Below are 72,089 nucleotides of genomic sequence, written 5' to 3' on the forward strand. Positions count from 1 at the left end.
ACATGGCAGCTCAACCAAATTACTGTATCCTGACTGATTATTAGGGTAAACAAACAAATTAGTGCACCCGCAGAGTGGAAGTGGAAGGATCCCTGTTATTCTCTATTCTGATGTCAAGAACCCCTATGTGCTCTTGATCTATGGACTTGCCCGCTCTCTGCCCTCTTCTCTCTGGCTTTGGGGGCTCTGAGGTTTGCGGCAGTGGTGGGGCATCAGTTATAATTGGTTTCAGGGTGGGGCCATCCATCAGGAGATCCTGCTCAATTCTGGTTCCAATGGTGGGCACAGGGCAAAGGTCCTGCCACTAAAACTTTGCTTCATGGGTTCCCCCGCCCCCCAACAAAAATCACCTCCAGGCTAAACTCTTTCTCTATTTAACAGTAATTCTTTTTTGCTTCTGAACATGTGTGGGAAAAAGCATGTTTCTCTTATAGTGCCGGATGAGAGTTCAGTTCATTTTCTTGAATATTTGTTGATGGTGTGCCCAGAATGGCACAAGGAGCTGTGGATACAAAGGGGAGTGAGGCCACCACTGCTCCCAAGTTGGTCGCCATCTGGTGAGGGGACTAGTGCTCAGGCAGTTAAGCAAGGATGTGATGATGGCCTTGTGACCTCGTTCAGTGGCAGGGGCTGCCCTCTTTCCAGTGGCACCTATACTGGGGGAAAAGTCAATTAAGAGGCTGACTGGAGGAACAAAGATCATTTTCAAAATAAGACTGCTTATTTTTGGGGATGTCTGGTGACAGAGACCTATATTTTAATTGTTTAATTTATTGCCTTTGCCACCATAAATTGCTTTGTATTCAAGAATGCCTTGGTTATATATATTTTTGGAAGCAGGTGTAAAAATTACGTTATCACGGAGTTATCCTCATTTTAAACACTTGCATCCATGCCCATGTATTGTAAAATTTGTTTTATCTCCTTACCATTTTGCTTTTAAGGGTCACACTGTGCTCTTTGCTTTCCTGCATTACGTTGATTAATGAATTATATTAATAGAGTTGTAAGCATCCAGCCATTTTTGTACTCTAGAACAAATTCATGGTGTTGCAATTTTGCTTTTGGATGTTTTATTTAGAATATTTGTATTTTATTTATTTAGGCTATTCTAGAGTAGCTTTGGTATCAGAACCTCACGGGATGGATTTAGTGATTTACATATATCCTATTCTCTGATACAGATTAAATAATACAGTCACCGTTATTACAGAAACTTCTTGTGATATTATCCTAGACTATTTCTTATCTGGAGGGTAGCCATTTGACACCCCTCTTACAATGGTTTTCTCTAGATACATGTTGTGGCTGACTTTACAGTTTCTAAATTATTTTATTTTATTTTATTTTATTTTATTTTAGAGAAAGAGTGCACAAGCGGGGAAGTGGGGCAGAGGGGAAGAAAGAGGGAGGGAGAGAGAATGCCAGGCAGGCTCCATGCTCAGAGTGGAGTCTGATGTGGGGCTTGATCCCATGATCCTAGGATCATGACCTGAGTTGAAATCAAGAGTCAGACACTCAATTGACTGAACCACCCAGGCGCCCCACAAATAGAATTTTAAAGTAATATTTCATAGCCTCTAAATTGGTGGTTGCATCCCTCTTTTTTGTCCTATTTTGTATTCTATCTTTTTCTCTCAATCTCCCTCTGTCTCATCAGACTTGCCAAAACTTTTCTCCTTTTACCACCACTTAGCCCGTTTGTTCCAACAGCCTGCTGAGCTCATATAGGAAGACATTTGTTTTAAAGTTTATTTGGGGTGCCTGGGTGGCTCCATCAGTTAAGCAGCCGACTTTGGCTCCAGTCATGATCTCGAGGTTCTCTAGTTCAAGCCCCACATCAGGCTTTTTCTGGAGCCTGCTTCAGATTCTGTATCTTCCTCCCTTGCTGTCTCTCCTCTGCTTGCACTCTGTTTCTGTCTTTCAAAAAATGAATAAAAACATTAAATTTTTAAAAAAAACTTTATTTAATTTTGAGAGAGAGAGAGAGAACACAAGCAGAGGAGGGGTGGGGCGGGGGGGGGAGGAAGAGAGAAAATCCCAAGCAGGCTTCATGCTGTCAACACAGAGCCCGACAAGGGGCTTGATCTCACAAACCTCGAGATAATGACCTGAGACAAAATCAAGAGTTGGATGCTTAACCGACTGAGCCACCCAGGAGCCCCAGGAATACATCTTTAATGACAGTAAAAGTGGTTCCTTCTATTATAGTGCTTTGGGATCCTGGGTCATGAAGTGGCTTATTTAAAGATCTAGGCTAATAGCATAGTGGTCTTACATAGAGCTACTTCTTGTATAACTTTGGGTAAATACTTAATTGTTCAGAGATTCAATTTCCTTCCACATAACCTGGATGGTAACAGCGCCCTGTACAGCACTGTCGCAATGATCAAATAAGACAATGTAGCTGTGACATATGTACAAACAAGGTCATGAAATATGCCATTTCATAAACCTCTGTCACTTCTAAGATACAGAAAATACCAAACAACACCTTTCATAATTTTTTTCAAGCATTCTTCTACAACACAAAGATTTTCTTCGCTGAAAACATTTGCAGAATTTGTCCTGATGAATTACTTTAGTTTCAGGGGAAAACATTTCCTCTTTACCCTCCCCCCAACATAAAAAGTTCTCATTCTACTAAATTAGAAATGGGCACTAAAGACCCATTCAATAAAGGACACTGAAATGGAAATTAACTCAAGTCTGCTTTCAATTAATTTCAATTCCCCAAAGTGCCAAACTTTCCTTTTCTGTCACAGCAGTAATTGGAAAGTAATAGACAATCCTAAGTTTTGTGGTCTTACGCGTGTATGCGTGTGTGCGGTATACATTCTAGGTCAGTCTGGGGGAGGGTCAGGAGATTTTTCTCAGTGTTCTTTAGGCTTCTATTAACTTTACTAATATTATAAACTTTATGATTTTCATAAAAATCTGGCTATAACTTCTTAGGTTAATTCCTATTTCTCTATTGCAATAATTTTAGAGCCTTTGTTTTCAAGCAGCAGAAACCAATTTGAAAAGGAAATGCTTCCCCACAAGCTGTGGTTTGTTAATCAGGCGAGAACAAAGAGACTCCGGTTGAAGGGGATGGAGAGGGGGGACCAGGACTCCACCAGCTTGGTGGCTTTGCCCCTGTTCCCAAGGCAGGTTTGAAAAAGCCCAAGGGTGGATGAGCACTGGGTGTTATGCGGAAACCAATTTGACAATAAACTATTTGTAAAAAATAAATAAATAATAAAATAAAAAGAAAAGAAAAGAAAAGAAAAAGCCCAAGGGTTTTGAAGAGTACAGACTGAAAACCATTGCTCTTTATAATGATCAGGCATGGTTTACTAACTAACAGGCTTTTCCTAAAAACACTTCTCAAGGGTCTGCCAACCCTCTGCCAAGGCCCAAGGGTGTTTTCAAAGGCTAGCACTGCTGTTGGAGTGATGGAAAGACAGGAGGAAGACGGGAGAAGTAGAATCCGTATGAACTTGGTGAGAGGGACGTGGCAGCGTTTGATGGCCTCTCAGAGGTAGACAGTGATTCCAGGGCAGTGAAGGACAGAGCAGAGAACAGGCTTAGAGAGTGAGGGATTCCCACAGAAAATGAAGAGAAGACTGCAAGTAAGATCTCAAAGGGAATCTCAGAATGTAGTAAGGCTTTTTCTAGAAAAAGTCATACTACTTTTCCATGCGATCTTGTTGTTATCCTCCCTTTTAAAATGTGCCTTTAAATAGGTGTTACTGGGGCGCCTGGGTGGCTTAGTCGGTTAAGCGTCCGACTTTCGCTTGGGTCATGATCTCGCGGTTCGTGGGTTCAAGCCCCGCGTCGGGCTCTGTGCTGACTGCCGGCTCAGAGCCTGGAGCCTGTTTCAGTCTGTGACTCCCTCACTCTCTGACCCTCCCCTGCTCACGCTGTCTCTCTCTCTCTCTCTCTCTCCTAGAAATAAATAAAACATTAAAAAAAAATAGATGTTACTCGTTAATATGACCGTAGTGTTTGAACTAGTAATTCTTTTCCGGAAAACTTGCCTAAGGAAAAAGTGTCTTAAATACGTTAAGAAAAAAAATGATATTCCTTTTAATATTCATTTGTTATAGTGAAAAACAGAAAAACTATCCTAATGTTCAATAATTTGGGGAATGAAAGAAAACAATGCCATACTTCCTCAAACAACTATCTTTCAGTAACTAAATATAATCGTGTGTAACTATTTGAAGAAAGCCACGAATAATAAAAGCACCAGTTCTGAAATCAGAGAACTGAGTTCCAATTCTGACTCCCTCTGCCATTTTTTAACTATGATCCTGGCTATAATATTACTTCCTTTTTCCAAGCCTCAATATTCTCTATAAAATGAGGATAATGATACATGTCCAACAGGACCAAAATGAGGATTCAATTAAATGTGAAAGTATAAATAAATATGAAGCATAATGCTTGGCACATAGCAGCTCTTCAATAAATGTTATTTCTGTCTCCACCATTCTTTCTATAGTACATGGAAAGATGCTTATGCTCTATCAATAGATTTGTTGACAAACTTAAGGAAATACATGATTTCCTAGGAAAAATATAAATTACAAAACTAAGTAGAAACAGTAGATAAATTACTTTTGAGAAAGATCTGTCTACCTTTTTAAAAAAAAGGCACTAGGTCCAAATGGTTTCATAGCTACACTCTATTATCTTTTAAACACCCGATAATTCCAATTGAATTGAAAATTTTCTAAATTACAGGAAAAGATTGAAAACTCTTTAATTCATTTTAAGAAGCTAGCATAACCTGAATGCCAAAAAAGAATAAAAGACAAAAAACAACAGACCTCCCACAGATCAAAATCATTTATGATTATAGATACAAAATGTCTAAATATTAACAAATAGAGTTCAGTGTATCACATAAGGTGTGTCCATGGCCAAGCAAATATAGGAATGCAAGGATGATTCAACATCAGGGAATCAGCATAATGCATTATAATAATAAAGGAGAAAAAAGCAATTTTATCAATAGCTATTGGGAAGACTAATAAAATACAGTGTCCATTCCTAATAAAAACTTTTAGTAAAATAGAACTAAAAAAGAACTAAATAGAATTACTTAAGTAAGATAGAGATGATTTACCAAATAGGAAGTATCATTCTAAATGACTTTAAAGACATTTACATTAAAATCAGAAAATGGATAATGATGTCCACTATCACCTTTATTAGTAAACATTATTCTGGAAGCTCTAACAAATACAATAAGACAATGAAATGAACAGTATAAATATTTGAAAATAGGGATAAAAATCACCTAGAAAGGGAGCACCAGGCCATCTCAGTTGGAAGAGCATGTGACTCTTGATTTCAGGGTTGTGGGTTCGAGCCCCACATTGAGTATAGAGATTACGCAAAAATAAATAAAATAAAATAAAACTTAAAAAAATCTAGAAAGCCGAAGAAATACTCATTTAAAAATCTTTCATAATTAATAAAGGAATTTTACTAAGGTGGCTAAATGTAAACTATGCAAAAAAAAAAAAATAGAGAATACAAAACCCAGCTAGAAGTAGATGTAAAAAAATGTCATTTAAAATAGCAATAAAAAATACTTAAGAATAAATTTCACAGGAACAGTATAGGATCTTTAAGAATAAAACAATAAAATCTGATTGAAAGACCTAAATAAAACAAGATCCAGTCAAACGGACAAAATATATATGTTCAAGGATGACAAAGTCTGATGTAAGAAAACATCAGTTCTCCCAAATTAATATATAAATCTAATGCATTTCCAATGAGAATTTAAATTTTTTTTGTAAATGATCTTGGAGTTCATTTATTCATATGGAAAAATAAATGTCAGGTAAAGCCAATTAGAAAAAAAATGATAGTTGATTTGCCTTACCAAATATTTTTAAAACACAGAAGAACATCTATAGTTTGTGGTTTGGGAACAGAAATAGAGAGATCAGAATGGGATAAAGGACCCATAAAAGATCTCTGTGTATATGGGAATCTAATGTGTGGCAAAAATAATACTCAATTCCATGAAAGAAAAGGATGGATTATGTAATGGCTGGTGCTGGTACAAGTGACTATCCATCTGGAAGGTAAAGAAATTAACATTCTCTTGTACCATATATAATAACAAATTCCAAATGAATGAAACACTTAAAAATAATGAAAGCTCTCGAAGAAAATTTAGGGAAACATATATATAAAATCTTGGGGCTGCACAGAGCTTTTTTTTTTTTTTTTAATGTTTTATTTATTTCTAGGAGAGGGAGAGAGAGACAGCGTGAGCAGGGGAGGGTCAGAGAGAGAGGGAGTCACAGACTCTGAAACAGGCTCCAGGCTCTGAGCTGGCAGTCAGCACAGAGCCCGACGCGGGGCTCGAACCCCCGAACCGTGAGATCATGACCTGAGCCGAAGTTGGACGCTTAACCGACTGAGCCACCCAGGTGCCCCTAAAATTTTTTTTTAAATGTTCATTTATTTTGAGAGACAGAGAGCAAGCAGGGGAGGGGCAGAGAGAGGGAGACAGAATCCCAAGCAGGCTCTGTACTGTCAGTGCAGAACCTGATGTGGGGCTCAAACCCACAAACAGTAAGATGACCTGAGCTGAAATCAAGAGTGAGACGCTTAACTGACAGAGCCATCCAGGTGTTCCTGACTACAGCGAGCTTTTAAAGCAGGTCAGGAAATCGAGACATAAATAGGGAAAAAGTTCTATTTGACTTTATAAATTCAAAAATGTTTCAATAGCAAAAGTGACCACAAAGTCAAAAGACAAAAAATACAGTTGGGAATAATAATTAAAATTCACATGACAAACAAAAATCTAATCTCTAGCATATAAAAACTTACTAACTGATACAGAAAAGACAGACGACTCAATGGGAAAAATGCAATGCAGAGGAATAGGTGATCCCAAAACAGCAAATCTAAATGGACAGGAAGGACGTGTAGTAACCAAGGTGCTTGGTAACTCTAGCAATCAGCGAAAGTAACAATGAAATATCCCTTTTTACACTCATCTGACTGGCAAGAACTGAAAACTGTTAACATCTACTCTTGGCTGGGATATAAGAGAAAAGCTACTCATACAGTTTTCCTTGGGGATATGAGAACAATCACAGCCTTTTTGTAAGGCAGCCTAGTCATATCTATTAAAACCCCACCTAATTAAAAGCACTGATATTTAAGCCTCTTTGTACCAAGCTGTTTGCTGTAGCATTGTTTGCAGTGGCAAAATGATGGAAATAGACGCAATGTACGTCAACACAGAAATGATTAACATAGGTCATTCATACCTTAGGTATTATGCAGCCAGCAAAAGTAACTTATTAGCTCTATACCTATTAACTTGGAAAGACTGCCATGAAATAAATAAGATGCAGGGAGGCATAGTGTGAACCTACCATGACCTGTATGTTCTGTATATATGCTTGTATGTGGTTATATGAAAATGGAGAGAGGAATGGAAGAACACTGGCAGATTGTTAACACCGACTGGGACTGGGGAGGAATGCTCCCACTCTCTGCTAAAGTGGCCGCAACAAAAACAACATGAGGAACAGGGATCCAGGTTTTTTTTTTTTATTTTTTAAAGTTTATTTATTTTGAGAAACAGAGAAGGGAGAGGTGTGGCAGAGAGAGAGAGAGAGAGAGAGAGAATCCCAGGCAGGCTCTATGCTGTCAGCACAAAGCCTGATACAGGGGTTGAACTCACGAGCTGTGAGACCATGACCTGAGCCGAAACCGAGTCAGACGCTTAACCGACTGAGCCCCCCTGGCACCCCAACAATGATCAGGTTTTAAAAAGAAAGTAAAATGCTTATGCTATAATGCAGGTGAGATAGTGGGTACACGTAGGTCCATGAACAATCATGTAAAACATTTAAGAGAAAAAAGACTGGCAGGCAATACAACTAAACAATCATCATGGTTGCTTAAGTGGAGGCAATGGAGTTGGTTTTTTCCTCTACGTTTTTCAAATTTTCTCTAATGTGGTTTTGTTGCTTTTGTGTTAAATATATAAAATAAAAATTCTTATTTACCTTATATTAACCACACCCTTTTGATTATGTCTTATAATCTGTGGCCATGTGTACATATGTGAGCTTGATGATGTCCTAACTCTGAAAATGTGTAAATTGACATTTTATCTATGATACATGAGTGGTATTTTGGTTTGTTTTCAGTTAGTTGTAAATTAGATAACTAAATCCCTAGGAAGTAATTAGCCATAAAAACATGGCTTCACATATTTCAGGATTTTTTTCCCTCTAAACAGTAACAGAAATTACTTCTAACAGTAATTTTCAAAGCTCTGTGGCTCTGGGCAGGTCATTTCTCTTTCCCTCTCCAGACCTCAGTTGCTTCCCCTATAAATGATGAAGCTGGATGAAATTATTTTCTCAGGGACTTTGGCTCTAACATTCCATGATTTAATTTATATATATCATAGAAGGCATTAGATGTCAAACAAATAGTTGCTAAGGAGAAGAAAGTTTTCATCTCAGTATCACAACAGCTGTAAAAGACATTCAGATAACTGGAGAAGATGCCCTACGCTGATGTAACGTTCATGCTCATGTGAACAGTGTATAAGATCCCAGAAAGTATATAGCCTTGACTTTCTTGATATCCCTCATTTATGAATTGTATATGTTGACCAATAATTGGAAAGGATTAAAGATCTAGATGGCCAACAAGGGAGCCAATGTCCACAACACTAACATTTAATTGCAGTTTGAACCTGCAGCTTCACGTCCAATGGTTAATACAACCAGGCCATATTCGGTAAGCACCTCTGTGTGTGGTCTACCAGGTGCTGAAAGTGGGAACAAGGTCATCCAGGAGCTTACTGTAGGATGAAATAGAAACAGGTGTATTGGCCTTCATACTTGCTCAAGTTGTTTTTTTTTTTTTAAGATTATTTCCCTGAACTATAACGTGTTAATAAAATCAATGGTTCTAAAGTAATTGATATGATCCAAAAAAGAATATATTAAAAACTATATATGAAAATTTTTAAATTAAAATTTTTTTTATTTTTTAAATTTTTATTTATTTTGAGAGAGAGATAGAGTGAGTGGGGGAGGCGAAGAGAGAGGGAGAAAGAATCCCAAGCAGGCTCCACAATGTCAGCACAAGCCCCTGGTTCAGTGGGGCTTGAACCCAGGAACTGTGAGATCATGCATGACCTGAGCCGGAATCAAGAGTTGGACACTTATCAGACTGAGCCATCCAGGTGCCCCTAACTTTTTTTTTTTTTAATGTTCATTTGTCTTTGAGAGAGTGCAAGCAGGGGAGGGGCAGAGAGAGGGGAACAGAGGATCGGAACCGGGCTTTGTACTGACAGCAGTAAGCCTGATGTGGGGCTTGAACTCAGGGACTGCAAGATCATGACCTGAGCTGAAGTTGGATGCTCAACCAACTGAGCCACCCAGGTGCCCCAGTTACCTTTACCTTTTAAACTAGACATTAACTTAGTATCTTTACTCTTCTGAAATTACATAAACCTCAAGTTGCCTCTGACAGCTGTGTTCATTCTAATCATTTTAAGTTAACACATAAAGTAAGTCCAGTTACTTCACCAGTTTTTCCTGCTAACCCTTACTCTTGATTTCAATGGACAGGTCCAGAGAAGAAGGGGTGGCCTGATCCAGGGATAATGAAGATGGAATGCTGAAGAGTAAGCTGGAGGAAAGAAGCAACAGGCACCATGGAAAAGACCAAAACAAAGCAAGGTTAGCTTTTTCCTATGTCTTGCTTTAGATCTCAGAATTTAGGAAATGTAGGTTTCAGTCTTCCCTTGCCATTGTATCAAAACATGAGAATATATGCCTTGACTATTCTCATTTCCTTATCATCATATAATGACCACTAAGAGCATGGACTTGGTGCTGGAGAAACAGGAAATGCCATATCTGTCATTTGATCTGAGTTGTTATCTTATTTTTCTTAGCAATAACTTTGGGACTTGCTTCAGAACAACCTGCTGAATACAAGGCCAAGATACAGATTCAACTAATAAACATCCAACACCTTCTAGGATAGCCTAGAAACATAAGTTCTTTTTCTTTTCATCTTTACAATATAGAATCAACCATACAGAAGTAGTTTCTGTCATCCTCTCCAATTTACAGATAAGGAAACAGTCATAGAGAAGTCAGGCTACAATCACAAAGTGTCAAAGTTTGATCTGGGAGCCTGGTCTTGGTTCCCATGTTCTGGTTTGCCGTGGTACCAGGCTGTTGGAACATAGTATAAAATGGGCTAAGTAATCTTTACTCAAACTTGTGTGGAGAGTTGTGGTGATCTTAAACCATCTGGATTTTATAGGAACAGCCTTCTGTCTGTGGAAGTTCTGGGCTGAGGTCATGTATTATTTATGAACTTAATACACTGAGGTTGGCTCTTCTAAGGAAGGGTTTTCTGTACCAGCATATCTTAAGAGAACAATATATACATCCACACAACTGAATATTTGCAACCAGGGTTTTCATCTATCAACTGCAGTGTGACACAATGGAGAGATAGCTAAGTGGGTGAGCACTGAGCCGTATGTTTTACATGATTGTCTTTCTTCATGACCAACCAATGTGGTTCTGCAAGGCATACTGTAAGCCAACCTTTTTTCTCCCTAGTTTGTTAAGTGGTTTTTATTACCTACTACTTCCTTTGTATTTGCCCTGTGTTTCACAGTCTATAGTGTTGCCAATACTATTCTTTCTGCCTGTATCCTTTCCTTTGACAATTCCATTCTACCCATCCTCTGGCTCCCTAAGACAGTAAGATTGCCTTAGGTGATCTGGGCAGTGACAGGAGGAGAGAGCTCAGAAGTTTGGCAAGGACACTGTATGCAGGCCTCCTGAGAACAACAGAGTGGCAACGAGACAGGTGCGGGGGTAGCCTTCCTGACTGTAGAACTACCCCGTTAAGTAAACTTCAAGGAAACTTGTGCCAGCCCCAAGGACCTGAGGGAAACTCTTCATGGGCATTCCCTTCTGGCTGATTAATGAGCATTCATCACTCGGTTTGGTTGCAAAACTTCCCCACCGTGGTAGAGCATTTTTGTTTTGTGGTGGTGTTGTTGTTTTACTACAAGAGTTATATCAAATAGATATGGTTTGGTCATTAGGATGTGAGTCTAGAAACCACCTACACCAGCTTATGTTTTGTTCTTGTATCATTGGTTTCTTGTCATGCAGCCACAGATTTCAGTCCCCTCATTCCCTACATGTGTGTGAAGGGGATAGGGACAGAATGAGTTGTGGCCATTGAACAAAGCTCTTTCTTCCCACAGGAGAGAATGAACATATGCCGATGAATAATCCTTCCACACAGATTTACCAGGTAAAGACAACTTAGATTGTTTTGAACACTCTATGTGCAATAGTGATGACTATCATTTAGGTATAAAGGTTTCTGGCACTCAACAAGTGCTTCCACATTTGTCATTGGTGTTTGTTTACTTAACAAGACTTTGGGGTGGGCGGGGCAGAGAGCACCATTCACATGGTACTTTTGAGAAAACTGATGTCTGAAGAACGACTTATCCAAGCTATAAATTACAGTGCCACCACCCCCACATAAGCTCTGCTTGTCTTGCCTGCTGCCACCGTCACTATGGCCATTTAACCGTGCGGTAACATTTCCGTAAGAGAGAACGAGAAAGCAAGGTCTGGTTTTCCTTAGTTTGCTATTTGAGCAGGGAACAATAAGAATTGAAAGGGGCTTTACATTGCACATGTTCAAATATGGTGATAGAAAAAATTTTAAGCTCCTTTTAAACAATGAAAATAATTTACAAGAAAGATAGAAATCCTTCAAAACATTTTATAATATGTTTGCAATGAGGGTCACGTTGGTCTGCTTTGGCTTTCTAAACAGTATTTACTTGGCTTCTATCTCTAAATGTAAATTTAAAGTAAAATTCTGTCCTTAAAAATCATGGAAGTTGATGCTGATATAACATGTACTATGGAAGCAGTTTAGGCTAGGAAAACCCATGCTCCTGTCTGGAGTTAAGGCACTGTTATCTGGAATGCATGAGAAGGAAGAGAGAATTGCTAGGGCTTGGTAGAGGCTGGGAGAAAAGGTGATTTCAAAGTTGGTTGTAAGACTTTAAGCTTTGGTAAGGAGAAAGAGTGGTCTCCTGAAAAGAGATGCAGGAATCCAGAAGAACGGAGAGTTTAGGGGAAAATGTTATTTAGATTAGTTGAGTTTAAGTGATGAGTAAAGTGAAAATAGCAACAGTTCCCAGAAATATCATGCAAGAGATCACTGCTGTGGGACCGGTCAGACAGGACCACACAGGATTATGAAAACATTTTTGTAATCATGTTGCTCCCAGACCAAGGCCAGCAATGGGAAGGGGTAGAGGAAGCAACCTCATTTCAATTGAATATGTATTGATTGAGCAGTTATTACCTGCAAAATCAACTGCTTGGCCTAATGAGAAATAAAACAGATGCAATAGACATTCACAGTTGATTTTTAAGTATCCACCACCTGGAAAACATACACACTAAATAGCTCATACAAGGTAGGCCATTGGAAGGATTATAACAGAGGCATTGATATGGGGGAGGGATGAATGAATATTGGCTGAAGGATCTGAATGAGGTATTTAAGGACAAGCCAGTCATTTGGTAAGTGGATATGGGGAAGGGTATTTCAAACAGAGGGACCAGCTTGAACAAAGGCCTGGAAGCAGAGGTCTTTCCTCAGTGCTAATTTTATGTTTCACTTGTCCACGACCTCCAAATGCCTTCTCTGCCCACCTCCCCTCTGTTCACATCTGACCTGTGTAAGGCATTTGAATGAGTGTGTCTTTAAACTGAGCTGTGATTTAAAATCTGTTATAGATTTTATGTAGGTCACTCCCTGAATATTGGCTAAATATAGCGGCAGTGGGGGGTGGCCTCATTCTCTTACTGTATCAAAAATCCAAGTACATCTGCTCACGGTTGAACCAATGAAGCAGTGGAATGAAGTTGGTCTCTATGACCTCTGTGATGCTGTGATTATAACCCCCTCCTTGTCTTAAAAGAACGCTTCCTAAGTCCCAGTCTGTTTACTCCAAGCAACATTTAACCAAAAGAAGATCAAGGAGAAGTAAAGAAGAAGAGGAAGAGAAGGAGGGAAGCAGGGAGAGGTTAACTATAATAGAATACAATCTATACCAAAAAGGGAGAGCAAAATATGAATTTTGAAGCAAAATATGACATTTCAGCCATTTTCTATCTCTTTATTTTCTTGATAAACCCCCACCCCTGCCTGAAATTACAGCAAATATTAACTTGTTTCTTTATTTTTTTTTTTTATTGTGTGTCTCCTTCTCTAGAATGTAAGCTCCAAGGGCAGGGATTTAGTACATTTTGCTCTCTGTTGTATTCTCAGCATAAAGTACAGTGCCTGGAATATAATACACATTCAATAAATATTAGTTGAATGAATGAATGAAATTAATATCTGCAAGATGTGTGTATTGCTTTGAGCCAAGAGATTTGATGCACTTATTCATTCTGGTGCCAAATGATGTTTGGAAAGTTGTCTCATTCTTCTGGGGGAAATTGTTGGCTTTTTCCTTGGGGGAAAAAATAAAAGAAGAGGTCCTTACTTCATACCTTAATCCAAATAAACTAAAAAAATGGATTAAAGGGCTAGAAATAAAAAAGTCAAACCATAAAAGTTTAGAACTAGTGAATATTTATCTTCTCTGGACGTGAAATGTCTTTCTAAGTAAAACAGAGCTGGAGAAAATCACAAAGGAAAAGGCCAAAGATTTCACCCACATCACAATGAAAATTCTTCCTAAAGATATATATTTAACAAATTTAAAGGCAAATAACCAAATGGGAAAAACTCTTACAAAAAATATCATAAGGGTTTAATGATATATAAATAGTTGATACAAGTCAGTAAAAAAAGAAACTTCAGGGACCTCAGTCGATTAAGGGCAAAGGACACAGACAATTTACCAGAGTAAAATTACAGATGGCTAATAAATAGAGGATAGAGGCTTTTGAAGCTTCTGACAATTAATTAGTAAATAGTGAAATAATTAATAACATTTAGCTCTGATGAGTGTCTGTAAATTGGTGGAAGCTTTTGTAAGAATTATTAGTTAAAATACAGTAAAAGTGTTGAAATGTTCATACCCCTAATTGGCTCTCTGTTCTTTGGATGGAGTAAGGTACATTGACCCAATCAGGTCATGGAAGCAGACAGGAGAATGAGCACTACCATCTCCCAGTTCATCCCAGAATTATTACCAGAACAGGTGAATCTGTGTGGATACACTAACTGCTCCTTAGCTCACATGCCTTTTGATTTGAATCCAAGTCTATCCACTTCAATCTCATCCTTTGTCCACTGTGCATAGGCCTCTCGTAAGTTCACCCAGTCTCTTTTCTGGAGTCAGACTGTGTTGCTTCAGACTGACTAGTTCCTTTTGCACAGGGATTTTAAAAATAAGATTCCATTAACATGAGAAGTGCTGGTGGACTCTGCCAGTCAAGGCAATAGATGTGGTAGCTGCATCATTTAGACCAGCTCAACTCTCGCCTAATGATGTGAATTCCAACTGTGTTTTTGGCTCACTTGTGGGGATGTAAATCCTGTAGCTTCCATCATTTATATTACTTATTTTTGTATATTTTGTCCAAGACACGTTTTTCTAAATGCACTAATTTAGCCTGTTAGTTCAAATACTGTCTAACATCCTTAAACTCCCTGTAATTTCATATTTAAGAATTTATCCTAAGGAAATAATCTGAAATATGTACAAAGCTTTAAATAAAAAGCATTATACATCAGCATTATTTATAATGTTGAAAAGTTATCAACAACATAGATTTCCAACAAGAGTGAATGAGTAAACTCTGGCACATCCACAGGATGGAATATTGGGTAGCCATTAAAAATATGAAAAATTTCGAAGGCTATAGGAAAAGGCTTATAAGAGTGTTTGGCGAAAAAGGGAGGGGCTGAGTCAAAATTCAACCACCACAACTGTAGTGTGATTTCAACCATATAAGTGTCTGCACTGACATTCATAGAACAAAACAAGAGGAAATGTGCCAAAACATTCGTGGTTATATTAAAGTAAGGAGATTCAAAGTGATTTTTTTTCTTTTTTCTTTTTGTCTGTAATGAAAAGAATTTAAGAAAATGAATTATGTGCCAAAAGGACCTCCAACTGAAAAACTATGGGAACCAGTCCTACAGCAATAGGTTTCATCATTAAAATGGTCATTGTAAGTTTTCTAGGATTTGTAATTCCTGTTCAAGCCTCATCTCTTTTTGCCATTGGGGAATATCTTCTCGCACCAGAGGCATTAATTCTACTAGGCCTGTGGTGCATTCGGGGATGGATAAGATAAATACCCAGCATGCCACACTTCATATCAGCGTCCATAGTGCCCAGTCAGAATGGGAGTGTAGAGGAGTAGACTTGGGAAATTTACTCTTGACCATTCAGGCAACTTGCTTCCACTTTGTGTTTTAAATTACTAGATTTATGGGGATTAGTAACGAGGCCTAAAATTAAGAATATGAAAACTGGCAGAAAATCCATGTTTCCTCTCTACAAACCCTGGTTGAGGGGGAAACCAAAGCAATTATGTTGGCAGCATTGCCATCATGTGCTGCTTTTCACAGAGTCTTTAGTCAGGTGTTGTAGGAACTCAGCCTGCCTTGTGGAGATTTTTCAAATCTTCTCATTTATGACTCAGCAGGGTTCTCAAGGCATAGGCCCAGTCCCCTGAATTTGCCTCATAGTAGTCATTGACCTTGATAATGGGACAGAATGAAGAACAAGTCTGTGTAAAAAACAAGTTGGAAAGACTTGCATAATTTATGAGAATTTAATTTGAGGGATCTTTGGTGGAAAAAAATTGGAAGACATTGATTAAAATTCACCTTGAGAAGAGTTAGGAAACCACTTGAGAAGAGTTAGGAAACCAAGAAAGGAAAGAAAATTGAGAAACGGAAATTAAGAACAGGAAATAGGAAGAATTCGGACTCTTCTCCCCTATTTCTTTGAGCCTAAGATGCCCTCTGTGGTACCCTAGGCTTCGAAGTACAAGTCTTCCCTGAACCTGCCTCCAGTGGGAGCCCGTCTCCAGCGGCAGGATGGAGGGATCATAACCTCTCTAGAGCAGCTTCATGAAAAAATCAACGAGATGAGGAACGTGTTCAACTCGCTGGAGAACAAGGTAGACACCCATTTCTAATCCTTGGGGTGGGCTGTGGGCTGTCAAACGAGAAAGTTGAAGAGAGAGCAGGAAACAGATGTTAAGTCCATGTCCTTGGACTATTTTTTATTCACAAAGGAATGGCCTGTTGGTACTGGAAAACTAGCCCTTAGCAGTTAAAGATATTGAGCCCCACGCATCTTAAAAGCGACATGTTGTCTCAGGTGTGTGATTGTGCTCACTTCTGGCATCCCCTTCCTGGCTGGTCAGTGGTTGTGGAGCCATTTGTAAAGCAGTACTGTTACTTCAGTGGTAGGGACCCAAGGAGCTCCAAGTAATATATGGGACGGAAATGGGCTCAGAGCTTAAAATGGTTTCAAAATTCCCAAAGTCCCTATACAACCTGGCTGTTAGGGAAAACTTAATTTTTTTTTTTGGAGAACTGGGGTTCTACAGGTGAGGCAAAGTCCTTTCCCCCTCAAGGATCCTACTGCTGCATTTTTCTCCTGGGAAAAACTCCACACATCCACCTCAAGGAGCAGCGATAATGAAACCTATTTCTGTCGGATAGTGGTTCCCTTGCTTTTCAAACAGGAAACCTGAGCGAATTTCAGAGCACCTGAATGAATGTCAGGTTCCCTTCCTTCAATTTTAAAACTTACATAAATTTGGCTTTGATATTATATAGCTGTTGATTCCCTTTTTAGTCTGTACACAGAAGATGAATTTACATAATGAGAATGACCAGATCAAAACTAGTTGACCTGGTGATTTCATCCATTCTGATGACTAGCTTAGGATGTGTACTAAAATCCATCACAAAGATTAATTGAGAGTAAAAATGACTGGAGTGAAATACAAGTTGCTCCTGTTTGTTTCTCCGGCTTACAGCCCTGAAAACGTGGCAGATCCTGCCTTTGTCCTCAGAATGATCTCTCTGGTTCCTCTTATTTCTCCCTATTCCCAGCCCTTGAAAGAAACCTTTGCAAGGCACAGTGCCTCACAAAACCTATATTTTAAAAACGTGGTGTAGGAGACCAAATCATTTTTACAGTGGGAGGTGCCTTTGCAAGTTGGAATCATTTGGATAACCAGATTCTGAAAATGTTTAGAAATATGCATCTGAAGGAGTTTTGCTAATTTTGTGAAAAGCTGTTTCAAAAGAGAGATCTGGAGCTAAGAGCTCCTCTACTTAGCAGAGTGTAAGGTGATAAATTTCAAGAAAGTGATGTTACTATATTATTGTTGTTGTTACCTTAACTCTCTGTCTGTTGAAAATGCTTTTTTCATTTGTTCAATAAAAAAAAAAAAACCCTGAACTTTAGAAGTGCTCCATTTTCTCCACATTTCTGTTTGTGCTTAACTTTTTGAGTTGCCACTTCAAGGAGGAGAAGAATTAAAGTTTCCTGAACACCTTCTGTGTACCAAGCATGCACTGTGGCAGGAAGCTTACCTACATTTATTTATTAATTCTCCAGACAGCTTGTGAAATAGCTGTTAACGTAGTTATATCACGTATGAGGAAAATGTTGTAAAGAGGTTAACCAACTTGCCTGAGGTCTTACTTCTCATAGGAGAGAGCTAGGATTTGTACCCTATCAGACTCCAGAATTGACACCTTTTCTTATGGTGTGGAAGCTGACAACAGAAATCCAATGTGCGTACTCGTACACGGCCAGGCTTGACTCTTGAAAAGAATTCAACATCACTATCAACAATGTGCTGACCTCCTACCATTGTATCTATTTCCTGACACTGTAAATGCCATTATCTCCTTTTCCATGGCATCATTCAGTGATATATATATGTATACACACACACAGAAACACACACATATATATACACATATACACATATATATGGTTTCTTCATTTTCAAAGAAATTCTCAGATATGCTTAGTTATTACTCTCTTTATCATTTTTTAAATTTTTAAGGAAAAAAAATGACTGAATTTCTTCATTTTCTTATAACACTAGGGATAATATGACCCATCCCTTCTTTCACGGAATTGAAAGAGTTACTGGATCAAGATTGTCTTTCACATGCATATGTTGCTTTTCAAGTAAATCTCACTTTGATTAAAGGTGTTAGAAGAAACAGTAGCTGGCAAGGACACTTGTAAACTTAATTAATTGCTTGCTTGCTTGCTTGTCACTATCAAGCTTCAGCGTGTGCTGCATATAACAGACCCTCTTTCCCCTAAATGGATGGGGCCTAAAGTTGTCAAAACTTTAGTCTACCAGTAAATAAATGAGGTCTGTAGATCTTCAGGAGCCTGGTTTCTCAAGCAAAAGGAAAATTCAAGGGGTCAGCAGTATTCCATATAATAGTTAATAGCAAACTGAACTCACTCTTGGCGATTATCATTTAGTTGCAGGCCTTGGCCTCTGAGCTGAAAACTGGCTTCACAGAAGCAATGCAAGAGCTGTCCAGAATCCAACATGGCGAGTATGCTTTGGAAGAGAAAGTTAAGAGTTGCCGATGTTCCATGGAAGAAAAAGTTACCGAGATGAAGAACTCGTTAAACTATTTCAAGGTAGGCTCCTCTCCTATTTCCCTGTTAAACAGAGGTTCTTGGTCTTAGTCACAGAAGTAGAAAATATCTTTTCATGTAGCAGCCAAATCTAAGAATTTTCTCACCTGGTCCATTCATTAATTATCATGCAAAAAATATCTATTTCATGTTTTTCTTTCTTGGATCTCTGTGTTAAAAGTATAGGCCACAGTAGAAATAAGATGCTCATCTCTCATTCATTCATTCATTCAACAAATATGTAGTAAAGTATGTACTATATATCATGTTGTATCCTTTTACCTCTTTTACCAGATTAAATATGTAGCAATTCCTATTTTTTAGGAAGAGCTGAGCAATGCCATGTCAATGATTCAGGCCATCACTTCCAAACAAGAAGAAATGCAACAGAAAATTGAACAGCTTCAGCAGGAAAAGAGAAGAGAATCTCGAAAAGTTAAAGCCAAGTGAGTGTCTTACAAAAAAATTGGCCAAAGGCAAAGCCATAAACAATGGCTTATCCAGTGGCATTCAGAACACCTTCCCTGTCATCGGTATACAGCTAACTGGCTATATACTACTGGAATCTGTGGGTCAGCATGTGATGGCAGTTACAGAATCACAGAAGTTGGTTGGCATTAGGACACCTGGGTGGCTCAGTTGGTTAAAGGTTTGACTTTGGCTCAGGTCATGATCTGGCAGTTTGTGGGTTCGAGTCCTACGTCAGGCTCTGTGCTAACAGCTCAGAATCTGGACCCTGTTTCTGATTCTGTGTGTGTGTGTGTGTCTCTCTCTGCCCCTCTCCTGCTCACACTCTTTCTCTCTGTCACTCTCAAAAATAAATAAACATAAAAAAAAGAAGTTGGTTGATATTAAAGATGGATGTTGATTATTACATGGACTCAATATAATAGGAAATAGAATGAAAATGATAGAAGATGATATGGAGAATTTCATTTAAACCGTGAAAATGTAAAATAACAAGAAAGATGTATTTAAAAATAATGACTGGTGTGTTAAGATAGTGGGGTCACCAGTGATTTTCTTTTTTTTTAATTAGTTTTCTAAAATTTCTCTAATGTTACTACTAGTTTACTACCACTGAAAATTAATTTATGTTAATAGCTCAACCAGGTTGAATCAATTAAGTCTCACCATTAAACAAATGCAATAATTATCATCATGTTTTTAAATTATCACATTTAGAGGAGCCTAGGTGGCTCATCTGGTTGAGTGTCTGACTTCGGATCAGGTCATGATCTCACAGTTCCTGAGTTCGAGCCCCACTTTGGGCTCTGCTGACAGCTCAGAGTCTGGAACCTGCTTCTGATTCTGTATCCCCTCTCTCTCTGCCTCTCCCCCGCTCACACTCTGTCTCTCTCTCAAGAATAAATAAACTTAAAAAAAAATAAATTATCACATTTAAAATAGAAATATGCCAATAATAGTTGTGTGACCCTGGAGACTGGCTTATTATTTTTAATTGAAGACCTGCTGCTTCCTGGGACCGTTTGTGTTGTTTTGTTAAGAGAATGTAAGTCATCCCAAGCAGATTGTCACCATGGCAAACTCTGTAAAGATCCTGATGACAAGGAAGCCAGTAACAGAACAACAAAAATATAAGTATTACGGTAGGGATGCGATTTATACATATTTGAATTTTTTTCTTCAGCTTTGGTGAATTGCTAACATCTGTTTTTAATTTACAAAATCGGTGATTTTGTATGCTTTAGCCTGATCATTTGGAATTTTTCTTGAATTATTCTGAACTGACTCTCTCTTGAAGCCCTCAGGTAATTAAGACCCTTTGTTTCCCTTCCCCAGGAAAACTCAAAAAGAAGAACATGGCTCACAGGCCGGGCCTGCTCAAGCACAAGGAAGTCCTTTCCGTTCAATCAATATCCCTGAACCTGTTCTTCCGAGTGAAGACTTTACAAACCTTTTGCCTTCTCAGGCCTATGAAAAAGGTATAGTTTGCAAATCATATTGAATTAGCCAAGCCTTTCCCCTGGATTCCTAGAGCTTAAGTAATAGTGAGAATGGGTTTATGTCTTCCATCCTTATTTTGTTTAATGTTTATTTGTTTTGGGGCGGTGATTGTAAAGGGCAGAGAGAGAGGGAGACAGAATCTCAAGCAGGCTCCGCACTGTCAGTCCAGAGTCCAACGCGGGGTTTGAACCCATGAGCTGTGAGATCATGAGCTGAGGTGAAATCAAGAGTTGGATGTTCAACCAACTGAGCCACCCAGGTGCCCCTGTCCTCCATCCTCATTACAAGAAAATGATGTATTGCTCAGAATTATTCCTCTTGTAACTGGAGTTCAAGAAGAATCCAGAGGATCCTAAGAGACCAGGAGAGTCTGCCCAATTTTAAAAGATTTTCTTTTTGGGGGCGCCGAAGAGCCATAGCTGGTGCTGTCTGCTGGCCAACAGTCACTAGCACATCCCTGATCCGAGGGATGATAGAACAGACGCTAGGAAACTGTTCCTGGCAGGCCTAAGGAAACCGGCTTTCCATCCAGTTCCATCTATGTATAACCGTGTCCAGTTACACGTCTGCTATACTTTTGTATGCTCAGCAATGTACAGCAAAGCACTCATACACAGGAGGGTGAATGTAGACATTAACATTGTTTAGAGGAATTGTCCTCTTTGTCTTTCTCTCTCCTTTTTTAAAAAAAAAAATTTTTTTTGGTTGCACCTAGAAAATCTCCAAAAGAGGCTCAAGGACTTCTGAACCATTTGTCAGCTCCTTGGTGGCAGGGCTGGTGGTTTCCTACCTTTTTGGCTGAAGGACACTAATATTCATATATTATATGAATTTATAGATAATAAATGTGTTCTGAATAATTAAATTTAAAAATCTGAATCAGGGGATGCCTGGGTGGCTCAGTCAGTTAAGTATCCGACTTGGCCTCAGGGACCATGGTTCCTGAGTTTGAGCTCTGCATCAAGCGAGCAGGGGCCTGACTCTGGGCTCCGGCACTCTCTCTCCCTCTCTCTGCACCTCATGGAATTCTCTCTTTTCCCCTCTCTGTCCCTTGCTCACTCACAATTTTTCTTTTTCATAAACAAACAAACAAACAAATAAAGCTAAATCAGATGGCTTTAAAATTTTTTTAAAAAACATTTATTTATTTTTGAGGGACAGAGACAGACAAAGCGTGAGCAAGGGAGGGGCAGAGAGAGACACACAGAATCCGAAGCAGGCTCCAGGCTCTGAGCTGTCAGCACAGAGCCCAGCACAAGGCTTGAACCCACGAACCACCAGATTATGACCTGAGCCGAAGTCAGATGCTTAACCAGTTGAGCCACCCAGGCACCCCTAAATCAGATGGCTTTCAATCAGTATAACTTCTCAATACGGATTTGCTTTTATTTCTGTAGTTTTTTTATTTTTTAACCTCTTTGAGTGGTTACTTTCGAGACCCATAGGTACAGCTCGGCAAAAACTCCCTGGTCCATCTGGGGAACGAGGGAGGGGGTTCATCACAGGTGGCTCTATTTTCTTTGCTCCATGTCTTAAAGAACATGACGTAAAAGGATGATCTTATTAAGAAAGAATATGGGACAGCCTTGGAAAGTAGAGGTCAGAACAATGCCAGGTCTGGGGAAGTTGAACATGTTCACAAGATAAAAGATTTAAAATGATACTCGTGAAGTGCTCGATGGAGCTCAGCTGTGTGGTGGTAACTCCTCGCACCCGTTATAACAGAGGCGGCTTATATATAACATAGTTGGTTCATAGCCACTGCAGAATTTGGGAATAATGTGCCATAACCAGACATTCTGGATATGATTTGGAGGTATGTTATGTTAAAACTCAGGATCGAAGGGCCAAACTTTCAGAAAGGGTTGGTGTACCCACTGTTAATTGTAAAATGGTTGCCTAATCGCTCCAAAATGCAGTAGGTAAAAATAGCAAACATTCGTTCTGTTACAGTTTCTCTGAGTCAGGGATCTGTGGGCACCTCTGGCTCAAGGTCTCTCATGAGACCGCAGTCAAGGTGTTGACTCCTCCACTTCCCCTTCGTCTCCCCTTCTATCCATCCATCTTCGCAGACACTGACTTAGATGGTGGGATACAGTAGTGAACAAAACAACAAACATTCTGCCTTCCTGGAGCCTTTGTTCTGAAGGAAGTGGACAATGAACAGGATAGATAAACTATGTAGTTTGTCAGTTATAAGGAGAAAAGTAAACAAGGTGTAATTTTAGAGAGGGTGCCCCGTAAAGACCTGAAGGAAGTGAGGAAGGGAGCTCACGCACACCACAGGGAAGACAGAGAACAGTCCGTGCCAGGGTCCTAGTGGGAACATAACTGGGATTTCAAGGAAGACCAGAAGCAGTGGGGCTAAGGCAGAGTGAACAAGGGAGACAAGAGGAGATGGGGTTCAAAAAACGAAGGAAGCAGCAGGCAGGGAAGGGGGCAGATATTTTTAGGGCCTAATGGTCATTATAGAGCCTTTGGCTTATGGGAAGCCATTGGAGGGCTGAGCAGAGGAGTGATAGGGCCTGACTTACATATGAACAGCATCGTTCCTGCTCTGCCCATCAACACCATCTTCACCATCATAGTTAAACAATAATTTAACTCTTACTGTGTATAGTTTACACATAATAACTGATTTAATTCTTATGGTAGTCTATGAGGTAAGTGCCACTTAGTGTATCTTTTTGCAAATGGGAAAATAGTGCTTGCCACTATACTGAAATTTTATTATTATTATTTTTACTGCTCCATCTCCCTCAGTCAACTGTCCACTGTGAGTCTGTCCCCAGTGTCTAGCTCATAGAAGGTGCCAGCCCATGTCAGTGGAATGAGTACTGACTGAAAGCATTCCTTCCTCTGCAGCTCAAGAGTCCAGGTCCATGCATATAGGAGACAGTAATGTGAAGGGGATGATGGGTCCTGGTAAGTGGCTCTGTTTTTAGTTCTCTTTTCTCTTCTACCCTTTCTCTGCTTCCACCTTCCCTGTTTCTCCTCCCTCAGTCCCAAAGCAGGCATGAAAGAACTCAAGCAAGAGGAAGCACTATGGTTCTAAGAATCCAAGATGCATGGTGGAGTTAAACTCAAGGAGAGAGACTCAGTTAAACCCAAGGAGAGAGAACCGGTAGGGATGTTTAAGACAAAACCAGTATTCTTGGTTCTTTCTGGCTCATTTCAATTATCAATGAAATAACATTCACTGAGAACCTACAGGTATATGTAACATGACCTAAGTTTTCTGTGGACATGTTTTATAGTTTATTTAATTTAAAAGTTATTTACTTAATAGACAATTCACCAATATTTTATAAATGATTTTATCTTCCCTCCCTCCATTATCAGGACCAAGGAAGACAAATGCCACAAGAAAACATTGTGTTTGGCATCTTTCTTCTGTATTTATTTCCCCCTTATGTGCTCACCTAAAAGGAAGGAGATGTAGGGAGTCAATGCATACTATTACAAACTAATTATATTATTATATAAATTTTTAAATTATTATTTTTAATGTTTATTTATTTATTTAATTTTAAATGTTTTATTTATTTCTGAGAGAGAGAGACAGCATGAGCAGGGGAGAGTCAGAGAGAGAGGGAGGCACAGAATTGGAAACAGGCTCCAGGCTCTGAGCTGGCTGTCAGCACAGAGCCCGACGCGGGGCTCGAACCCACGAACCGCGAGATCATGACCTGAGCCGAAGTCGGACACTTAACCAACTGAGCCACCCAGACACCCCCAATGTTTATTTATTTTTGAGAGAGAGAGAGAGAGAGAGAGCCTGAGTGAGGGAAGGGCACAGAGAGAGGGAGACACAGAATCTGAAGCAGGCCCCAGGCTTTGAGCTGTCAGCACAGAGCCTGATGCAGGGTTCAAACCCACGAACTGTGAGATCATGACCTGAGCCAAAGACAGCACTTAATTGCCTGAGCCACCCAGGGGCCCCTATAAATTATCTTTTAAAGTGCCTTACTTAGTAGCGACTATATACAAGGATAAAGGATGTATAGGCCAAAAAGAGAGAGATGATCCTTTGTTAACTGTGGAAACTTTTAATCCTTAGTTGATATATTTAATCCTCAAGGGGGAATAGTTGTACCCAAATGGGCATAATATTTAACAGTTAATAACAAATATAATTTAAAAAACCCCTCAGATATTGATGGCAGGTGTTATTTTTCAGGAATGAACCCAACAACTCCTGAAGCTGAAGAAAACATTAAGTCTTGCCTTTCGGCTGATATCCAGCCCAAGGGCCATCTCTCATCTGGTGTGTGGAGGCAGCCTAAGGATGGTAAAGAATGGGGAGAGGAATATGTCACGAAAGACCACCCAGATAAACTCAAGGACGCTGGCCAGGGCAGACACAGCTCCCTGGAAAATGTTTTATGTGAAACCTCTTTAGCTGGTAAGTCCTAAAGGGGAAAGCGGGCTGAGATTTTGAAGAATGGGAAACATACAGGCTAGAATTCTTGAGGTCTAGGTTCAGTGCAGATATGAGACCACCTGGTCCAGGTCTCCTTTTCAGGTGAACACAAAAGCCTATAGAGGGGAAGGGACACACCTGAGGTCACACGGCCAGCTTGGGTCCACCACCTTGATTCTGGGGATTGATGACATCTAGAAATGTGGTGCTTCGGGGGCAAAAAGGCATAAAGCTGGTGGAGAAGAGGGCTGAATTTTGTGAACTGTTTTGTCAGTGATGCGAAATCTTCCAAATGTGCATCTTAGATCAGAAGTCGGCCACAAAATACCAAACACTGCAACTGGGTCTGTCTTCCCTCCCTCCCTCCTTGTTTCCTTCCTGTCCTTTCTATCACTAATTGCTACTGAACACTTATTACATGGCACATAATGGCATTTCCCTCCGACTATTCTGTGGAAGGTAATTTTCAAAAATTAATTTTTATTATCAAACACATGAAAAAATAAATATTACTAAAAGGTTTATTATGAAGAAAGCAGCAACTGCTTTAAGTTGTTTTCACAGTTTCTTCTGGTACTTGCTTCCGTGATTTAAAACCAGTTTATGCTGCTGGGTTTTTTTTTTATCAGTACTTTACATAAAGCAAAATTCACAAAGCTTAAAAATAAATAAAAATAAATAAAAACAGGGGCGCCTGGGTGGCTTAGTCGGTTGAACGTCCGACTTTCGCTTGGGTCATGATCTCGCGGTTCGTGGGTTCCAGCCCCGCGTCGGGCTCTGTGCTGACTGCCAGCTCAGAGCCTGGAGCCTGTTTCAATCTGTGACTCCCTCTCTCTCTGACCCTCCCCTGCTCACGCTGTCTCTCTCTCTCTCTCTCTCTCCTAGAAATAAATAAAAAACATTAAAAAAAAATTTTAAAAAAATAAATAAAAACAATAAAAGGGGGAGCCTGGTGGCTCAGTAGGTTAAGACTCAGTAGGTTTGATTTCAGCTCAGGTCATGATCTCACGGTTCATGGGTTCGAGCCCCGCGTCTGGCTCTGAGCTGACAGCCAGCTCAAAGCCTGGAGCCTGCTTCAGAGTCTCCCTCTCTCTCTGACCCTCCCCTGCTCACACTGCCTCTCTCTCTCTCTCAAAAATAAATAAAACATAAAAAAATTTTTTTTTAATTTACAAAGCTTAGGTTTAAGCTTATTGGCTTTTTATATTTGTATGCATATCCCCTTGTGATCTCTCTCTGGATCAAGATATACAATATTTCTGTTATCCCAGAGCACTCTCTCATGCACCTTACCACCTGAAGAACCACTATTCTGACTTCAGTCACCATAAGGTAGTCTTGTCTGTTCTTGAACTTCATAAGGAGGGAATAATACAATGTATACTCTTTCGAGTCAGACTTCTTTCTCTCAAAATAATATGTTGTGTGTCACTCATTCAGTTCTTCATTCCTTTTTACAATCACATTGAATACACTTACCACAATTTGCTTATCTATTTTCCTATTGATAGATATTTGGATTGTTACCAGGTTACGGCCATTATAAATAAAACTGATGTGAATATTCTCATCTAAGTCTTTTTTGGATGTATGCCCTCATTTCTCTTGGGTATATAACTCGGAGTGAAATCTCTAGATCATGGGATAGGATTATGCTTAACTTTGAAAGAAAACATCCAACAGTTTTCCGAAGTGATTGGAATATTTTATACCCCTACCACTAATGTCTGAGAGCTCTGGTTGCTTGACATCTTTCCCAATATTTAGTATGGTCAATCTTTGAAATGTTAGCCATTCTCATGGGGGTGCACTGGTATCAGATTATAGTTTTAATTTGCATTTCCCTGATGACTAATGATGTTGAACGTCTTTTCACACGCTAATTGGTTATTCGTACATCTTCTTTTATGAAGTGCCTCTTCTTATTATCAATTACTAGGATTTCTTAATATGTTTTGGGTATGAGTTCTTTGTTAGGTATATGTGGAGAGAATATTTAATTCTGGTATGTGGCTTGCTTTTTCACTTTCTTAATATAATAGTCTTTTGATGAATGGATGTTCTTAATTTTGATGAGGTTTATCAATTTTAAAATTAAAAATTTTTTAATGTTTATTTATTTTTGAGAGGGGGGGCACTAGTGGGGGAGGGGCAGAGAGAAGGAGACAACAGAATCCAAAGCAGGCTCCAGGCTCCAGGCTGTTAGCACCCAACATGAAGGGGGAGGGCTCGAACCCACGAGCTGTGAGATCATGATCTGAGCTGAAGTTGGACACTTAACCTCCTGAGCCACCCAGGCACCCCAATTTTAAACTTTTTAAATGGATTGTGACTTATGTGTCCTTTCAAGAGATCTTTGCCTATCCCAAAGTTGTGAAGATATTCTGGTTTGTTTTCTCCTCAAGTCTTTATAGTTTTAGCTTTCACATTGAGATCTATTACTTATCTTTTTATTTTCTTTTTAGATTTTATTAAAAGTAAACTCTACATCCAAGATGGGGCTCAAACTCATGACCCTGAGATCAAGAGTTGCATGCTCTACCAACTGAGGCAGCCAGGCACCCAATCTATTATTTATCTCAAATAAAGTTTGATGTATGGTGTGAGGGAGTCCAGGTTCTTTTTTTTTTTTTTTTCTTCCTCATCTGGTTATCCAGTTGCTTCAGCACCTTTTACTGAAAATATCTTCCTTTCCATATTGAACTACATAGAGAATGTCAAGAGATTACATGTAGGTGGGTTTAATTCTGGACTCTATGTTCTTTTTATTCCAATTAGCAGAGAATTTATATCTTGATAGCATTGTGTCTTCCAATCAAAGAACGTGGTATTATATGTCTCCCTTTACATAGGTCTTAACTTTCCTTGGCAATGTAATGAAAAATCTTTCATTTACATTTTTCTTATTTTCCCCAGAAACATTTGCCCCAGAGACCTCTGTCATCCTGCTCTGGGCTGGCCTGTTGCACTGCTGCCTTCCCGGGACTCCCCACTCTTCCTTGGAATTCCCTTCACAGTCCCATGTTAAATTCCTGTTCATTTGTTTTTATCTTGTGCGTCCTTCTTGGTTTCCCGCTTTACTTCTCCTTTGATGGAACCTATTGTCCAGTAACTTGCACATATTTAGTTGATAATTTAGGTGAATATACCTCATCATTTTGAAGCAATTGTACCATTGTCCTCTAATTTCCAATATTACTGTTGGAAAGCCCAATACTATTCTGATCCCCAGTCCTTTGTACGTTAACTTGATTTTTCTCTCTGGTAACTTTTAGAGTCTTCTTTACCTTTGGTGTGCTGAAATGTCAGTGGCGAAAAAGCCTTTTTCATTAATTATGCTGAGTACAATGGGATCCTTCCTCTAGAAATGCATGTCCTGGTATTTTTTTTTCTGTTATTAATTTGATAATATCCTCTCATCCATTTTCTTTCTTTTCTCTGAAACTTCTATTAATTTGATGTTGGGTCTCATGGATTGATTTTTTTCCCCCACTACCATCTTTTTCTGATCTACTTTTCTTCAATATATCTCTTTCTTGTTTATGGGGGGAGGAGTGGGGAAGAAGGCAGGAGACCTCCTCTTTCGTCTTTCATCTTTGAAAAAATGCCAAAAATTTTTTTCTTCTTCTCCAGAATGTTGTCTTTTCTTAAAAAAATAACATCGTGTAACTATTAAAAATTTTTTTTTCTAATGTTTATTTATTTTTGAGAGAGACAGAATGCAAGCAAGGACAGGGAGACACAGTATCTGAAGCAGGCTCCAGACTCTGAGCTGTCACTACAAAGCCCAATGCAGAGCTTTCACTCACAGACCTCGAGATCATGACCTGAACTGAAGTCAGCGGCCTAACTGACTGAGTCGCCCCGGTGCCCCTAGCATCATGTAACTATTAAATGACTAGAATGTTTTTCTCGTGTCTTCGTTGAGGATCCTCTAATATCCTTGTTGAGGATATTAACCGTAGGATTTTTAAAAAGCTTTGTTTCTGCATTGTCTCTTGTTTTATTAAGGTATAATTGACATGCAACATTATATTAATTTTAGATGTGCAACATAATGATTTGATATTTGTATATAAAGTGAAATGATCACCACAATAAATCCGATTATGTCATCACCATACATAGATACAAATTTTTTCTTGTAAGGAGAACTCTTATGTCTACTCTTGTAGCACCTTTCAATTATGCAATACGATATTATTAATCATAGTCACCATGTACCATGCTGTACATTCCATCTCCTGCATTGTCTCTATTTATTCAAAATGGGCAAATACCTTTTTATTCTCTTTCTTTTATGGTATAAGGTTGATTCAAATTATATATATATAGCCCTAAGTAAAAAGAAACTGCAAAATTCTATATTGGCCAAGCTTATCAGGAAATGGGCTTTACTGTAGGCTAATCGGGTGGCAAGTTAACTTTTTGATAGGTGACCTCCTTATGTCAGTGTATGTCTTTATTCCTTGGGTAGTCCCATTTCTTCAGTGGTAGATTTTCCAGTCTCCTGTCTGAAGAATGGAAGTCTGGCTACTGGCATTGTGGGAAGACCTCCACGGGAAGGGGCTGAGAGAGGTCTCCCCGTACAGCATGCAAGCCTTCTCTGAGTCCCCTGGTTTTCCTTTTGGCATCTCAACTTTTCCTTACTACTGTCTGATGTCTTTAGTCCAGACCCCAGAGATAAGGGGCCCTCTAGTTTAATTTTTTTCTGTTTTCCCACGGGTATATAAATGAGGAAGCCATCTGGCATGGGGGGAGGGGCCTGGAAGTTCAATTGCACTTCATGTAGACTATGTCTCTTGTTTTCTGCATTGCTCCTAAGCTGCACTTTCTGTGGCACCTGGTCCCTCCACTTCTTGAGCCTTTCTGCTTCTTAGCAGATTTTCCATCTGTGGATGAGAACACCAAGGTTTTGTGCCCTCACTGTGCTGAATTAATTACCATGTTTCTATTCTGTTTTCCATCTTCCAAAAACTTGCTGATGTCTCTTTTTATTGGGTTCAATGTCTTTTTATTGCTCTCTATGATTTAATACAGTTTTGGGAAGGAATGGTTGAGAAAAATTCCCTCTTTGATTTATTTTTAAAGCTAAAAGACAGACTGTGGCTCTAGAACTGCTTGAATCGGAAAGAAAATACGTCATCAACATCTCTCTGATCCTGAAGATCAAGGCAACATTCCAAGGGTCAGATGGAAAGAGGAATTCCAAAGAGAGAAGGTATCCATGTATTCATTGCCTTTCTTTTTTCAGATTGCTTAAGATTTAAGGTAAGTTGTTTATTGTTTCCTCTTGGGGAATTCTGGGACCTGTGAAGAGTTCCAGGAATAGTCTTTGGAGAGAGTGTAGGCAGTGACAGCAGGTAACCCCTGGCAAGTCTCAAATTTAGATAGAAAACAGAGTACAGTCTCTGGGGACTTCAGTATCCCTTGCATGTCTGTAAAGAACCTAAAGGGAAAATAAATGCTACCGTGAGGGAGACCTTGCTCTCTGTTGCCATCTGCATGTTCTCATGGGTTAGGGTTAGGCCACAGGGCTCATGGGGGGAGGGCGTTAGGGGGGGAAGTGTAAGGGAATGGAGCAGGGAGGTCTGAAGCACTAAGTGGCCATCAGATAATGGCCAGGGCTGGTGAACTCTGGACTTGGATCTTTCTCATTTGTTCCGGTGATCCCATAGTACTGGATGGTGCATAAGTAGTATGTGTGTGTGTGTGTGTGTGTGTGTGCACGCACACACGCATGAGCGCATGTGTATGTAGCATGGGGCGGTGCTTCCACAGGGTCTGGAGCATGCTGGCCCCAAGATCACAACACTCTTGATTGGTATCTGTTCACAGTCTTTCTATTTGTCTGCCTCTTCTCCATTGAGAAAAGCAGGAAGGAGGAAACTCTGATTTAATGGGAAGGACTAATATGATGAAGATGGATTAGTTGAGGAAAAGGCCAATCCAAAAGCTTGGAAAGTCTGGATTACGGGCTATTACAGATAAATGTAGCATTGCTGGTTTAAATATTCTATCAGGTAATAGACACTGGTGGTTCATAAACTGTGAATCTATCTAGGGAAGCCCCTAATTGTATTTTCCTGCTCTTTTCCATCCCCTCACTTTACTTGGCTTTGTGGCTGCCAACAAGGTACCTAGTCACCTGAGCACAAAGCTCCCCTAGCTAAAGGGCTGAGGTGAGGGAATACTCCCTGACAAACTCGAAAGTGGCTTGACTATTTTCAAGAATTATTTTACTGCAAAACTGAGGCAAACAAAGCATAGAAAACAAGGCACAGAAAGGGTGATATGACATGGCGAAAGCCCTGACCACTAGAGGACCTGGACCAGGCTTCACCTTCTCTCAGTGGCCACCTAGCTTCCCGCTGGTCGTTCTTTCCCCATCTGGCCCTTGATTCTCCTGCTAGACTCCAATCCAACGTGTTCCTCCCTCCCACATTGCCCTTCAGCCCTCTGAGGTGTCTCTATGGCCTCCAGCTATCTTGCTGTTGCTGGAGACCTGCTCAGTTCACATATGGATCAAATATAAAAGCAAGTCTACCTCTGGGTGTGGTTTTGCTTCAACATCTGAGATTCTAAGCCAGCAGCCTCTCTTCCTTGTATCTGAAAATTTGGGGATGGGGTCAGGAGAGAGAATTGTTCATTCTGGAACACAGTAATTAGGCACTTCATTTATAACTTCATGAAATCTTCACAAGATCCCCGTGAACCCTGTCTTAAAGATGAAGAGACTCAGGTCCAGAGGCGTTTAAAGCCTCACAGCCAATTAGTGCCCGAATTCACCCCCAGGCTTGTGTCCCTCTGTCCTTGTGATCTTTCGGCATCACGCCACTTCTCTAAGGACCCTGTAGTTTCAAAGACATCACCTGACTGACAAGCAATCGGTCAAGTTTCTGAGCCAGAAGCTGACTTTCTGTTTCTTCTTATTTCACAGCTTAGGCTTCCCTCCTAACGGCCCATAGGTTCTTACTTTGGATCTCAACTGATTTGGCAGGTAGGGATGCTAAAAATGTGCTTGGCTCATGGAACCTCTCTTCAACTTGCCGTCACTTCCTGCTTGTCTACGATGTTCGCTCATGACCCGTTACTGAGGATGGACTAGTCTCCCCCAAATCCTGAGATTAAAACTATTATCTATGAAAATAAGATAACAGTTATTTCTGATATCCATGATGATGCTATTCATGTTAGTTATTTATGAAGCTAACCCTCTTTTTTCTTTTCATAGATCAAGATGAGAAAAGCTTTAAGTCGATACTCTCAGTCTTACTCATATAGATTCTAGTTCTGAGCTTTGCTGTGTTGCCATTTTTCCGCCGTAGGGTGAGATTTCCATTATCCTCCTTCACTCACTGCATTTCTTCTTTTCTCTAAGCTTTTCTGAGGCTTCCATGTGTGCTTTAAATAGACGAGCTGAATGAAAAACATAGCAGAATGGGATCATTCCTTTTCTCTACTGGCATTTGCCCCCATGCAAAGATGAAAACAAGTTAGTAACAGTTCTTATCTTTCCCATCATACATTGCAAGGCTTCAGCACTTTCTCCCCTGTTGAAAAGTAGCCTGGGGGTGAAAATAAAACCCACCGTCACTCTAACCTGACACTCAAAACTGAGGTTGCCACACCTTCTGAAACCTATAACATACAACTTTAGGATTTCCCTAGGAAAAAACACAAGGCCTTCAAGAGCCTCCATGGCCTGTTTCAAGCCAGCCCTGCCCTTAGGCTGGAAGCTGCAAGGACACAAGCTACCTGAGTGGAACTTGTGGGCTGTTGTTCATTTGTTGGCGGATCACAGAAGGTGGAGTTCTTGGCTTTTTCTCATCTGATTCACCTACATAGGGTTATAAGCTCAGGATTGAAGAGTCCTGTCTGTCGGAATACTTGTAGGGAGGGGCAAAGTCAGCTTGACCTGATTGCCAGTTTAAGTTAGCCTTATGAGCTAAACTCCAGCACCACATCTACCAAGAACTAAGTGTGTTACAGATCACCACCAGGTGGCGTACGTTTCATTATCCCCGTGGCTCAAATTTGGTCACATCTCTGCTGCTGAATGAAGCTCAGGAGTTATTTTGGCCTAAAATTGGATTGGCAAGAGCTAAGTTATTAACTTGAAACGATAACTGGGATTTCTTTCATTGTTTTTAGTATATTTCCCTTGTTTTTAAGTACTGTAGGGTGGGTGTTGAAATAACTTTGAAGGTTTTAAAAAAGAATAAACAACTCACATTGCCATGATTTCACTCCTGGTAAGGAACAGATAAGAAGTTGAGCCTTTAATACTTTCATCTTCATGAAAAAGTTGCTTCTCGGAGTCAGGTCTGGCTCTAGGCAAAACAGTGAAATAGGTTACGTGAGTTTGTGTGTCTATACAGCTTGCTTCTTTCCTTCTCTGTTCTCTGTCTCCTGGCTCACTTCCTCTACACTCCTCTCCAATTTCAGATAATATCCTTATTAAATAGAACATTCTTCCCCCATAATATTTGGTGCAGAACCCACCAAAGGTCATTGCTCTTCCTGTAACTTATGTGTTTCCATAATACTTGATAGGAGCATTAGCCTTTTCTGACCCTCACCCCTCACCCCAAGTGGTGATCTGTTACCTCAGTGGAGGTACTTGGACTCCAGCCAAGTTATCAGCTCTCCAACTCTGCAAGTACACTGGTCACCATGTAGCGGAAGGCAGCTGTCTCAAAAGAAAGAGAAAGAAGGTGAGTGCAGGTGAGGCCAGGCAAGGCCAGGAGAGCAGTAAAGAAAGAAAGAAAAGAGGTAATCTAAGAGGTATTGCATAACCTACATGGACAACCCATCTCCAAGTCAGATCTCACCATGGAGTGGGGCCCTAGCAGATTTCAGTGTCACACCAGGAACATCCCTGGAAGCCATGGTAGCCTTGGGTGGGGAGCAATCTTTCACATCTAGACCTTTGGCTGGTGCAGTGTTTCACTTGTTCGGTTCAATCAGTTGGGCTTCCCTCCAGCAGCGCTGTGGTTTCCTCCCACTCAGTCTGTCTCCTAGCCACCCGTCCAAATTCCTTCTCATCCAGACAGGAATCACTTCGATCTCCTGAGCCCACTGTGCCAGCTGTAAGAGCTCAGGAAGCGCGGACCAGCTGGCTTCGTGTAGGCGGAGACCAGTGGCACAGGAGGTAGAGGGGAAAAGGCAGGAATGAAGGAGTCCTTGTATCTTTTCGCAGGGGGCTGGGTACCCTCTCCATTTTTTGTGTGTCTTCTCTGAATCTTGATGGGTTAAAAGACCTCTTATCAAACTAATGGTCTCCCTACTGTTCTCAACAAAGGTCTGCTTGTTCAGGGTTGACAAAGCACACCAACTGTCCACTAATTTAGTCTCACTGGACCCTGGAGAAATACCCACGTAAGTTCAGCTCTCGGTGACAAGCAGGCCAGCACGTTCGTCTTTGTTATAAACGTGTGGTCTTCAAAGCACAAGGGAACCTACTTTCAGTTCCCATAAGTCACCCAGTTAGAGCTCAGGTCCCTGCCGCATGTAGCCCAGCAAGGCTCTGCTTCCTTGCAGCTTCCATCTCGTTCCCATAGGCCTCTTACTGTCCCACCCTTGTCCATCCACCCCCTTCTTCCTTCCATGATTCTTTCCCTCTCTCCTCTCCAATGTGTCCTTCTCTGACACCTCTCCTCCTCCCTTCATTTCCTCTGAGAAAACAAAACGAAACAACCCCAAAACAAAAACAGCCAAAAAAACCGCGAGGCACACTGAGGGGTGGGGGAGAGAGCATCTGCGAGAGTAGGAAGGGAGCTCTGTGAAACTCCCAGGAGCAGCGGGCCAGGCCTGGTCAACAGCCTCCTAGGCAAGGCTCTGTCCTTGCCCAGTACTCCTCTTGGAAAGTGAAGGGAAGAGAAAGGAACACTTTCATACGCCTGTCCCCTGAGCTTTCAGTTAGCAGTTTTATTTATTTATTTTATTTATTTATTTTTAAAGAATTATTTTATGTTTTTTTTTTTTAATTTTTATTTCTAGGGGAGAGAGAGAGAGAGAGAGAGAGACAGTGTGAGCAGGGGAAGGTCAGAGAGAGAGGGAGTCACAGACTGAAACAGGCTCCAGGCTCCGAGCCGGCAGTCAGCACAGAGCCCGATGCGGGGCTCGAACCCACGAACCGCGAGATCATGACCTAAGCGAAAGTCCGATGCTCAACCGACTAAGCCACCCAGGCGCCCCTCAGTTAGCAGTTTTAAACATGTTTTCCTTCTTCCCAGTAGCTAAGACTTACCAAGTGCCAATTAGTGCTGTTGTCTACAACACTAATTAGGATAGACTATTTTGCACATCAAGTGGAAATAACTTTAAAATTTTGAAAAAGATTACCCTGAGAATTTCTGCTGTCACATAAATGAGAGAGTAACAGTTTGGATTTAAAAAGGCCATTCAAGGGGTGCCTCGATGGCTCTGTTGGAAGAGCATGTGACTCTTGATCTCAGGGTTTTGTGAGTTTGAGCCTCTTGCTGGGTGTAGAGATTACTAAAAAAAAAAAAAAAAAAAAAAAAAAATAAGCTTAAAAAAAGCCATTCAAGGGAAATACTCTTTGTTAGTGCACTATACATTTGTGTAGGAACCATTGGTAATGAGTCTTTTTACATCCTGAGGATATTTTCTATCAGGTCTACAATGGCAAACTTTAAAAAAAATTCCTGAATCTGAATGCAGAGCTGTGACTCAGAATATTTTGAATGACTGGGAAAATGGGACCTGCTGCATATGTTATTATAGACTCTTTTCTTCTCTACATCTGGTTTGTGTGATCCTATCTCTATTTTGTTTCAAGCCTCTTCCCTGGTTCTTTACGGTACCTTGTCCAGCAGCACCTTGATTTGCTCCATGCTCTGCAGGAAAGGGTCCTGAAGTGGCCACGCCAAGGAGTTCTTGGAGATTTATTCCTTAAATTAACAAATGATGAGGTAAGTTGTAAAAAAAAAAAATCCCACATAAACTTGAATTACACACATCTGTGTCTCCCTTGTCTGTTTCTCTGGAGAACCTCAAACCAGTGATTTTTCACAGATAGGAAACCTGCTGAGATCTAGTCTAACCTCCTCACTCTACAGATAATGAAATAAAGTTCAGAGACATTAAAAGGCTTTGCTGAAAGCACCCGCTAGCTAGGCAGTCATGGATCTGTGACCCATGTCTCCTAACCTCCAGCCCATCGCTTTCCACTATATTATGTAGAATGACCTGTTGAGTATGCATGTAAATGTGTGTCTGTATTTGTATATAAATATGCAAATACATATCCATCCATCCAAAATTAATATAGGAGGGTTTGTGTATGTGCTTGTATTTTATACCTAATTTCATTCCTTACAGAGATTTAAAAATGTGATAGGCAGTGATTCATCTTGAACGTTTTTTATTTTCACTTCTTTGGAGAAAAGGGGGCCGGGTTTTGAAATCTCTGTAATGTTCTACAAAGAAAATATGACCCGGGCCAGAGGTTGCAAACTCAAATGCCTATGGGTCCAGAGAGTGATATAAACGAGTGGCAATAAGCATCATGTAATACTATATGGACTGTGAGGAGGTGAGCTTAGGTGGAGCACATATGTTTTTCTACAAGGAATATTATCCAATTATTATTCAGGAAGGAGGGACTACAGGGGCACCTGGGTGGCTCAGTTGGTTAAGCGTCTGACTTCAGCTCAGGTCATGATTTCATTGTTCCTGGGTTCGAGCCCCGCATCAGGCTCTGTGCTGACAGCTAGCTCAGAGCCTGGAGCCTGTTTTCCTTCTGTGTCTCCCTCTCTCTCTGACCCTCCCCTGCTCACACTGTCTCTCTCTCTCAAAAAGAAATATTAAAAAAAATTTTTTTAAAAAGAAGAAAAGAAAGGAAGAAGGGACTACAGTTGCCAGGTCTTCAGATACTTTAAGAGATGATGGAAATCCAGAATTTTGTGTGAAAATTTCTTATTTAAAAAATATTGTGTGGGCTAATTAAAATTGGTCTGCAAGTCATACCTGCCATCAAATTCTGTGTATCAGTGATTCTCAACTGTAAGTAATAACACAAAGTTTACAAATTATTTATTTGCGTGGATGTAATGCAATCCCTCTAATATCTCTCCTACTCATTTGTATTCAGTATGCTTTCTTGGTCTGAGAGTTGTTATATCTATGGGAATATAACTTTGGAAGGTGAAAATTGTTTTCTTGAAGGCATACTGCATAGGAGAATAAACAATTGGTGGAAACACACAATTCATGGAAAAAGTTGAGAATCACTGGTCTGGACACTGGGAGGTGGGTTGGACAAAGTTACTCATTGGATGTAGATGACTGAAATGAAAACTAACTTAAAAACAAAATATGCATTTTAATCATTTAACAATTTAAAAACACTTTCGGGGCACCTGGGGTGCTCAGTTGGTTAAGTGTCTGACTCTTGATTTCAGCTCAGGTCATGATTTTACAGTTCTGTGGGATTGAGTCCTGTGTCGGGCTCTGTGCTGACAGTGTGGAGCCTTCTTGGGATTCTCCCTCTCTCTCTCTCTGCCCTCCCCCCCATCTCTCTGTCTCTCAAAATAAATAACTAAACATAACAAAAATACTTTTTCAACGTACATGACCCCTCTCCACTGTATTGGTTTTCCACTTTCTCTCATTAAAGCAGGGCTATTGAGTTTTGGTTCCCAAGTCCATAGGGATATTTATCTTAAAACCAAAAAGATTTAAAAAATGAATCAAAAACCCCAAAAACATATTAACGAACACATTAAATAAAAGATCAAGATAATGTCTGTAAAGTACTCCTTTCTGAAATACACAACTATAAAAATATTAGCTGATATCATTTCTGTTTCCAGATTCTTACCATGCATTTTTGTGTTTGTTTTTAAGAATAATTTCTTGGATTATTACGTTGCCTACCTGAGGGATCTGCCTGAATGCATCTCTTTGGTTCATGTTGTTGTTCTCAAGGAGGTAAGGTGACCCTGGGTGTGCACTGCCTTTGGTTACAGGTGTATCTATAGGAAGTTGCTCATCCACGTAGGCGAACACAACACATGCATTCAGCTTATCTTCCAGGCTCAGGAATGGCTCGAACAGAGCCACTGACATCCTACTCGGACTTAAAGGAGCCCACTCGAGGGTGAGTGCCAGTGCTTTGGTCCGCACCCTGCCTCACTGACCCTCTGTTCTATTACACTGGAAGTTTACACAAAGTAAACAGGTGTTCTAAGCAGAGATCCTCAGGCTGCAGCTTGCATGCTGTATGAGGGTTGGGTTTTTTTTTGTTTTTGTTTTTCATGTGCAATTTGAATCTGAATATTAAACTCAAATCATCCTGTGTCAGTTTATAATATCATAAAGTGGTTCTAATCATGTAGCTTTAAGTATTGCTACTGCAATGCTATATTAGGTGCTCGATAAGCACATATAAATATCTAACGATTCTAGTTATTTTAGGTCAATAGGAAGAAACTCTATCAGAAGCCTAAAGTTAAGACTTAATCAAGTTTCACAAGAGGTGAGGGTCTCTTTCTTATTAACGTTCTACTTCAACTCCCCATCCCCCACTACTCTCAACCCTATAAGTATAATACCTACCACATGTTAGCACTCAGCAAATATTTGAGAAGAGGAAAGGAAGGGAAGGGGAGGAGAGGGTGAGACGAGGAAGGGAAAGAAAGGGACATGGAGAGAGTCCAACATGTTTGCTTTGCTAGCCCAGTCGACTGGCTTCTAGTTATACTCTGTCTCCACCCTCATGAGGCTCCAGTCCACCCTTGGTGCCTATTACTAAGCCACTGTAATGACTACTTGCAAGAGATCCTGAATGAACTCATTCTGAAATATAATTTACTGAGTTCCCACTTCTGTCCGGCACTGTGCTAACAAGAGTGGGGGTGGGGGGGGAGGAGAGGGTTGTTTGGGAAATTGGGTGGATTCTAAAGAATTATATGATATGCTCCCTGCTACAGGAGAATTGTCTCCTTGAGCCTGTCTGAACAAGTGGCCTATCCAATGAAGGACCATGACACTTTAGAGAAAGAAAATGCTCTGGGAATAAAAAAGTCTCCCTACTCTGGTAGGCCTGACTCTGGGGGTTCTACAGCCAGAGCTGGAGGGACACTGAAGAGTGACTCTACCTTTCTTTCAATCAGGGTGATGAAGAGATTAAATCTGACATCTACACACTGTTTTTTCACATAGTCCAGCGCATCCCTGAATATCTGATACATCTGCAGGTAGGCATGGCTGGGAAGCCACCAAAATGATTTTCAAGCTGAACTATTATTTTTGGCTTCCAAATAAGAAACACCGTCAAGGGTCAAGGAAGAATCATTGGTATTTCTAAGGAGTAATTAAATGATTTTGATTGCTATGATCACCCCATTCCTACCTTGTGGTATAAACTGAAATCTCAGTGTCTAAAAATTTTTGGCTCATGAGATCTGCCTTTGAAGTTCTATCTTCATTTGCCAGCAATTGCCACCTCTGCTGATCCAGGATCTTCTATAGCAGCTCCTGGTAGACTCTGAGTACCTATTTAGTCCCTCCCACCTTGTTCTACAGCCATCTAAATGTACCCCTAAACTCTTACCCCATCCCTGGCATCTAAGAAGTATTTATGTAACCTGTCCACTTAGCCACTATCCTGACTACTTTCTTTTGGCTGGAGTCTGAGGGTCTGCCATTATGTCTCACATCACAGAGAAAGCATGAAGTTGACAAGCTGACTTCTGCACATCATTTTCCCACAGGGTTTACAGCACCTTGGAGGAAACAGACTTGAGAGAAAGGCTCACCAGCATCCCTACCAGTCCCTCTTATTTCTAACATCCACCTGTTATGGTTTAATTTCTGACTGATTTTCATAAGCAATTCAGTTGAAAGCATCTTAGAAATGCCTGGGATTTATCTCAAGTAGATGTAGCCCAGTATCAATAATAAAAAGACGTCTAATTATATGTGGCCTTAGTTTTTAAAATCTTCTCACAATAAATTATTTTTTTAATGTTTTCAATAATCCCATGAAATAGATATCATTACCATTGCTTAGATTAGGAAATGGAGAGCCAAAGAAATTCAGTAACACTTGTTATAGGTGAAGAAAGTCTAGGACTCAAACCCAGGTCTTGGTATGGTAAGTAAGAGCCCCGATTCTACTGTCTGACTGGAGTTCAAATTTTGGCTCTGCTACTTGTTAGATGTGTGACCTAATGAAGATTACTTAACTTCACTGTGCCTTGATTTCCTTATTTGTTAAATGGAGATAATAACTGTACCTATCTAATCTGTCTGTGGTAAACATTAAATGAGAACACAAATGTGTAAAGGGATTAGTACTTGGCAATAGGAAGACTCAATACATGTTAGCTTTCCGGATGCAACTAACATGTGTTTCCCACTACAACATAATAGGCAATAGAATAGGGACCACCAGACCAGGCATCCACCAGACCACGCTTGATCAGAAACACCCTCCCCTTGATGCCTGACATTCTCACATGAGTCTGACTCATTTGGACTATAAGGCATTCTTATAGACAGTGATAGTTAGAATGGCTCCATTACCTCAAAAATCTAACGAGTAGATCCTTCAAATATTTCAGATGGAATTATTCTACGTTCCCATCCAACCAAAACAGGAGCAGTGATGACTATTATTCTCCCTTGGTGTGATGAACAAAGAGAATGTCAAGTTTAACCTTTAAGCTTAATTAGATTAAGGTTAACCTTTCAGCCAATTAGGTTGGCCATGCGTATTGTTGTTTTGACTAAATGGCTACCAAACGCTCACAGCAGATGGAGGCAAAGTGCACAAGAGACGAAATGTTTCATTCTAATTATGCAGTGCTGCTTCCTTTTTTTCCTCCATCCAGAACGTCTTGAAGTTCACAGAGCAGGAGCACCCTGACTATTACCTACTTCTGGTGTGTGTTCAGCGCCTTCGAGTATTTATCTCGCATTACACCCTGCTGTTTCAATGCAATGAGGATTTGCTTATTCAGAAACGGAAAAAGCTCAAGAAGTAAGTTTCTGATGGTGCCGCTTAGAGGGTTGATCAAAGGTTGCTAAGAACAAGAACACAGACAATGTGGGTACCTGTCACGTAACCATACTGTGTGTGAAGAGGCTGACATGCAGTGACAGGAGGTGGAAAACAGCGAAGAGGTGGGGAATGAGGTGGTCAGGCTGTCCATAGGGAAGGAGGTACTTATTACCTGGTGGAAATTACTTTAGAAAAATAAACAGTTTTACTCTAATCCCTACGCAGATCCCCCCTTATCTCATGTTACTAACCATCTTGAAAATGATTGTTTCCCTAAGCTTGCCAGACTAAAAAAATGCAGTTTAAAGGCCAGAATGTAGTTTCTTTCATTAATTCAACAAATTATTTATTGAGCACTTACTGTGCATCAGGCACTGCTCTATGTACTGAATATACTGCAATGAACAAAACAGGCAATGATCTTTGCCACATGGAACTTACTTTCTAGGGCTGGACAGCAAGTTAATAAATAAGTTAGACAGTGATAAGTGTTATGGATACAAACAAAACAAATAAGGGAGGGTAGCGGTTGGACAAATTTAATGCTAAAAAGAAACAAAAAGGGCTAATTAGGGAGAATCTGGGCTTCCGAGGGAACAGAAGCAACCTACAGCAGAACTTTCTAATGACCTGGATTTCCTTCAACCTCATTCCAACTAATGAGGAAACCAGAATCACTGCTGTGGGTGTTTGAGACCAGAAAAAGAGGCTGTCTCCCAAGCCAGGGCTCCTCTAATGAAGGCTATCTTCCTGTACCACCCATTTCCCCAACACTGAATTCAGGCAATTAATCAGCATCCTTATTCTTGCCCAGCATCTAGCTTACACTGTAGAGTGCCATGGAGAGAGAGAGAGAGAGAGAGAGAAAGGGAACTTCACAGATGAGCTTCATCTAAAAATGTTGTCTCCTTTTCTTTTTGGTCATAATCTGTGTGTTTAGAGCCAATTTTCCACTGTACACCCTGAAAATGATTACTTCTCTTCTCATAGGTCATCCATGGCGAAGCTGTACAAAGGCCTGGCTTCCCAGTGTGCAAATACTGCACAAGATGCTTCCCCCACGGCAGGGCCTGAGGCTGTCCGTGACAGTGGGATCCACTCAGAAGAGATGCTGCAACCCTACCCTTCTGCTCCCAGCTCCGGCCCTGCTGTCACGTAAGCATCTGTTGCTACGGAAATGTTACTGGCAAGGCCCTTGGGTGCCAAGTGGTCTGTGTGGGGTAGCAGGACAGCCTGAATGAGGAGTATGATCTACGTGACTCTCCTCCCTCTTGGCCCATCAGGCCTCTATTTGGGAGGGAAGCAGCTGACCCAAAACTTGGATCCCAGAGGAAGGCTAATGTTAAGGGGCAGGCCTAGAGGCTGAAGGGCGCTCCTAACAATTGATCACGCTTAACCACCCTCCACCTACAGCATAAGTCTCTTTGGGTTTGGATGGTGACTGGGTGGCAGAGAGTGCCGCAAGAAGACAGGAAGTCATCTCATAGGCCTTCAGAAGGGTGGGACCTTACATTCTCCAAAAGGTGTAGTAGAGGGAGAGAATCCCAGTCAGGGGTGAGTGGAGCTCTAGGCTCTGAAAAGAGAAATAGGCCTGAGGTGATGCAGAGAGACTGTAGTTTAGCCCTCCCAATTCCCTTTGAAGCTTCTTCAGAAAGGGACTTCATAAACTCTTTTCTCCACTTATGGCAGCTTCTCTTAAAGCTTTTCTGAGCGGTGGATGGATTTGACAGCTTTTTAAAGTCTCTGCATACAATCCTCTGGCACACGTGTGTGTGCTTGATGCCCGCTCCTTTAGGTCGGTTAGTGATTTAGAGGGCATTTTCACACTAAGCTGAATTCTTATTGAGCAAATAATTCTTAACGATTTTTACATTAAGGAATAGGCCACTTATATACTTGGAACTTTTTTTTTTAATTATTTATTTCTAGGAGAGAGAGAGAGACAGCGAGAGCAGGGGAGGGTCAGAGAGAGAGGGAGTCACAGACTGAAACAGGCTCCAGGCTCTGAGCTGGCAGTCAGCACAGAGCCCGACGCGGGGCTCGAACCCACGAACCGCGAGATCATGACCTAAGCGAAAGTCGGACGCTCAACCGACTAAGCCACCCAGGCGCCCCTATACTTGGAACTTTTTAACCTCTGAAGAACAAAAATAAAGTCAACTTGGCTACTTTTGAAACCTGGATTTATGGAAAGATAAGGGAAACCAAAACTCAAACTTCCAGGGGCTCTGGGGTGGCTCAGTTGGTTGAGCATCGGTTATGAGCATTTGACTCAGGTTATGATCTCAAGGTTCGTGAGTTCGAGCCCTGTGCTGGGTTTGCTGAGAGAGAGAAAGAACACAGAAGAGCATGTAGGGCAGGGGCATAGAGGGAGAGAGAGAATCCCAAGCAGGCTTCGCGCGATGAGTGCAGAACCCAACTTGGGGCTTAAATTAACGAACCATGAGATCATGACCCAAGCCGAAATCAAGAGTTGGATGTGAAACATACCTAGCCACCCAGGCGCCCCCACTTCAGCTTTTATGATAATGATACAGTTATCTTCTTTGAAGCCCAACAAACAGGACCCCCCCTCCCCCAATGAAATCCCTAGAGATTATACCCAGCCTGAAAATATGGTGGCCATTGCACTCTGTGTTGGGAAAATAGCCAGCAAAAAACTCAACAATTTTCCAAGTTAAAAGACAATTCAAGTTAGTTATTTCATTTATCACTTCTTTTCACCTTTGAAAGTGTGAGACCTCATTTTCACCTTAAGATCACCGGTATCTTTCTATACTTAGTATTTACATTTGTATTTTCAATGGCTTTATGTGGTAGAATTAATAAACTAGTAGATCAGGTTGGGTCAGTGTGTAGTCCAGCACTCGCATCTGCCTGGCAGTTACCTTCCAGAACTGACAAAACACATCCAATCTGATGTGTATGCTACCCTAACATCCTATGTAAATTATTCATTACTCATGATGAAACAAAAAAAATCCTTCCATGAAATTGGGCATATTCAGAGTGACAGCTTTTTTTTCATTTTGGTCATGTTTTTGTGGCTGAAAGTTTGAGACGACTTTATACAGCATGCTCTACAGCCACAAGGACTTCTTTAAAATTTCAAATATACACAAAAGTAAAGTGTACAGTGAACGCCATATACCATCATCCTCGATTCAACAGTTTTCAAGTTCGTATCTAGAAATGTAATTTTTCTTAAGTGTAAAGGTCCGTGGGTCCAACGAAAGTTGTTTCCATTGTTTCGTATCTTACTGCTCGGGCAAAACCGGCAGGGGAGGGGAAGGACGCACCTTGCGGCCCTGGACACGTGGTGGGCGGGTAAGAGCGTCCGTATGTAGAGTGATGACCATCCGGGTTCACCAGCCACCTCCGCGCAGAGCCTTGCAGCGCGTGCGGACACCCCAGGCATCCGCTTCATAGACCGCATTTTCACCCTCCCACGCGGGGGCCAGGGCTCAGGGGCACTGCCGGCTGGAGACGCCGGTGGGGCTCGGTAGGTGACACACGTAGGCGCCTGGGAGGGCCGAGGGGAGAGGAACTGGCGGTTTGGGGCCTAGGCGCCATCTGGCTCCCGTGGTACTCCCGGCTTCGCGCTGCTTGCGGAGAGGCCCCAACTAACCCCCCCGTAAGCACACCTTTTTGTATCGTTTCCTTTTTAAAGACGTTTGATGCCCCCAGTGAAGAAAAGCCAACAACAGCAAAGCCTGATGGAGCCCATGCAGCCCGGGAAGCCCAGCGAGTGGGAGATGGAGGGCCGCAAGCACGAGAGGCCCGACAGCCTCCTGGCGCCCGCGCAGTTCTGTGCAGCCGAGCAGGACGTGAAGGCGCTCGCCGGGCCCCTGCAGGCCATCCCCGAGATGGACTTCGAGCCCTCGCCCGCCGAGCCGCTGGGCAACGTGGAGCGCTCCCTGCGCGCCCCGGCCGAGCTCCTGCCCGACGCCCGCGGCTTCGTGCCCGCCGGCTACGAGGAGTTCGAGTACGGCGGCGAGATCTTCGCGCTGCCCGCGCCCTACGAGGAGGAGCCGTTCCAGGCCCCGGCCCTCTTCGAGAACTGCTCGCCCGCCTCTTCCGAGTCCAGCCTGGACATCTGCTTCCTGCGGCCCGTCAGCTTCGCCATGGAGGCCGAGCGGCCCGAGCACCCGCTGCAGCCGCTGCCCAAGAGCGCCACGTCGCCTGCGGGCAGCAGCGGCGCCTACAAGCTGGAGGCGGCGGCGCAGGCGCACGGCAAGGCCAAGCCGCTGAGCCGCTCGCTCAAAGAGTTCCCGCGCGCGCCGCCCCCCGAGGGCGTGGCCCCGCGCCTCTACAGCACGCGCAGCAGCAGCGGCGGCCGCGCGCCGCTCAAGGCCGAGCGCGCCGCGCAGCCGCACGGCCCGGCCGCCGCCGCCGCCGCCGCCGCCGCAGCCCGCGGCGCGCCCAGGACCTTCTTCCCCCAACAGAGGTCCCAAAGCGAAAAGCAGACCTATTTGGAAGTAAGGAGGGTAAAGTAAAACCGAACCCAGACCCACAGCGCCGGCAGCCCCCGGGCCTAGATCTCCAGGGAGCAGCGTGGGCTCCCCTAGCGTGGAGGGGAAAGCGGGCTGGCCAGAGGGGGAGCGGAGGCCGTCGAGGGAGAGCCCAGATCCGAGGTTTGCCCCTCAGATGCCCCCGGAGGCGCCCGTTCTGCGGTGCCAGGGCAGGAGGACGTGTCCTGCATGTGTATGTATGACGGCAAAGAGCCAGCAGGAAAGACGGACCGTTAGACACCCTTACACCGCCCCCGCCCTCTCCCAGAGTTCGAGGTGTTCTCTGCCTTGCTGCTTAAGCTGGGGCACTTCACAGTTGCACTTCACTTTCAAAGCCCTGCACACAAGTCCCAGGTTCGTGTCTCCCTCTGCCTGCCAGGCGCACCTTCTTGTTGAGGTGTTCAAAACGCTGAACACGGTGCGCCAGCCCGCTCCGCTCCCCGACAGACACGCACTGGCCTTGTTCGTAGCTTGGGAGGAGGCGGGTCGCTCCGTCTCCCTGGGGACTCCCTGCAAAGTCAGCAGCAAAGCGAAGTTTATTTCTGCTTGCTCTCCTTGTGCCCGGAAAAGGGTGTTACACTGCACTGCAGACTCCACTGGGACGGGGACCACACAATAGTCAAGGAGGCATTGACTCACAAGTACTTTCTTTGGCGTCCATGCCACTGGACTAATGTCCATGTCCATTAGTATTTTGATGTCTAACCTTGCTGTCTTGCAAGCCTTGGGACTTTTAAAGAGGTGTTTAAATACTTATCCATGAAAGATCTGGTAGTTCCTGAGCAAACACCTAATTTCTCTGCATGTGATTGGAACAACGCAGTTTCTGATTAAGCAGACAGTAGCAGGATAGCTTTGACCCCTGCCACCATCCTTTCTGTTCAACATCACTTTAGAAGTGGTGGTTAGAGTTTACAGGGAAGCTCTGTGTTGGTACATCTTGAAAACGATATAGTCCAGGACTAAGTTTACTTGCAATAAGTATCACTTGTATCAAGTTCTGGGGATCCCTTGCCTAGGCTAGTGGGGTGTTTTTCCAGGAGTAAGGGTCCTCTACACCACCTATTCTCATTTCCACGGGAGTGGGGACAGAGTGAGGATCACTGACTCCTTACATTCATTCTTCAGCAGACACTGAGCACCTGCCTTCCAATGGGCTCTGTGCTAAGTGCTGAGGGTTCAGAAATGAATGGCACCTAATCTGTGCCCTCCAGGACCACTAGCTTATTGCAGGGAAGAAACACATAACTATAATAAACTATGGGAACACCGAGGAGGGGTATTTAAACCCTCCTGGGGTGCTGATGGTCAGAGAGGGCCTCCTGGATAAGTTGAATGCCTGAATTCAGTTTTAAAAGCCGCCTAGATGACGAGTGAGATAGGGAAATATGAACAAGACTCGTGAGTCTTTTTTTAAAATAGCAGGGTGATGCTTTTCCTCTTGAATACTGTGCCAGGTGGGAGTGGTGGACATCAGGCCAGAGGAACAGGAAGGGACTGGGCATGAAGAGCCTTGGAGCTTATAGCCGATCTGGACTCCAGGAATCCAAGTCTGACTGGTTCCTGCAGAGGGACCTTCCTATGCTCAGCTAAAATTGCTGGGATTCCCCCAGGGGCCCCAGATGTTTTTCTGGCTCTGATTTTCAACTCTGAGCATTACAAAATTCTGTTAGGCAAAATTTCTTAGACAACTCAATCTTGGAGTACGTGTCGAAGTTTCAAAGTTCATTAACAGGGGAAGTAGATAGGAAATAGTGCCAATACAAAGTGACTGGGGATGGGCAGAGATTTACATACAGAACCTTCTAACTAGTATAGTCTAAGCTTATTTTTATTTCATATGTTCGTAGAAGTATCTTTTATGCCCCTACTTATTAAGTGATAAAATGGGAGTTCAACAATTGACAGGGTAAAAAAAAAACATTAATCAGAGATAACAAGTAATATATCTGAGAAGCAAATAATGAGTAAAACATTTGTGGTTGTTCATCAGGCATACCAGATAATACTAAACAATATATCAGGGACTACTAATCAGACATACTAGACAGCAAGTTTCATCCCTTAACAGTGTCAGGGCATGAGTCAAGTCAGTTCAGAAAGTGACACTAAGGAGTTATCAAATAGAAGTCAATTAAAAGAGGCCTTTTCTCTTGCAGTTATCAGTAAATTTTTCAAGCATGTGAGTTTTTCACACGAAGTTCACCTTTTTCCATTTTTGGACAGAATTTTTCTTTCTAAAATATCAGAAATGGATCGTTGGGAATCCCAGAGAGAGGTAGAATGCAAAGTCCAAGTGGGTGGAGGTGGTGTGTGCGTGAGGGTCTATGTGTGTGCATGTGTCTATGGGTGGGGATGTATATGCGTGTGTGTATGTGGGCACACATCTGTATGTTTATATATGTGTATGTGTGTGCATGTGAGTGTGAGTGCTTTTGAAGTGGAAGTGAGATGGGGTTTTAGTTACAAAAGATGATCCCTTCAAAAGCCCCATCTTGAAAGCTGTCGGCTCTTACCTGCGGAGATGTGTAAAGCTCCTACTGTTACATCTCCTTAAGTATACTATGTGTATCTTCCACCCCTGCCCTGCAGAACCAGCCAAACCCTGTGTCTCTGAGTCAGGAAAGAAAGCAACGTGCTTTAGTGGCAGGAGCACCTGACTGGGTGTCAGGAGATCTGGGTTCTAGTTCCAGATTTGCTGCCAAATAGCTCTGTGCTTTTGGACAATTCACTTGGCATCTCTATGCCTCCAGTTTTCTCATCTGTAAAAATAAGCCAGTACATACCTTACTTAACTCACAGGGTTGTTGCGGGGTCAGGCCAAATAAGATAAAGTATGTGAGTTTGCTTTTGTAAAGTCTGGAATGCTATGCAAATGCAAGATATTATCAAGATAATGATTGCACAGAGAGATTTTCCTTAGACTTAATATAGGCAGTTCCTAAATAGTCCCTAAAAGCCCTGCCCCAGACCTACTGAATCAGAGTCTGCATTATAGCAAGATTCCCAGGTGACTCATATAAACGTCAAGTACAGGTGGGCAGGAGCATAACTTAAACCACTGATTTTTAAAATCTAAGTGTGCATAAGGATTACCTAGACCTAACTCCAGAGTTTCCAATTCAGAAAGTCTGGGTTGGGGCTCAGGGATCTACATTTTATATTTTATTTTATTTTTAAGTTTATTTATTTATTTTGAGAGAGAGAAACAGAGAGAGACATGGGGGAGGGGCAGAGAGAGAGGGGGAGAGAGAGATTTCCAAGCAAGGTCTGCAGTCATCGTGCAGCCCTTAGCAGGGCTTGATCTCACGAACCATGAGATCATGACCTGAGCAGAAATCAAGAGTCTGAAGCTTGACTGCTTAACCCACTGAGCCGTCCAGGTACCCTTGGGACCTGCATTGTAAATAGAAGCTCCAGGGGATTCTCTTGCTCCAGGACCACACTTTGAAAAATGCTACAGCAAGCCATTAAGATGTTGCTCTCCATAGTTTAGTTATGACTATTAGAGTCACAGAGAATCTATAGATCTGCTACTACAACCCCAAGTTAAGTTCTCAAAGTCAAACACATGTTTCCTGAAAAAAAAAAAATCATCCCTAGGTTTCACTTCACTGTCAACAAGCAGTCACATATCCAATTCATGAAAGTTTTGGGGTGGTGTTTGCTTTGACTTCTTGGGTTCTCAGTTCAAAATTAAGCAGCTATTTTTGGTTGCTTTCATTTCAGTCACCCTCATAGTAAATATTTTGTCCAGGTGGAACATAAATGTAAGTGCATATCTATTTTATTTAGCATATCTCACATTTATTTTTATTTATTTATTTAAAAAAAATTTTTTTTTTATTTTTATTTATTTCTAGGAGAGAGAGAGAGAGACAGCGTGAGCAGGGGAGGGTCAGAGAGAGAGGGAGACACAGACTCTGAAATAGGCTCCAGGCTCTGAGCTGGCAGTCAGCACAGAGCCCGATGCGGGGCTCGAACCCACGAACCGCGAGATCATGACCTAAGCGAAAGTCGGACGCTTAACCGACTAAGCCACCCAGGCGCCCCTATTTAAAAAATTTTAATGTTTATTTATTTTTGAGAGAGAGAGGGAGAGACAGCACGAGCAGGGGAGGGGCAGAGGGAGAGGGAGACAGAGAATCTGAAACAGGCTCCAGGCTCTGAGCTGTCCGCACAGAGCCCGATGCAAGGCCTGAACTCACAGAACACAAGATTATGACCTGAGCTGAAGTCAGACACTTAACGGATTGAGCCAGTCAGGTGCCCCTTGCACATCTCACATTTAAAAAGAAACTGGAAAGTTCACAGGAGATAGAGCCTTCTTTTTAATTTATTTTTAGTTTACACTCCAAATACCATGGATTCAGAATTATAAAAATCGTATGAAAAGTGTATTTTCAGGTTGGAAATGTGTGGCGTGCACATAGACACACTTGCACGTACATGCCCATATATACATAGTCGCCATTTACTTCTAAACAGATCTGACCTCTCAAAGCCTCCTTCCCTCGTTTATGTCTCAAATGGGGAGTTAGGAACATGAGTTTAAAACTATATTACAATCAAGAAACTTTGTGGAAAGAGAAACATATGCAGAGATGTGAGGGGACCACTATTTGTTTTCCGGCAGAATAGTATTGGTGCCGGAAGAAGTTATTCTCCATAGTCTAGATACTTGCTAACTTCCTTTATGTCCTCATCTTTATTGTTATACCATAATCCTACTCTAAGACTGTTTGCCTTGATACATACAAATTACTTCTGCACTCAGCAGAAAATTGTCCTCTTTTTAACTTCTGATTTTTTTTAAAGTTTATTTATTTACTTAGAGTGAGAGAGAGTAGGCACGAGTGTGCAAACAGGAAACGGGAAGGGAGAGAGAGAGGGAGAGGGAAAATCCCAAGCAGGCTCTATGCTCAGCGAAGAGCCTGACGGGGCTCCATCTCACGACTGTGAGATCATGACAGTCTGAGCCTAAATCAAGAGTCGGACAATTAACCGACTGAGCCACCCAGGAGCCCCTCAGCTTCTGATTTCTTAATTAGCCAAGGTTTGCTTTAGTTTGAATAGGGTTCTCACCATTAGTGTTTTGGGGTGGGAGAGGAGAGTGGCAAAGGTAAAAAAAATTGTCCCAGTCAGGATACTACTAGCTTTAGAAAAGAGTGAATAAACCCGCCTCTTTTGTGTTTGCAGGAGATGCATTTAGAAGACACCACCAGATTCTGTCCAAAGGAAGAAAGAGAAAGCGAACAGACCTCTTTCAGCGATCAAAACCCCAGGCAAGACCAGAAAGGGGGCTTTCGCAGCTCCTTCCGCAAGCTCTTTAAAAAGAAGTGAGTAGCCCTTAGACGAGACAGCATCGTAACTCCTTTCCCTTTGGGTTAAGTCTTCAGGTTTTAACAGTAATAAGTTTCAAGTAGCCTGGTTTCGCACAACTGCTTCAAGCTCAGTGCCTGCAGCGAGTAGCCATGACTCCTGCCAGGTCAAGATGTTTCTCATTGTAATCTCCTAGAGCAAAAGCAAACTCACCCCTGTCCTCTGCCTCTTCTACCTTCTAGCTCTACTTCCTTGTTCCCAAAGTTATGTGTCTGAGAAGAGTTAAGCAGAGGAGGCCCCCGGGGTAATGAACTGGTGACAGTGAGATCCCTTTTAAATTGGGAGGCGTGGGATTCACTGTTGGAGTTGGGCGTAATGGGAGATTCCATCTGAATCTCCTCACTTGTGGAAGGTTTTCCAGGGATCTCAGCACTTCTGCCTGTAGGAGTCATAGTTGTCCTGGATGCTAGTACATGTTTATTGGGACTTTTGCTAGTGTTTTCCCTAGCAGAAATTATAGAAGGAATTTGGGTTGGGCCCTAGTTAAAAAATCACTTTAATGGAGTTTCCATACTCCATAGGAGGCAAAAACAAGACATTTCCCTTCTGTGGTCCTTCTAAGATTCTAAGTCCTTGTTGTATGAAATCACCTACCAGGCATTTTGGCCAGCACTTACCACCACTGTCTTACAGACTGGGAGACAGTGGTCAAATCCCAGCATGAGATGTAAGGAAGAGAGATCTGAGCATTTAGCCTTTGACCTTAGAGGGAATCTCCGGTCCAGCCATTCTCTGCCTGAGAGACTACTGTCTCTGTCCCTACTGGGCCTCAGGCTACCCCCCTCCCTTAGGGATCCTTTACCCTTACTTAGTTTCTCTTGGTAGAGGTGGTTCTTGCAGTCAGTTTTAAACAGTTAGTGGATGGGAAGGTGTATTGCTGCCTTTGGAGAGTTGCTGATAGATGAGGAAGCCCAGGGAAATAACTTTCTCCTTGAGGGTAGAAGTTACTGGCTGATTTAGATAATGGTCTGGATGGAAGAGTTGAGGACAGACCTGGAGTAAGGACTTTTTTTGATGGTTTGTCTAATTTTTCTCCTGTGGGGAGGGTGGTACTGAGATTAGTGGATCTCTGCTCCAGGATCCCTGCCTCTTTTTACTGGAACAATGAGAAAGCGGAAGAGAGCAACAGTGTTGCAATTAGACACAGCTAAGTTCTGCTGAGGTAGCCCGGTGCATGCCTATTGCTAGATCCCCTTTATGCAGAGGGTGAGGAGTTCAGACTTGTCCCTGTCTTTAGGTTCATAGACTTAGATTTTTCTTGGCCCAGTGCCTGTTTCTGTCATGTTTGGCCAGGTTGGAGAGACTAGAAAGGAGGCAACCCTCCAGCTTGACCTTGGGATTTGGGCCCCTAAATCCTTCTAAGGACCCCTAACACAGGCACTGCTTGAGCCTATTTCTTTCTTTCTTTTTTTTTTTAACCACAATAGTCCCAAAACAAGCAGCCACTTTTTTGCCACTGCCATTTATAATGAGTGGGTACTGTCTGTTGGAAAGCAATGTGCCATGGATTCGCCAGGGGTTCCTCTGCAAATTTCCATTTTTCAGAGAGATGTTAGACAATGCTCTGCCAGTACTTGAGGCAGAGGGAGTAGACTTGCCCTCCATGTATCCAGGGGACTGAACTAGGAGAACTGGGTAAGCGGTGCCTGGGTCTGGAGCTGGCTACCTCATGAGGGTGTGGGTTCTCCTGAGTAGAAGCTAAATGGCCCTCCTCAGGGATGCTAATGGAAGGGATTCCTCCACTAAGTGGGAGATTGCCCAAGATAAGCCCCTGAGTCCTTCCTAGTGCTGAGATTTGCTTTGTTGGCTTTGTTTTAGATCAATCTGAGTAATCACATCTTTTTAACACCTGGAACAAGAAATTAATATGGCGTTGGGACCTATAATTTTAAAGACTCACCATGTGGAAGACCTGATTTTATCTTTCTGTAGCCCCCCACCTCCCTTGGCACAATGCTGAGGACTAGCTCTGGACTCTCCAAATTTATGTTGGTCAATTGCTTTCTCTCTTCTTGTACCTTTTGGGGATCCTTCTTAGAGGGTTAAATGGACCCCGTTAGTCTTCTCATCCTTTCTCATAGATAGTCTCTCCAGCATCAATCACAATGCTGCCACCAATTGTGCTGCTGCCTCTGTACTTACAATCTGAAGTGTTACCTGAATGGAAGTAAAGGGAGGGGTACCACACAGAGAGCTCTTCCCTCCAGCAGGCTTTCCTGGCTTTGAACATCTGGGGCAGGACTGTGAGCACCACGAGGTGATACTTGCTTCTCGTTTGTGTCCACAGTGCCCCAGTGGGCGCTTTGGGACTCTGCACAGGATAGAGAAGCAGCTTGAGTACCTTCTCCTGAGTGTTCTCAAGGAAGAACCATGGGGAAGCTTGCTTCATTATGCTAAGGTAGAGAGGAAGGGCAAGAAGGTCCCGGTGTAGCACAGAAATTCAGATGAGAACACACCATTCTTCTCAGGAGTTAAGCATTCTTTCTTATATGCATGTACTCTGTGAGATGTTGTGTAGGACTTGCGAATGCCACAGTCTCAGCTGCTATTGAGGAGCTTGCACTCCGAAGTCAGACGTGTGGACAGGTACAGGGAGGAACCAGAAAGAGACATTTAGCTCATTCTCCTCCTGTGCGCTGGGAGGTCAGGCTGGCAGCAAGCCCTGTGACTTTAAGAAGTGGTTAATCCCGGGTCCTTGGAACCGTGCCAGAGTCTGGCCTCAGAGGTCCAGAATGGACTAGTGCCAGGAAAGCCGCCTGTGTCACATCTGGGGCTCACTGCCACAGCCCCCTGGAGGCTCAGTCCTGTCTACACTGACACACTTTTTGTATCCATAGGGGCTTGTTTGGCTGGTGGCCCCACACACCCAGAATGCTGCTTCGGGATGAAGCTAGGCATGGAGCCAGATGCAACAGAAAGCCTGAGAAAGGGTTCTCTTCCCTCTGAGGCTGGGAGGGCCGAATGAATGCTCACAGCCACAAGGATTCAGAAGGGAGAGTCAAGTTGACATCATTAAAAAAAAATTCTGAAAAATGCCCAAGATATTTGGGGAAAAGAATGATGCTCTGATTGTTTCTATCTCAGGCACATTTGTCCTGGGTAGATACCAGGTCACATGTCCCTGAAGGCTGCCCAGAATTGATCAGCATAAAGACTACACAGCTAAAGCTTGAAAATGTTAAGTGACTTTAAAAATTTTAAATGAGGATCCTTAGAAGCCAAGAGCAGACCTAATGTGATAGGCTGATGCTGCACTGAATCCTTATTTCCGTGCTCTGATCAAGGAGTAAGGCAAACTGTCCCATTCTAGAAGGCTGTACACTGGGGCTGGCAAAGGCTTCTCTCTAGACTATTCTGAAGTGGAGGCAAATGCTACTTTATATATAAATCTTGCACTTACTTTAATAGGTATTCTTGGTTGGAGGTGTGGCATGGAGGAAGGGGATTATATAAGACAATTTAGGGGTAGATGCTCTCTTTATTGTCAAATTTGGAACAGTGGAAGAAGTGGAATATGGCTTCCAAATGATTAATTCTCCTTTCTTACCCATTCTCTTCCTTTTTAACACTTTATAACTTACATACCTCAGAGTGTCTCCTTCTTAGTCATCACCCTCCCTGCACCAATCACATCAAAATCAATCAATCACGCACACACACACACACACACACACAAATACTTCTACAGCGCCCATTGAATTGAACATCAGTGAATCCTCTTGGTGTCTTATCAGTTGTTTTTGTATATGCCCAGCCTGGACAGTGGACAAGACCATGTCATAGAAGGCAGGCCTACTAAAGAATTAACTGATAATTTTATCCTGACCTTCTTCTTTACCTCCTCAAAGCCTATCTCAAGCCCTTCTCCTGTTCTTACCCACTGTGGGGTTCTCTCTGATTTCCCATTTCATTTCCCTACATAACTTCAAAATTGAAGGAGGTGATGAAAGGCATAACATTTTAGATTACTTAAAACCTCATTACAAATTTTTCTTAATACATCATTTGAAATCAATCACTAAGTTAAGGGTCTTCAGTGTACTAGGTTCTCTCCAGCACAAAAGAGGTTAAAAGAAATAGTTCTAGCCCATTAGAAGCTTACAGTTCAAATGTAAGGGTAACCTAGCTGAAGGTTTAGTACCTAGAGCAGAGTAAGCACTCAACAGACATATAGTAAATGAATGCTCCTATTGTTACCCTGTTGATTACTAGGGCTGACTGGTTTAGCTGACAGGATGGTGTTGCCTTGCTCCATTACTTTTCCATGTGCTCCTGAAGCTTTCACAGCAAACAATCTTTCCAATCAGAAAACCAGCCCTTCTTAGGTCAGAGGGTTCCAAGGCAGTGGATTCTACCGCTCCTCCCTTTCCCAGCCCCAGAGGAACTTTCAAGGCTTATTTGTAGCAAGTCTATGCTTGTACAACGTACCCAGCTTGTTATTTTCTTTGTGTCTGGGCTGAGTGGAAGGGAACTTAGCAACGAGTTGTTCTCTTTCCATCAAACACTTGGATGGCTCTGTTTCTGAATGTACTGACAGCCATTGTACCCTTATCCAGCAAGTGTCTGCCTGCCTGTCCCTCTAGTGTCTGCTCAGATCTGCCCTGCGTTCAACCAGTATGGCCCCAGGAGCTCAAAAGTCTTTTTTGTTTTATAGACAAAGGGAATAAAAGCAAATACACTGGTCCTTTCTCCTAGATTCTGTAGGTTATTTCCTAGTTATTTAGGTATACGTTACGTCAAAGCCTCATAGCACACATTTGGAAGAGTCCAAGTGGCCACATTCCATGTAAGCATGTAAAGAGATCTGTTACAATTATCTTTACAAGGATAAAAATAAGCTTATAGTTCTGGCTACAGTAGAATGCTGGATTTTGAAAAGGATTAGCAAGTTAGCCATTAGTTAATTCATAGTTAATACCGAGAAATGCACACACCTGGAGACACTGAGAAGGCAGTTTGTGAGAAGAGCGGTTAAAAAAAAAATACTAAGCTGAGTTTGTGGACTCTGAAAACTAGACAGGGCGATTTTGGCATTTGTTTCAGAAATGGGAACGCAACTGGTGAAGATTTCTGTGGTCCTTGGGGCTGGTGGTGACATCAAAGCTTTCCCATTTCCAGGTAAACACTAAACAGTTGCATGTTGGAACCATCAAAGTGTGACGTATTGGGTTTTGGAGAGATCAGATGTAGCTAAGAGGGGAAATGTGAGGTAAAGATTTTAAGTTTTGACTAATGACTTTCTGATGAGAAACTGCCATGTGGGGGAACATTCAGAAGAAACCAGCCAGATTCAAATCTGGCTTCCTACTTCCCACTCCCAAAACTGTAGGCATTCCTAGCCTTCTGGATAAAAAAAAGATATGGGGAAGGAATAAAATGGTCAAATGATATATCCTCCTAACATTTTGGGCACAACTGTACTAATCAGGGATGATTTGAACTGGAAGTAGGTGGGAGTTCTGAGTTGAGAGAAGGCATGGAGTTTTAGGGGCGGGCATGTGGAGGCTATTTCCAGGGGGCTTCTGAAAAGGAAAAGGACTTTCACCCCAGCCAGATGTAATCTTATCTGATGAGTATCAAGATGGACTGGTGGTGAGAGAAAAAATAGTTTTTCCTCCATGCCCTGGGATGTAGTGGGATGGTGCTTCTTCCTGACTGGAAGTAGAAAACATGGTGGACAGCTCTGGCTTCATCTGTGATGCCAAGTGTCAGGGTGAAGAGTGAAAAAATCCAGTCAGTCATCAGATTTTTAGACATCAGGATTTTAGTCTTTGTGTGGATCCAGCTGCTTTCTTTGAATAATGTAAAGGGATGTTTGAATTCTGCCCAATTAATTCAGTAACTGACAGTCATAATTAACTTATCTAACAACAACACTGAGGACTTGTAACATACCTATGATAGTGAAAGAAATTGTCTTTCTTTTGTGGATAGTAGAAGCATGGCTGATTCTGCCTCAGCATATGGAGAACTTGTTCAGTTGTATAGGAGCTTTGGACAAAGAACTTCATGTCTAATGTCACTTCCATACATCCTGCATGAGGTCTTTTGATAACTTGTTCTCAGTCAGTGGGCTAGTTTTACCCATTCTAGCTCTGAGTTTAAGCTAGACAAAGGGCCCCAGCCTAGAGGTTATTTCCAGAAAGCCTCCTCCCTCCAGGGACTTCTGACATGAACAAACTGGAGAAGGTGCAGAGCTGGGATGGAGTACCCAACTGGCTTAACCAAGATAAAGGAAGAATGCACCTCGACTGGGGACTCTATTGGACTGATTTGAGTTGTTGACTATTAATTGGGCTTGGTCTCCTTTGGGGTGGTTGAGATTATAGAATCTCCTCAATTTGACTACTGTACTAATTTCTGCATTCTACCAAATGTAGCATATGTGTGTGGTTGGCTTCAATAAATCTTTCATTTAAAAATGAAAACAAGCAACAGCAAGAGTTTGTAATGTAATGCCCAAATTCAATGATGGCCCTTGTTAGATAACCTTGGTTGAGAACAATGAATTCCATCCATTTTAATTTAAGGGCCTTGGTAATTTGTAGTAGTTACTTGGTTGAATCAAAAATAGGATTTCCTAAATTTTCTGAGCCTTTACTTCCCTTTTACAGTGTTGTCACACAATATCTTACACTAACATACACAGTTGTCACAATTATCTCCATAAAGCATTAGAAATTCTCTTTATGTTCTTTGCAAATCTTAGTTACACATGTCCTGAGTCATGAAACTCAGGGGAAGTAAAAATTATTCCAGATCTAAGAGGCAACTGTTTTACAAATGCAAAACAATTTGGATAGATAAAATATCTGAAAACAATTAAAACCAAATCAACCTGTACTTTATCTGTGTGCTGAGATTTTAGGTCCAGTGGATCAGAATACAGGGAAAAAACTAATGAGAATCCCTCAATGGATCCTTCACCCACCAAACAAGATTTCTTCAGAAACCGACTTGCTCTTGCAAATGACCTTGACCAAGGAACAGCTGTGTAAAACATACTTAAAGTTGTATTGTCAAGTGGTAAAAAGCTTGTATATATCTGTGTAGGAATATATATACATATATATATATATATTGATGTATAAGTCCCTGAGGAAAACTAATATAAATACTTACATATGAAACTAAACATACAAGACATTTGAAGAGATGAAGATTAGTCTGTGGTTGAGAGCTGGCTTTTTGAACTTAAGCAGTTGGGAAAAGGGAAATGAAGACTTTTCACAGCATTATAGAAACACAATAAATTTGGAGGAAAATAAATGTTTGTAAGAATAAAAACATCCAACTTGAAGTCATTCCCCTTAGTATAAAATTGAGTGTGTAACATGGATGTGAACTTTATGCTTCCTAGGCATTTACATTATTAACTCACCATAGTGTTCCTAGGCTAATATACACCATGTTAGGGGCCGGTTCTGTCTTGCCATATGTCTTCCAAAACTCCCAAAGCAATACCTAACATCCCTTAAGGCAAAGGATCAGTTAAGAGTTGTATTTTACATGTTGCCAATCTGAGTTGTGGAAATTTGGTGCTTACACCATGATATAGAAAGTTCAAAGCTTATAGACACACTGATTTCTAAACGGGAAGAGAACCAGAAAAGCAGTAGATCTCTCTGTGGTTATGAGAATCAGTGTAGAGAACAGTGATTCTCTTGAAACTGGGAGGCCAAAGAAACATTTTCCCTTGTGTGGGTTGTGCTGCTGATGGGAATAGTCCAGAGTCTATGTGTCATTGAGTTCTCAGGATTCAGAGACCTGTTAGTGATCCTGAGTGTTACATACACTCATGAACAGATGGGTTAGGGGAAAAACACTTATTTAGTTATATCCTCTTTTTAAAGACTTTCTTCAGTCTGGAAAGAAGGTGGCAACAACATCAGTGCTTTAATGGCTCATGCACAGCAGGTCAGAATGAAAACTTAGGGTTGGCGAGACCTTGTTCTGTTTTCCAGAAGTAAGCTGCAAAATAACAACAAAAAAACACAAAAAAACTCAAAACAGAGTTCTTAACAGCTCAGACAGAGGAATCACTGCAATGAGGCTTGCCTGGCTACAGGGTAATACAATGTGCTGTTTCCCCATGGATATGTCCAGGATGGTCCGCAGCCTTGACCTGCCCCTAACACAAGAATAATAGAAAAGAATTAGGGTTAAACAATTTGTCTCTCTTCCAAGGCAGTTATCTGTAATGAATTAGAGGCATTTGGTTACTGCTCATTCAAAATCTTGGTACTCAAACTGACTTCTTTAGAGGCTTTTCCTCTAGCAATGGGCAGCCTGATAAAATAGGGGAGGTTTTACTTGTGTCACACATTTTCTACAAGTCTGATGATTAATTAGGAACTCATCCATTCACCTTTAAACAATAGGTGGTCTGGAATGCCTACAGGATTGCTGTCAAGTTTTGGGAGTTTCCAGTATTTAAGTTTAAGTCAAGCTTTTCTTTTCCTGAAATTAATGAACTCCTTTGAAGTTAGATTTATTTCTATTTCGTAAGCCAGAGAAGTTTTGGGGGCAGTGTCTGAAAGCACAATGCAGAACTGACTGGATATGGAAAGTGAACTACAAGTCAACAGTCTTTTAAGTAAAATGTAAAAAACAATAAGTTTCTTTCCCCTTTAGTAATGTTTATCATAAAAATGATCAATTACTTGGGAAGGTTTCAAAAACATCACACACACCCCAGATTTTTGTTTTGATAACATCCTTTGAAAAAATCTTGAAAAATCTGTAGCACAACTCAGTTTCATTATATTTTATGAAACTAGCACGTAACTAGCAGTAATTAGTGCTGCTACTCCCCCGGTCTTCTTCACCTGGTATCTGGATTTTTCCAGTAGCTTTCTAGCTGCCCCCATATTAATGCACTAATATTCCCAAATGCTGCATTGGGTGGAACTCTCTGAATATTCTTATTTGTATACAAATTCTGAACTCCTCGACTTGACATTCAAGGGTGTCTGTTTGTCCAGCATGGGGTCAAGTCTTCTCTTTGGCTGTTGTCTCCAACTTTGCCAGCCTGCAGGACTCCTGGCCCTCAGCTAAGCTGGGCTTCTCCTGCCCCCTGGCAAGCCATGGCCCCTTGCATTGTGCCTTTTCCATGGCCTCCTTCCCCCCTGCCAGTGTTCAAGGCTCAGCCTAAGTCCCTCATCTTTTCTCTGGTGCCGTAACTTGTCTGTCTTCTGATTTTTTTGTCTTGTCTTCCCAACAAGTATGTTGAGTCTCCTCAAGGGCAGGAACTATGAAATATCTTTTAAAATTCCTTTCTACCTCTAGAACAGTACTCAGTCAGCTGCAAAGAATAGTTTCTGCTCATCATTTGACAAAGAGCTTCAGGGTTGTCCCTTTACCTTCCCACCTTTCTTTCTTTCCTTTTTTTTTTTTTTTAAAAGAAAATACCAATCGCAAATGAAGTAAAATACAGTTGTCTTCTAGAGCAGTAAAAGGCACTACTATCCTTTTCATAGCATTTAGCATTCACAGACATCTTTCCACGAAAGAAAGAAAGAAAGAAAGAAAGAAAGAAAGAAAGAAAGAAAGAAAGAAAGAAGGAAAAGAAAAGAAAGAAAGAAAAGGAAGGAAGGAAGGAAGGAAGGAAAAGAAGAAGGAAGGGAAGGAAGGAAGAAAAAAAGAAAAAAGAGAAAGAGAAAGAAAGAAGGAAGGAAGAAAGTAAGTTCGTTACTCTTTTCTGTGTTGTCCTGGCTCACTTCATAATCTTTCCACATAGTACTGTAATTTGACAGCAGAGATAGGATCTTAAATGATGTTTCTTAATGACATTTAATGTAATGTTGCATTAAAGATGAAGTCAGGGTGGGAAAGAGGTTTGCAGTTCCTCCATCTGTGAGCTCCGGTCCCATGGAGAAGCACAGTTTACATAGGAGACCACGACTCTGGAAGTGTCTGGGTCCCTAAGCAGAAAGCAGCACCCCACCAAAAGCTAAGATGGATATTTTGGCACAGGGTGGGAGGGCCAGCAGGTCCCTTCTGTAGCCAGATGTGGTCTGTATACAAAGCCAAGCAGGAATTTGCCCTACTTTACTGACTCTCTAAAACTGGAACCTTGGAGAACCAGGAATCTGTGGACCAGCGCTCCAAGGTTCTCTGTTTCACCCTATGACAAATAGTTGAAGCCCATCTGGGGCTTACCATTAACATGTTTCTTGCTTGCTCAGGGAAAGCCCTTTGAACAGTGCTTTCTATAGCACCTCATGTCTTGTTTACTTACCTTCTTCAAGTCTTTACTAACATGTTATTTTCTCCATGAAGGAACTTGTAAAAACTCAGATTCCTGGGAACTAGTTCAGTTCCACTTTATTGGAATAAATTTGGGAGTGGGGCCCAGGTATCTGCATTTTAAGTGCAGGTGATTCTTCGGCCCACTGAAATTGTATAGCCATTACCTCTTAGACCAATGAATTGGATGATCTAGTATGTAGTCAGCGCTCAGATCTATCCATAGATGGAAGTTTAGGATGGAATAGAGAATTGATTATACTTACCTTGAGATACAGAAAGCTGGTAGAGTACAGTGAATCTTTCTGGAATTTTCTTACATTCATCTGTGATCTTTACTATCACATACAGTAAAATTTTGATTAAAATATACATATATACAGGATTAGTGTTCTCTGTAGTAAATTGGTAAAATTGATTGTATGTTCCAGATAATCGCATGCACTTAGAAAATGGTAAAATGAATGTCTTATGTTAAGTTGTGTAATAAAATTAGATACAGTTTTCAGACTAATCTTTCTCTTGAAACATCACCATTAATAATTTTCTTCCTGAGCCTAAAACAGTAATGCTTTTGGGACACTTTGGTTTCTCATATCCTGAAAGTTGATTTAACTTAAAAATGTGAATGTAGTGTTCTCAGCTTCTGGGCATCGTGGTATTTATGGAACGGAGGCCAGTGAGTCTCACTCACATGGTGGGAAGAGGGTCAGGGAAAAAGAAGAGGAGATACACTTCTTCAAACAGGGAAATTAGTTAAAAAAAAAAGTTGAGAAAATTGATGGAAACATATATATTTTAAGGGAAAAAAATAGAAATTGATGTGTGACACTAGACCTAAATTTAAGCATATATATATAAGATTATAGGATATGATTTAGACAGTGCTGAAGATGTTTCTGGAGGCTGTCAGACATGCAAAATAGTCAAGATTTTTCTACCCAAATAACCTGTTTTCCAAAACTTGTTGTTTTCAAAGAGCTTATGCATGATCTTGGTAAATCATCTAAACTTGTGTTTCTTATCTATAAAATAGATTTTTCCCCCCTTCTTCCCTCATTTCCATCAGAGGTAGTAGCATTAAATGCTCTTAATTCTTAGCAGGAAAACAGAGCATGTTGTGTTCTCTCCTCTTGACTGTAAAGCTGTTCCTCTGAGACAGTGGGATCTACTGTAAAGGGCTGTCGCTCGATCCTTGTGTTTCCGTGTAAGTGGGTTGCCTCCGTTTAGCACTAGGTCACATCCCTTGTCGTCATTATCACATTTTCCACTGGGGGCATACTAGCATACAGTCATGCTCTTATTTCTCCCAGTTTTTAAGCAAACGATATCTCGACTGTTCCAGTATACCTTTATAGTAAAACTTGGAGGAGGAAACTCCAATTCTCACCTTTTATCATTAAACTCCCTGGGCTCACACCTCTCCCCTGCCCTGGTCATGTCCAGATCATCACTGACTTTCACCTTGCTGAATGAGTGCTCCACTCCCCCTATCAGATAGTATTTGACATGCTTACCACCTCCTCCTTCTGAAATAATTAACTAGGCACAACATCCTCTTGGCTCCCATTTCTCCCTCTCTTGTTAGAGTGTCCCAGGGCTTTCCTTAGATCTCTTCTTTCTCCAGTCTGTACATCTTTGGTGGTGGTCTTATCCAGTCAGCTAGCTTTAAAATATGATCTCTATGAAAGTGACTCCCAATTTTATATCCTTGGCCCAGACTGTTTCCCAGATTTCAGAGTCACATCTCCCACTGCCTCCTGGCACCCCTCTGATGTCTGACATATTTATTGAACTTCTTGTGTCCTAGCCTCTGCTTCAACTGTTCCTTTCCCACCTCAGTTAATGGGACCTTTGTGTTTCGAGTTGTTCAGGCTAAAAACCTTAAAGTCATCCTTGACAATTCTATTTCTTAAGCCCTACGTTCAGGCTCTCAGCAAACTGGCTGTCTTCCAAACCTATCCAGACTCTGACCAACTTCCCACCATCTCCACTGCTGTCACCTTGACCAAGCTGCCTTCTACTGGGCTAGTCTCCCTACTCTCACTCTTCACCCCTAATTATTCATAGCAGCCAGAGTGATCCCCTGCTCAAATGCTCTATAGGCTCTATTTCTTTCTAATGGAAGCCAACGTCATTACAAGTGATCTGGACTCCATTAAACCTCTGATGGCATCTCGTATTCTGGCTACATTCATTTCTCTCCAGGTACAAGTAATGCCACTACATGTACCAAGTATGCTCCTGCCTCTAGGCTTTGAACTGGTATTTCCCTGTGACTTGGCATATTCCTTCCTCAGACACTTACATGTCTCCTTCCTTCACCCCCTTCTTTACTTAAACGCTGTCTTCTCCATGAGCTGACTCTAATCATCCCATTTATATGTCACCACCCTGTCCCCTACATTCCCAGTCATGTTGTCCTATTTTTGGTTGTTCATAGCTGCTACAACATTCTAATGGATAATATGCTATTTCTTACTATTGTCTACATTTCCTCGCTAGATAACTAATCTCATGATGATAGAGATTTTTGTTTGTTTTGTTCAATGCTATATTCCTAACATCAGAAGTGTACCTGGAATAGTAAATATTTTTGAATAGTCAGATGGGCCCTATCAAATGTTTATAATACAGTCACTCAAAACCAATTTAAGTGATAGTAAACATCAAAGGAATCTGGATACTAAAGAATCAAGTTATGGGGACTTCAGGATGAAATCTCTTCTTAAAAGATACTAAAAGCAGGCAGACTTTGAAAACATATACCTTATAGCCTAAGTTACCTTTATTAAGCACCTATTCTGTGAAAGGCCTTGGATTTTATACAGATCACTTTTAAGCCTCACAGGAGTCCCCAGTAAATCTATTAACCTCATGTGTTGATGAACAGAGACTCAGATTATTTAAGTAACTTCTCCAAAGTTATATATCTAGTAAATAATGGAACCAGAATGTGAACACAGATGTGTGATTCCAAAGCAACTGCTTTGTACTTTACCACAGTAATTCTTTTCTAGATGAGTCATGAAGGGGAGAGAAACTAGCTTCTAAAAAAGGACTGCGGTTTTTTGTTTTATTTGTTTTATTTGTTTTTTTTCCTGCCTCTAATGAGACTCAAGAGTCTTAAAATGTGCATAAGAGTTTTAAAAATGTTTATTTTTGAGAGAGAGAGAGAGAGAGAGAGAGAGCACTTGTGCAAGCAGGGGAGGGGCAGGGAGAGGGAGACAGAGGATCTGAAGTGGGTTCTGTGCTGACAGCAGAGAGCCCAATGTGGGGCTTGAACTCATGAACTGTGAGATCATGACTTGAGCCAGAGGCGGACACTCAACCAACTGAGCCACCCAGGCGCCCTGTATAAGATGTTTTGGAATTCTGCTCTGTCAGAGCTCTCCTTGCCTCTGGAAGCCATGTATGTCTTTAGCCCAGTTGTGGGCTAGAGACTTAAGTGCCCTGAATCTGTGATGAGCTGACATGACTAAATGAAGTAAAAGCAAACCACCTGGTTAAAATTCACAAGTGACATTTCAAGAGCAAATTCAGAACCAGGTTGATTAACATCAGTATTAATGTTATTTTCTGACTAATATCAATATTAATGTTATTTTCCCGTAGATCTTAAATTGATTACCTAGAATATACTCAATAATACTTGGATTTCAGTGGCCTATAAATGGAATTAGTACAAATTAATGATTGTGTGTCTTTAAAGCACACACAATCAAATATATTTTAGCTGTTTCTAAAAGCAGTCCTCCAAATGGTGGGAATCAAAGTTGAGCCAATTGCCTTAGTCACTAACTGCCAATGTGACTAACATTGGCTGAGTCATCTCACTGCTCCAGGCCTCACCTGCCTCAAATTTTAAATAAGGGTATTAGATCTCTAAGTTTTTCATCAATTTTTTAAAAAGTTTATTTGTTTTTGGGGTACCTGGGTGGCTCAGTTGGTTGGGTGTCTGCTCTTGGCTCAGGTCATGATTTCATGGTTTGTGAGTTCAAGCCCCGCACTGGGCTCTGTGCTGACAGCTCAGAGCCTGAAGCCTGCTTTGGATACTGTCTCCCTCTCTCTCTGCCCCATCCCCTGCATTTAAATTAATATTTTAAAATGTTAGTTTTTAAACATTAAAACAATTTTAGTTTGTATTAGAGAGAGAGAGAGAGAGAGAGAGAGAGAGAGAGAGGGAGGAGGTGGGGCAGAGAGAGAGGGGAAGAGAGAATTCCAAGCAGGCTCCACACTGTCAGCACAGAGTCCAATGTAGGTCTCTAACTCATGAACCGTGAGATCATGACCTGAGCTGAAGTCGGACACTTAACCGACTAAGCCACCCAGGTGCCCCCAATTTTATTTAAAGTTTATTTATTTTTGAGACAGAGAAAGGAAGAGAGAGAATCCCAGGCAGGCTCCACACTCCATGCAGAGCCCAATGTGGGGATCAATCCCATGGCTGTGAAATCATGACCTGAGCCGAAATCAAGAGTCAAACACTTAATTGAGCCACCCGGGCACCCCAGTTTTTCATCAGTTTTTACATTCTATAGTTCACCATGAATGACCTCACATTTAATAAAAAGTCTTGACAGTGTAGAATTCTTTACAATGTATAACCATAAACCCTATCTTTTTATGCCAAGCCTAGACAGAGTTGCTAAATGTCAGGCTGCCACATTCCAACAGGTCTCAGTAAAACTTGCCTGTCAAGGAATTGGGAGATCTTAAAACTTTGATGGAATACAAATGCCTCACTCAGCCCTTTGAAGCTTCATCCAGGTGATACTGAAGGTCACTAATTTTCATCCCAAGGGCCTCCCACTCACTATTGTCAGAGGGCTTGATACAGAAGGAAATACTTAACTTTTTATATATAGAACAAGATACAGGAAAAAGGGCCTCTAAATCAAGACTATGATAAAGAACAAACTATTTGCACGTGGAAAGCACAAACTAAAATGCGAATCACGACTGCGATTGAAAAGAGTGCTTTCTAAAATAAATACAAAAATAATACACTTGTGGACTAGGTAAGGCATTTTTATTATTTTTCAGTTTTATCTTAGTAATGCCAGAAAAATAACAGCCATTATTTTCACTTTAAATGCAAACCAAATACTGCTGCACGCAGAGTACAAAGATTACCTACGAACATGGTCAGGTACAAAGGCCATATTAGATGTATATAGACTGCACTTTGTTTTTACATCAGAGTAAGACTGACAGAGCAATTTTTTTTTGACAATTATTTTAGCAAATACCGTGCTACTAAACAAAGGCAAATACACACACACATATATATTTATATATATATATATACACGAACACGTTTCAACTAAAGTTATACATGTCACTTTGACAAAGGCTTCTTCTCTGGTGAGTTTCACCAGATATTTGCACCCCAAGGTCCCCTGCCCTGATCCCGCCCCCAAATGCTGACTTGATCTGAAGAAAAAAATTAGAGATGTTCTTAATTAAAGGCACATTTGGCAGCTACTGAAAGTGGCATGCATCTGGCACAGGTGCGCTCCCCTAAAGCCACACACGTGACTCCCTCCTATGCGTCTTGTTTCTCTGAGTGGTAGTCCAATGTGATCCACCTTTAGCTAACTTGCTTTATAATTTTGCAGCAATTGGCTACTTAATGCACTATTTTCATTAAAGGCAAAAGGGAAATTTGCTCACAGTCGACAGAAAATGCACTTTACGGTGTCAAAAATGGAAAATAAGGCATGAAACTTAGAAAACAAGTTACAAGTGCTTTTGTTTAGATTTATTGTATAGACTTCATGCTTCTTAACTAGAGCTCAAAATATTTCATTGGCTCATGTATAAGGGATTATGATTTTAAGTTAGTAATGAGATGCTTCAAAAGAGAAATATTGAATAAATAAACTAAGTCATCACTTTCCCTTATAAATAATTCTACTGCAGAATTCTTTCGGCCAAACCAATTTTAACCTTGTGGTGTGTATTTTACTGGTAAAGATTAATGTGCAGCAGCACCTACACTTGGCCGACAGTCATACAATATAGGCTAAAAGAACAAGTGAACCTACCCAGAGCAGCAGAATACCAAGAAATACATGGCTAAATTTGTTTCCTTCTAAATCTGGAGGAAATAAAAGGTTTTTCTTTGATATGTACAACACTAACAAATTGAGAACCTCTCCCTCCATTTCCATTGTTTTGCTGAGCCACTTAGAACTGAATTTAAAGACAAAGGATGAAATACATGACTAAAGTAAGCTCAACTTGAGAATTAAGATCACAATCACAGGTAGCAGGTTTTGGTTTGTGTAACTCTCAACGTAGGAGAAAATTCATTAAGGAAGAATTTAGAACCATAACATAGCCTCCAACTGAAATAGTACTTGTCCACTAGCCTGTTGTGTTGACTGTAGTATCACTTGCATGGCAGGAGCTTTCCCAAGTTCAGATCCATTAGAACATTCTTGAGAGGTTAGAGTGTAGTAACCTACTAAACACATACTCTGATACCCAACAACCTTTAATGAAGAAAACTTTTAATGTTTGTATACTTCCTGATAATTCGTACTCTTGAAATGCATTAGAAGTACAGTATTAACTATTAGAAGTGCATTATTTACTGGCTGGGAACAGTAAATAATCTTTCAATAAACTTAGAAACAGATCTGTTCCTGTTTTAAAAAGTGCTCAGACGTGACAAGCCTCCTTTTGTACTGTTCTTGGTTAATAGCCCGCTTAAGTGAATTCAGCCTTGAAATATTTTTATTTTGTGATCCAAAGATGAAACGTCTAAGAACATTTCCATTACTAAAAGAAATGTTCCATGTTTCAGAATGTGGTTTGGGAATCGTCATGCTGCATTGACTGTCTTGTAATGTCCTGGATTCAAAAGCAGAATTTTGTGGTGATGCATTTTTCTTCTCAGCCACTTCTTGTCCCTGAATAAGTATATTTTAGTTACTACAGAGAATAAATTTGTCAGCTAATTCATGTTTCATGTATGAAGAAGGCAAGGATATAGTTTTCTCACCTTCGTTTAAGGGCATCCAAATGGAATTTTTCTAATCAGTTACCACTGCAGAAAATATTTTTACCCAAATGTCAACTTGAGAATAAAAATATCCTCTATCCACAATGCTGATGCACAGTGAAGTGGTCTCCTAGAACCACTGGGGTAGAAGAATGGTTCCCTTTGGGAGAAATATGATTAGAACTCCAAATCTAAGCTTTTGTTCTTTAGATGATCAGGCGGGTCAAAAAGCCTTACTGAATGAAGGCTATCACACTGGCCAGAGAGATACTGAATGGGCTCCAGTGTGACTTCTCAGGTTCTCATATGGAGTGGGGTGGGGTAATTAAAAAGATAAGTGATCAGTAAGACATACAAAGGGAAATCCTAGGGAAAATGAGGCTGTTCTAATAAAAAATCATGACAGATTCTGGAATGTGTATTATGATTAATTGTAGCAGCACTAGTAAGTAGGCTTAGATAAACACTTGTTGAATGAATGGTCTTATGACAGGTTGCATACAAGAATGGATTCGAAATTAATTTTTTGGGAGACTTTTAAAAGGAGAAATTTTACAAAGAGAAAAATGGCTACCATAATAGGAATGGTACAGATATTAAACAAAGAGTCAAGTCTAACAAATAAGAAAGGATATGATAGGATGGATTGCTTGATGATGCAATCAACATTCCGGTCTTAAAGAACTATATACTGTACTACTGTGATGTACATTTAATGCTCTAATAAATATCACAGGAAATTATTAAAGTACTAGGTTACCACCATGATGCAGCACTTCTAAAAATGTCTCTGATGGCATGGTTAACAGAATTGCTGAAATGTTGCTTCATCATTCTGAGGACACATGCAGATGCTGATGAACTGATGACTCTAATGATGGAACACTGCACACTTCACAGACATTAGAGTGGAGATTAATAAAACTTTTTCTCTTCAACAAGTTGCATGCATTTCAGTCACAGTATTTGTTAGACTCAGAAGATCAGTACACAGGCTTAATGAATAATCCACATTATGATATTAATGATGTAGGTAGATGTTCTATTACGAATAGTTTTGATAGAGCAAAGACCTCAAGCAAGGTAGAATGTTTAATATAAACTAACAAACTGTATACATGTTGCCTAGCAAATTAAAAAACTTACAAAGTTCTGCTTAAAAGATACCCATCCTATACTAACCAAATTTTTTCCTACATGCCAAACTGCAACTTTTTATCATTCTGTAAGATGAATACATACAATCCAGAACTAGAAACCAAGGCGTACCACAATACGTGCTTTTATGCTTAGTGTTTGTGTGTGTGTGTGTGTGTGTGTGTTTCAACTGAAAGAAATAAGAATCAACCATTTTCTCCATATAATAATTTAATATATGCCAGCCAAACAAAGTATTTGTATCTTTATTCAATTAAATTAAAACAGACCTGCCAGGTTTATTATATAACATTCACTATATACACATGATTTCAGCAATGCAAGGTAATTCTAGATCTGTGGATTACTAAACTATCAGTAAAACATGAGCAGTGTCAGGGACGCCCAGCAATGTTCCTTTCCACACTGGGTGACTCCATTTACAGAGTATGGTTAGAGGGACGGCTATAAGCCATGACATGGGTTACCAGTAAACTTTTGTGGGAGAAAGGGGGGTGGGAAATAACAATCTAGCATAGATTAACAGTCTCCTATATGTAAATTGTATACTTGACAGTTACATTTTTTTAAAAAGTTCTTCTGTCATGTTAATGACACAAAACTTCTCATTTGAAGGCATCACCACCATATTTTGTTTGTAGGGAGGGTGGGTGGGGGGAATGCTCTTAAAATTAGTATAATTATTCCTAAAAAAAAAAAAAAAGAAAAAGAAAAAAAAGTACCTCTTTGGTGAAGCCTCGGTACCCACTCAGTTCACTGTAATAGCCTGTAAACGGGACTGTGGCGCAGCGCGGGCCTGGACTGCCACAAGGTCAGGCACCACCGCCACTCCCCACAGTCCTTTGAATGATTTTTTTAAGAAAATATTCTAAAGTAGGATGAGTAAAAGCAAAGGAAAACAAAGGAGATATGAAGATCCCTGTTTAAGATTTCTTTTTAAAAAGTGCATATTTTGAATTACAAAGACTCTCATCACGTGAGCCTGCTGGACACTAGACTGTGTTTTCCATCCCTTTAACGATAAAGATCACTTCACAAAAAGAGGACTCCTGCCTATTGGCTGGAAAAAGTCCCTTTACTTGATTTTTAGGTGCCATCAGTTGTCCAATTCCTCTACAGCAGTCTTTCCGTATCTAAATGAATACCATTTTCATTTTATAATCATGTCTAGGTTAAAATTCATGGTCTTATACTGCATCTTGAAGTAGAGTCGTTAGTGTTTGGAGCTGTCACTGTTAACTCCTCAGTGCTGGCACATTCAGTGCATCCATTGCCAGCAATGGACTTGGGGCCAGGAAAACATCCAGCCTGGAACACAGACCCTCAGGAAGAATGGGCATTCTCCAACAGTGGTGGTCCGTCTCTGTGCATGGAGGGGTGTGTGTGCTCCCTTTTATACGTTTTTGGAGGGAGTTTAGGGATGTGCTGAGAAGTGCTTTGTCGTGGAGGAACCGGCGGCCCAGTGATGGAAGGAAGGTCCACTTCTTGTGTCAATGGTGGTGACGGCAGATGCCTTCTCGTGCCATGAGGAGAAGGTGTTTGAGGAGGAGGCGGTGTAAATGGGGAAGGGCTGTTTGGGAAGAAGGCATTGCCATGATCACTTTTTTTGCCCAGAGGAGGAGGCTGGAGATGTAGTGGTGAGCTGGAGAAAACGTCAGGTGTCCTCACAGGTTCTCGTGGTGGTAACAAGGGAGGGCTCTCGGGAGGGTCTGATATAGAGGTCCGGTCTGATATTGAATACCGTGGTGAATAGGCTTTTGATGTAGGCTGTCTAGGAGGAATTGCTGGGGGGCTGTCCAAATGCTTAGACATAATCTGACACAAATGAGAAAGAATAAAATACAAATTTATTAATAATTTATGTAGTCCCATGAATCTATGAAGAATGAAGCTGAGATTTTCAAACGCATTGTTGGAAGACGCCAGGCCTGGATCAGGGGGGTTCTGCCAAATGCTTCAAAGGGAAGGGGTTAGGCCAATTCATTAAAAAACTATTTTTTCCCTAAGTTTTTATTTTTCTCAAAATTTGTTGTTTGCTGCTGTGTACCTATCAATCTAAGATAATTTATGATTTAATATAAGTTAATCTCATTTTAAACCTACTATGCTAACATTTCATGGAACTCTGCAGAACGTCCTCACTTGTCCAGGGCCCTGCTCTCTGGATATGCTGAGAACCACCGAATCAAGTCAACAGACGGCAAGGAAAGAAATTTAAACAAGTGGGAAAAAATAGCTATTATAAGCCTTTAAGGTCTCTTCCAACCCAGAATTGTTATGAAAATCCCATTTAAAAGCATGTCAGATTTATTATTAAGGGCTCAGACAGGTAAGGTTTAAGTTTGACTTAAAATGTGCTTCCATACAAAGCTTCACACCTCTTGGCTTCTTTCTCTTTCGCTGTGTATGTAGTCTGCTTGAGACTACATGACTCTTTATAGATTAAACTTGTTTTTTCCTGGACAATACCCATAATTTAGATTCGCAAGGGTTTTGAAAACATACCAAAAAACTACTTTCAGAAGATAGGAAATAAACATTACCTCAGGGTAAATCCATATTTAGTCCCCATCTTAAGCTCAGTTAAGCCCAGATACCCTGAAGTGTTGACCTAAGCTGGTGGGAACTAA

At 41.3% G+C, this 72,089-nt stretch overlaps 2 protein-coding genes across 4 annotated transcripts in view; one reads left to right on the forward strand and one right to left on the reverse strand.

Moving 5' to 3' along the window:
- Positions 1–9,709: 9,709 nt before the first annotated feature.
- Positions 9,710–58,575, forward strand: ARHGEF33 (Rho guanine nucleotide exchange factor 33). Its single transcript, XM_039251256.1, has 16 exons — positions 9,710–9,734; positions 11,294–11,343; positions 18,563–18,727; positions 19,049–19,170; positions 20,528–20,670; positions 23,558–23,617; positions 24,873–25,097; positions 30,207–30,336; positions 35,920–36,052; positions 37,989–38,072; positions 39,257–39,340; positions 40,979–41,127; positions 42,139–42,303; positions 44,819–45,635; positions 50,859–50,998; positions 57,910–58,575. Exons 1-16 carry the CDS (start codon positions 9,710–9,712, stop codon positions 58,037–58,039), a joined length of 2,622 nt encoding a protein of 873 aa, XP_039107187.1. The 3' UTR covers positions 58,040–58,575.
- Positions 58,576–66,294: 7,719 nt separating this feature from the next.
- Positions 66,295–72,089, reverse strand: part of SOS1 (SOS Ras/Rac guanine nucleotide exchange factor 1) — a 139,360-nt gene continuing 133,565 nt past the window's right edge. For all 3 annotated transcript variants that reach the window (XM_039251254.1, XM_039251253.1, XM_039251255.1), the window contains one exon: positions 66,295–71,274. In XM_039251254.1, the coding sequence (XP_039107185.1) occupies positions 70,783–71,274 (492 nt within the window). In that variant the 3' untranslated portion in view covers positions 66,295–70,782. The remainder of the gene's footprint in view (positions 71,275–72,089) is intronic.

This window comes from Hyaena hyaena, unplaced genomic scaffold (assembly GCF_003009895.1).
Source record: "Hyaena hyaena isolate Hyena2069 unplaced genomic scaffold, ASM300989v1 scaffold_388, whole genome shotgun sequence".
NCBI lineage: Eukaryota > Metazoa > Chordata > Mammalia > Carnivora > Hyaenidae > Hyaena > Hyaena hyaena.

Excerpts from the sequence above, each read along its gene's own strand:
- ARHGEF33 (XM_039251256.1), top strand. The coding sequence starts at position 9,710 with ATGGAAAAGACCAAAACAAAGCAAG. Across the intron at positions 20,671-23,557 it reads TTCTCAGGCCTATGAAAAAG|CTCAAGAGTCCAGGTCCATG; the intron begins GTATAGTTTGCA and ends CTTCCTCTGCAG. Across the intron at positions 42,304-44,818 it reads AGCTCCGGCCCTGCTGTCAC|ACGTTTGATGCCCCCAGTGA; the intron begins GTAAGCATCTGT and ends TCCTTTTTAAAG.